This window comes from Panthera pardus, unplaced genomic scaffold, assembly GCF_024362965.1.
Source record: "Panthera pardus isolate Hobbes unplaced genomic scaffold, ASM2436296v1 HiC_scaffold_12, whole genome shotgun sequence".
Lineage (NCBI taxonomy): Eukaryota > Metazoa > Chordata > Mammalia > Carnivora > Felidae > Panthera > Panthera pardus.
Genome location: NW_026526677.1, coordinates 14,157,371 through 14,229,459, shown reverse-complemented (window position 1 = coordinate 14,229,459; position 72,089 = coordinate 14,157,371). Strand labels below are relative to the sequence as shown.

General features: G+C 36.4%; 7 protein-coding genes and 2 pseudogenes across 7 annotated transcripts; all 9 read left to right on the top strand.

Annotated features, from left to right (window-relative positions):
• The first annotated feature begins 8,780 nt into the window (after window positions 1–8,780).
• On the top strand, window positions 8,781–9,722 carry LOC109245218 (olfactory receptor 8K3-like). The gene has a single exon (XM_019412533.2). It carries the CDS (start codon window positions 8,781–8,783, stop codon window positions 9,720–9,722), a length of 942 nt encoding a protein of 313 aa, XP_019268078.2.
• Window positions 9,723–16,652: 6,930 nt separating this feature from the next.
• LOC109245219 (olfactory receptor 8K3-like) lies at window positions 16,653–17,642 on the top strand. The gene has a single exon (XM_019412534.2). It carries the CDS (start codon window positions 16,653–16,655, stop codon window positions 17,640–17,642), a length of 990 nt encoding a protein of 329 aa, XP_019268079.2.
• Window positions 17,643–32,996: 15,354 nt separating this feature from the next.
• LOC109245220 (olfactory receptor 8J2-like) lies at window positions 32,997–33,944 on the top strand. The gene has a single exon (XM_019412535.2). The coding sequence runs from the start codon at window positions 32,997–32,999 to the stop codon at window positions 33,942–33,944; it is 948 nt and encodes a 315-aa protein (XP_019268080.2).
• A 54-nt stretch (window positions 33,945–33,998) lies between these two features.
• On the top strand, window positions 33,999–35,162 carry LOC109245221 (olfactory receptor 8K3-like). The gene is made up of 2 exons (XM_019412536.2): window positions 33,999–34,020; window positions 34,228–35,162. The coding sequence occupies exons 1-2, from the start codon at window positions 33,999–34,001 to the stop codon at window positions 35,160–35,162; spliced, it is 957 nt and encodes a 318-aa protein (XP_019268081.2).
• Window positions 35,163–40,485: 5,323 nt separating this feature from the next.
• Window positions 40,486–41,644, top strand: LOC109245222 (olfactory receptor 8K3-like; annotated as a pseudogene).
• A 6,256-nt stretch (window positions 41,645–47,900) lies between these two features.
• On the top strand, window positions 47,901–48,848 carry LOC109245223 (olfactory receptor 8J2-like). Its single transcript, XM_053899204.1, has one exon. The coding sequence runs from the start codon at window positions 47,901–47,903 to the stop codon at window positions 48,846–48,848; it is 948 nt and encodes a 315-aa protein (XP_053755179.1).
• Window positions 48,849–57,759: 8,911 nt separating this feature from the next.
• LOC109245224 (olfactory receptor 8K3-like) lies at window positions 57,760–58,710 on the top strand. Its single transcript, XM_019412539.2, has one exon. The coding sequence runs from the start codon at window positions 57,760–57,762 to the stop codon at window positions 58,708–58,710; it is 951 nt and encodes a 316-aa protein (XP_019268084.2).
• Window positions 58,711–64,929: 6,219 nt separating this feature from the next.
• On the top strand, window positions 64,930–65,796 carry LOC109245303 (olfactory receptor 8K3-like; annotated as a pseudogene).
• Window positions 65,797–68,877: 3,081 nt separating this feature from the next.
• LOC109245304 (olfactory receptor 8K3-like) lies at window positions 68,878–69,819 on the top strand. The gene has a single exon (XM_019412607.2). The coding sequence runs from the start codon at window positions 68,878–68,880 to the stop codon at window positions 69,817–69,819; it is 942 nt and encodes a 313-aa protein (XP_019268152.2).
• Window positions 69,820–72,089: the final 2,270 nt, after the last annotated feature.

Here is a 72,089-nt window from a genome sequence, read left to right as displayed (position 1 = left end):
AAAGAGGATTCCACTTTTTCATTCTTCTCACGTGGTGCATGTACACAATGGAAAATGTTGATATTCATACCAGTGTGACATAAAATCAATATTTCCATGTCATAATCTCGTAACAAACACTCATGTAGAGCTCATTGTCTGTATTATTGAACCATAACAACAAACACCACATCTTTTAGCATGTTTATTTAGTGTGCTTTGAAGTAAAGTGTTATTAGAACAAAAATAAAGCCAGTGTTCTCAAAGTGACACCAGTTCTCAAGGGCACCATGACCACACACACACACACACACACACACACACACACACACAGTTAACAGTCATTATGTGTCATATCTATGTCTGTACATGTAAAATGCTGCTAACTTACAATGGACTAAGGGAGACTGGTCAGGGCATGCAAGGGAATGCAAGGTCAGGCAATGTCTATGATTAAAGTAAATTCAGGAAATATCCAGGGAAGTCAGAAACAAGCCAAATACAGGAACCATGACACTCAGGTCCATGAGCTAATTTCTAACTTTAGTCATGAATAAAGAGCAAAGCTGAAAACATAAAGTCACCCTGTATGATGGATACTTCTGGTCTCATTTTACATAGCAGGGAACATCTTCACACTTCTGGGGGTTGCACATGGGCATTTTTGGTGGGTAGGTGGGAGCATATTCTTCTGCCTAAAACATCTATATCCATATTGGCATATTTTGGGAAGCTGGGCAATCTAAAACATTATGTCTGTCTCATTCACTATTACTCACAAAAGCTTACATACTATATACCCTTTCTGCATGCATTACCTACAAAATTTGTCCTAAACAAACTACACACAAAGTCTTCTTTGAAATAAGGAAACGACAAAGCATTTGGCTCAAAGGTTCCAAAGTGTATGCGCACATACACATGCACTCACATATCTCTTGTACACATTTATCAGAAATGATGAATCAACATAATCAACCAACCAGGCAGGCACATCAGCCCAGCACCAAGCTTCCATGGAATAAGATAGGGAAAATAATTTATATGTCAGCTTTGATCTCCAATTGATCAAACCTCATCCTGTGAGATGTTAAGTCACCTGTGCTTCCAGCTTCTCCCTACCTAACTGCTCTGCAGTTTCCATGGCACCGGTGTCCAGAGACAATAAGATCCCCCTAGTGGTGAGGGGGGAGAGAAGATGCAAGACAGTCATAAGACAAAGTCTGACCACCTATAAAGCTAGGACAAACTTCAAATGACACCACAAGGCCCCTCATTCTGCAGCTGCCACAGAGGCAGTAGACTGACCTGACTCCGTAGGTAGGGATGCTCAGGGCAGAGAGCATCTCAAGTGCATAAATCTTGGGTGGCCCACCCTGAATCTTCTCAAGACCATGAAAATAAGAAAAAACATCAAACTTTCCCAAATTCTGCAGAGCAAATGCCATTTCATAAATTCAAACCCAAAAACTTACTGAAGGACTATTTTCACAGCAGCTCATTATGCTTTGAATCACCATAATCATACACCTTAATATTTTACTTATGTCCCAAGGCATATATCTAGTATTAAATATTGCCAACTATATCAATAATCTAATAGATAACAGAGATTGGTATGATTCTGAATTTTTTTTCAATGCAAAGCTTATATTGAGGAATTGTAAGTCTTCCAATGGAGATTTTTTTTTTTTATCGCTTAAGGTTTATATAAGTTTGGTTTGATCTATTAACGTCATCTGCCTGGAAGTCCAGAAGCATTCACCAGATGTAAACATGCCATAGGTCATATCTATCAACTCTCCTTTTCAAATGGCTATTTCCACAAGCCACCTCCATGGCAATGAAAAAATATTGTTAAGGAAATCATTCAAAAAAGAAGTGACTTCACTGTAAATATGGGTGAAGGGAGGCAAAATAGAGATTTCTATGATAGCATCAGGCTTCTTTTGCTTAGAGAAACTTAGCTAAAGCCCAACAAAATAATTCTCCACTGCTTTTCTCTTATCATCAGACTTACACCTTAGACTAGTTCCTTGTCTTACTCCCTCTTTGTTCCACCTTTCTTTTCTCTCTGTGTCTCAATAAAAGCTACAGATATTTTTTTTTCTTCTTTCCTTCTGTGCAAGGCAGAAGTACTACTTACGAAGCTTGATATTCTTCCACAAATTATGCCCTGTGGCACTGTCTAAGCTTCTGTCCAGGATTGGTTTCGACTCTTTCAATAGCTAAACAGCCATTTTTACGAACAATCATTATCTGGGTTGGAGAAATTTTATTGACAGAATAGCTTTGGTAAACTTTTACCTCAGTACACAAAATACAAGACTTTGAGTTACCTAAAATGTAAATATGAGTATATCCAGCTCTTAAAAAGCAAATGCAATGGAATATTACTCAGCCATAAAAAAGGATGAGATTGTTCAATTTGTGCCAACATAGAGAGACCTATGTAATAGGTAGTAATAGGTAAATAGTGTAATAAGTTTGACAGAGAAAGGCAAATTCTATATGATTTCACTTACTTGTGGACTATCCAAACAAAACAAACGGACCAACAAGCAGTTTCTTAAGTACAGAGAACAAACTGGTGGTTGACAGAAAGAAGGTATGTGAGGACATGAACAAAATACAGAGAGGGGATTAAGAGATACAAACTTCCCGTTATAAAATAAATAAGTCACAGATATGGAAGGTACTACATAGAGAATATATTCAATAATTTTGTAATAGTAATCAATGGTGATAATGGTGACTATCCTTATCATGGTGAGCACTGTGTAATGTATAGAATTATAGAATCAATATGTTAGACACCTGAAACTGATATAAAATTGCATGCTAATTCTATTTCAATTTAAGAAGCATCTGACTACAAAAGCAATTTTAGCTATAATTGTCAGAAGAGGTTACTAATGATTTTTTAAATATAAAGTGCCAAAAAAGTACTTTAAAATGGCTATTTCAAAGATCTAATAGTTTTTGTGAATGATAAAGGTTATGAATGTTTGCACAATCACAAAAAGTGATCAAGACATGAACTCATGAGATTATATTACATTAATTTAAAACCTTTACGAAATATGTGCGTAAGATATTTTCATGTTAAGATATGGATGCCTAAAACATTGCATATTGATCACAGAATATATGACATTGGGGGAAAACTAATAGTTTCTTGATCTCTTTTGTAATAAATTTTCTCTCTGTTGGCTTCCTCTCTCACGATTTTTCGGCATTTTATCAGCATTGCATGGTCCACTAGAGGGAACTACAATCTCTGAAACAGAAAGGCGTTGTAGGAAGCATTCAGGGCAAGTGCACAGTGGTGGAGAGATTGGCTGCAGACGGGGAGATGCTCTGTTACCACAGGTGAGTCAGGCTACAACTCGGCCACTTCTCCACTCCTAACTGCCAGGAGGCTGAGATCCCGCCAGCCGGGTGCCCAGGAGGAAAAGCAAGATTTGGAGGTCATCCCCCAACCTCTGCCTCAAGATATGTGTCAGGGTTTTGTCACCTCGGTAACTATTTTATTGGTATTATCACTGTTGTAGACATTCAAAAAGTAAGATTAATATTAAATTAAATTAATATTTAATTTAATAAATTAAAATTAACATGTATCTGTCTTTGTTATAATTTCTGAACTTCTTTGTTGGCATGGATTATACTTAGTGCATGTTTCTATTTCAAATCTAGACCAATATTTGGATTCCTTAAAGAAAATAATGTATTGGGGTGCCTGGGTGGCTCAGTTGGTTGAGCGGCCGACTTCAGCTCAGGTCATGATCTCTTGGTTCGTGAGTTTGAGCCCTGCGTCAGGCTCTGTGCTGACAGCTTGGAGCCTGAAGCCTGCTTCAGATTCTGTGTCTCCCTCTCTTTCTCTCTCTCTCTCTCTCCCTCTCTCTCTCTCTCTGCCCCTCCCCCACTTACGCTCTGTCTCTCTCTGTCTCTCAAAACTGAATAAACATTGAAAAATAATAATAAAAATAATGTATTACACCAAGAAAAACAATTTTATCTCTATAAAGTTACATCCGATTTTAATTATTTGTTGCAACTTTTACCATTTGTACAAGTCAGACATATTCATAAATTAGATGTCCAGACTATGATGTGCTTGGATACTGATAGTGGAATATATATTAATGAAAGAAACCTTTAAGTAGAACTATCTTTATTTAAATAAATTAAATGTACCTATTTTTCCCAAGTCAGAGACACAGAAGATATATCACAGACATGTTCATTCACAGGTCAGTGGGGACCACACACACAAAATTTTTAATTGTGGTGAGACATGTAAACATCAAAAGTTGGTAACTAACTACATGCCTATTACTATGGGAGCAAACCTACTGTAAATGAGGACAGAATCAGGTTATAGCAATTTTATTTAAATAGAAATCAACAAAATATTGGAATTCAGGTAATAAAATGAATATAATTCAAAAACATATAATTGAGTGAGAACCTTAGATATCAATGAGCTATGTAATATGTTGTTCAATTTAAAGCATATGTCATATTTATTTTATAAAACTATACTCCATTGTAAAGACATTTATTAGTTTTTGTAAAGGAGGACCTATGTGGAGAAGAGAAATACGAGTGGAGAGGGAAAATTAGTACTCAAGATATACATGGATGTGGAACTAGGGTGTCATTAACTCAATTTAATCCTTGAGGTTAGAAAAAGAAATAAATATAGGAGTTGCACACATATTCATAACTTTTATTCCTTCTGAATCTTTTAAAACCCTATAGGCCATATTTAGATAATTTTGTTTTTATCCTCACATATAAAATATGGAAGAAGTCTTTGCAGAAAATGCTGAAAATATGTACTTTGTAGGTGATCAAGACATATAAGAAATAATCTATTAAATCCAGATACCTGAGTAAATGCAATAAAAATAACAACTAATAAAAGCAGATGAATTGTAGATGTAAACACACACACACACACACACACACACACACACACACACACACAAAACAAACAAACAAAAAACATTTCCTCAATAGAGAAATCAAAGTTACTCTGGATAATTAGCAAACACCAGTGGCATCATTTCCTGTTCTCAGAGGCTTTGGGAATAGCCAAGAAGTGCATTCAAGCTCCCAGGGGAATGTCGTGAAGGGAGGGGACACTCATAAATTCTTCTCACAGCAGTCAGGCTCATAATCGCATGGGGGAACAAGAAGCCAGTCCTCGCTTAGGGTAAGTAGATGTCACTGATTATAATGATTGCTAGATTAGCTGCAGCAATGATTTTTGATGGCTGTCTCCAATTTAAATGAAAGATATGAATATAGTCACCAATTCCAGACTCAGTAGATTCTACCAGGTATATTAATAACGTCTTTTCATAACCAGGTTTCTTTGGAGTAATGGTATATGTTTACCACTATTATTATGTTCATTGAAGGTGATAAGGAACGTCATTTTTATTTGTCATTATTCCTACATTTATGTTGAGATTCTAGACAGTAAACATCCTGAAGGGGGAGTCAGCATTTTTTGCAAGCTCAGCTTAAAGTCACCCTCTCTCCTTCCCTCCCTCTCCCTTTCCCTCCCTCCTCTGAGTGGGAGAGCAATGTTCTCCATTTAACCAACCCATTTATTTCATTTGAGGCTATTGGCAAAATGTTACAGAATATCGACTTGAGATTGGGTGCTTACATTTGCATAAGAGAACATCCTGGGACTCATGTCCATCCTCCTGGTCCTGGTACAGCTCTCGAGTTTCTGCTTTCATCTAATAAGAGTCAGGTGTGATGCTCAATTTCCTTGTTTCTTTTCAGGCAGTGCTTGGTTAGGGCTGGTGGGAGGAGGGCCACTTAATACTTACTCCATTGAATTTCAGAAGAACTCCAGGGTTTGTAAAATCACAATAAAATGGATGTTGGGATGAAGAGGTTTGGCCAACTGTACGAACTACTGTGGATTAGTCCTTTCTTTGGGTATAATTTTTGTAGCTTCAGGCATTAGACTTTGTCATTTGTTTGGTTGTCGCTAGCGAATGTTTGTTATTGCTTTGCTGTCGATATTTTGTTAATTTGAATAGATTTTTGGGTAGAGCAAATTTTGTGAAGTAGTTTTATCTCCAAAATTAAACTTGAATTTTTTATTTGTGGGCAACCAGAGGTTCTAGTTTTTAAGGTTATAAAAGGTTAACATTTTAAGGTTATAAAAGTTTAACATTTTCTTATAATGTTAAGTCCTTGACCTTGTAAGGATGAGCAAATATCCGATTTCTTCATCCTATACAGGGATAAACATTTTCCCTATCTCCACTGAATAGTTCGATTTTGCATGCTTGTCCTAACATGCTACTTCAGTCATAAACTATAGTTCTATACATTCATGGATCTTTTCCTGAAGTCCTTATTCTGTTCCACTGATGTATGCCATATTGTTTCAATAATTCCAGCTTTATAATTTTAGCATTTGGTCTTTTCAAAATGTTTTGCTTATTCCATATAATTTGTATTTTCTCAAAGCCTTTGAAATCATTTGCAAATTCTACAAATATCCTTAGATTTCAATTGTAAGGGCATCGAGAAAATAGACTAATTTCAGCAGAATTGACATTTTGTCACTGCATTGTGCAATCTACGAACATAGTATTTGTACTAATTTATTTAAGGCTTCTATAATGTTTCCATAAAACATTTTAATTTTTCTCCTTTTAAGAGTAGGTTCTGCCTAGTTTTTATAAGATATCCTACCATTATGGAATTTTCTTTTTATTCTTAAGTTTTATAGCTTTTATCTATCCTAAATATTATTAATTTCTCATCTACTCAAATGGTCATTTTGTTTTCTAATTCATTCTGATAATGTGGTGAATTCTAATTATAGATTTTCCAAAATTAATCCTTCCAGCCAAACATGGAATCAACACAGCTTGAACAAATGTTTTATAATTCTTAAACATTTTTAAAAGTGATACCAATAATATATTAGTATTGTTTAGGGCTTTATATCTATAAAAGTGAAATTATAGGCCTGAATATATTGTGGTTTTTTAAATTATATTTTTATTTTTTATTTTTTTTTTAACGTTTATTTATTTTTGAGACAGAGAGAGACAGAGCATGAACGAGGGAGGGTCACAGAGAGAGGGAGACACAGAATCTGAAACAGGCTCCAGGCTCTGAGCTGTCAGCACAGAGCCCGACGCGGGGCTCGAACCCACGGACCGTGAGATCGTGACCTGAGCCGAAGTCGGACGCTTAACCGACCGAGCCACCCAGGCACCCCTATTTTTATTTTTTAAATCAGGATTATGTGCCTCCTAGAATGAGTCACACTGTAGTCCTCACATCTTATATATTGGAGAGTTTGAAATGATTTTTTCCCCATGAAACTTTGCAAGCACCTACCTTTAAAAACAATCTGAAGGAGAAAAGAGTTGGAAAAGTAGAGGTAGATAAAGTTCAATCCTTAAATTCAATGTGTTAGAACCAACCATTTTATGTATTTTTATGGAAGATGAAATAAAGGAGTAGGAATTGTATTCAAATTAAAATATAGTAAATATATTCCATGCAATATTATTTTCCAGTCTCTAAGTCATTTGAAATAGCACTGCCTACTTTGGAGTGACATTTCTCTTTGTTGAATCACTATTTTATAGCAGTTTTCTGGATAATTTTAGGGGGTACATTAACAAATATATTTTAATAATTTGTATTTGCTTTAATATGTGCTACAAAACTGTAACTATAACATTAAGCCAACATCAGAGGTATTAGTTCTTAGGTCAAAGCAAATGTGAGAATGACACCTAGTGTTTTTCTCATACTGAGTAACTTCTAAATGCAGGTCTCACTTGGTATGCAACACAGCAAAAATCATAAGCTGAAAAAAAAACACATACATGTGCTGAAATTTCACATGCACTGTTCTAGAGAAAATAAAAGTTACTTATGTACGTTACAGTGCACATGTTGGGGACTTCTGCAAAATAGCTATCTTGTCTATCCTCAAAAAATCATCAACAATATTTAAAGCTCATAAAAGCATAGTGAAATGATAATATGGTTTCAAAAATGAAATGAATGGTGGAATGGGAATGCCATTAGTATGCAGAGTTATAGTGGGAAAGTAAATCAAAGTCTATTCAATTAGTTAATCACGGTTTTCTCTGGAGGTTGAGACTAAGGTTGCAAGGGCAAGGAGTAGAGGGCATTCCTTTTATTATAATTCCTTCCAGTTTTTAAGCGAAAAACATTTCTAAAAAAGATATCAGGATTCCCACTCAAGATCAAACGTTTCTAATGATGCATTGTTGACAGAGTCATAAAGGGGTTGTATATATTTGATAATTGTAGCTAGCATTTGACACACAAAAAAATGGCTACTGTATATCTTAGGTTATAACACTTTCTAAATTTGGTTCCAGCTGCAATGTTGGCGGTGAGTCTTGTTTCAAGTCACCACATCTAAATTTTTTTTAGTGTTTAATTAAGAGACAGAGACAGAGCGTGAGTTGGGGAGGGGCAGAGAGAGAGGGAGGCACATAATCCAAAGTGGGCTCCGGCCTCTGAGCTGCCAGCACAGAGCCAGACATAGGGCTCAAACCCACGAACTGTGAGATCATGACCTAAGTCGAAGTCAGATGCTTAAGTGACTAAGCCACTCAGGTGCCCCTTAAGTCACCTCATCTAAAAACTTGGATTTGTCTTACCCATAATGACTTTGGGTTCTAAAATGGGAACAGATGCTGTCTCCAGAATCTCAAGGACTCTTGTGATGTTTCTTCCCACAGCATTCTTCCTTCATGGCCAGGATGAACCAACCAAATCAAACAGTGCTAACAGAATTCATCCTAATGGGAATTACAGACCGGCCTGAGCTGCAGGCTCCCGTCTTTGGACTCTTCCTCATCATCTATGTGATCTCAGTGGTGGGCAACCTGGGCATGATCATCCTCACCAAGGTGGACTCTAGGCTACAAACACCCATGTACTTCTTCCTCAGACACCTGGCTTTCATTGATCTTGGTTATTCAACAGCTGTGGGGCCCAAAATGTTAGTCAATTTCATAGCTAATCAAAACACAATCCCCTATAACGGGTGCGCCACACAGCTGGCTTTCTTCATCTTGTTCATCATCAGCGAGCTTTTCATTCTGTCAGCAATGGCCTATGACCGCTATGTGGCCATCTGTCATCCTCTGCTTTATACGGTTGTTATGTCACAAAAGGTGTGCTGGGTGCTGGTGGCTGTCCCCTATGTCTACAGTGCCTTTCTTTCTCTGATAATCACCATAAAGATTTTTATGTCATCCTTTTGTGGCCATAATGTCATTAGACATTTTTATTGTGACAATCTTCCCTTATTAACTTTGTTGTGCTCAAGCACACGTGACATTGAGTTGATAATACTGATCTTTTCAGCATTTAATTTGGTGTCATCTCTTCTGATAGTGCTTGTCTCCTACATCTTGATCCTGATGGCCATCCTCAGCATGAACTCCGCACAGGGCAGGCACAAGGCCTTCTCCACCTGTGGATCCCATATGACAGTGGTCATTGTATTATATGCCACTCTATTCTTCATGTACGTGCAACCCAAATCCAGTCATTCGTTTGATACTGATAAAATTGCCTCTGTATTTTATACTTTGATAATACCTATGCTGAATCCCATGATCTACAGCTTGAGGAACAAAGAGGTAAAAGGTGCCCTGCGTCGGATATGGAAAAATCTGCACAAACTGCCTATGTAGAGTTCACTGTGAACTACGTATATAATAAATTAGTTTATAGACTATTGTTGATTATATGCCATAGGCCTTAGAAAGGACTAATGTATAAAAGTCACGGAAAACTAGAATTGTTTTTCCCATTTTCAATGTATAGATGTTTCAGTAATGATGATCCTTCTGATATGATTTTTGGTTTCAGTGGAGGTGACTGAAGTCCAGACTACTGTTCTCACATTGCTAAGTACTTATGTTACAATTGAAGACAACTTGTATTGTTTCTTGGGTTTGTTGTAATGCATCTCCCCTTAGATATTATTACTTAAAAGGCTTTCTAATGTCTTTGCCTAAATGTTAAATAAATGCTAGTCCCCACCACAATGGCATATGGCATATAGAAGATGGCAACTATTGTTCCTGTTGGGGGAAATACACACAATAATGAATAATCAATTGTATCTACCTTAATGACACTTGAACTCTATCCTCTTGTTGTGGGAAGCATCTCAGCTTTTATTAAGCGATATGTGTACCTGTATATGCTTGGGGAAAGCAGAAATAAAAGTGTATTTATTTTCAGGTGGCATAATTGTTTACATTAAAATTTCAAAACTGTTCATGCTGAAACATTAGAAATAATAACTGAATTTTGCAAGGTTAGTGCACATTAAGTCAGCATATTAAAGATCAGATTTGTTTTTTTGCTCTACAATAACAAAAAAAGGTAAAAGTAAAGTTTTAAACTATCAATTACACTAGAAATGAAAAGTCTGTAATACTTAGGGAAAATTTAATGAGCAAGTTGCATCACATCTCTGCCACAAACTATAAAAACATTACTGAATTATTAAAGAAGTCATAAATGTAGCATATACCATACCATTGCTGAGAAGAAATAAATGTTGCATGGTGGTTAGTTCTCCCTAAATTATTCTATATATTTAATGTAGTAACGATCAAAACTGCAGCAGCATTTTTTAATAGTCAAGTCGATTTTAAAGATTACATGGAAATCCAAATATCTAGACTATTATAGAAGAAAGAATACAGAGGCATTCCAATAACAGATACCAATTTATTTAATTAAGCAATATTATTTTAATGTGTAAACATTAATAAACTAGATAGTTTTAAATTATTATAGAAACTATTTTTTAATCTTCCCTTCTTCATTCTTTCATTCTTTTTCCTTCTTTATTTTAGATTTATGGAAGCTGATTATAAACTTAATTAAGAGAGGCAAAATGCCAAAAATACAAAGATAGTTTGAAGAACGATTAAAGTTACAGGAGTTATACTACCAGATTTCATGACCTATTACAAAGCTATAGTAATTAAATTTCTTTTTTCCTAAGTGGTATAGCCGCTGTGGAAATAGTGGCTCTAAAAACTTAAGAGGTTCCTCTAAAATTTAGAAATGAAAATGCCACGTGATCCAAGAATGTCATTACTGGGTATTTGCCCTAAGAATAGAAAAGAATACAAAAACACTAATTCAAAAAGTTATATGCACCTTTATAGTCACTGCAGGAGTACTTACAGTAGCCAAAATATGGAATCAGCCCAAGTAGCCACTGTTAGATGATAGAATAAAGAAGATGTGGAATTTATACACGATGGAATATTACTCAGCCTTAAAATGGATGAGATCTTGCGGCACCTGGGTGGCTCAGTTGGTTAAGCACCCGACTTTGGCTCAGGTCATGATCTCACGGTTCATGGGTTCGAGCCCCACGTCGTGCTCTGCGAGGATGGCACAAAGCCTGCTTGGGATTCTGGTTCATCTTCTCCCTGCCCCTCCCCCACTTGTGCTCTGTCTCTATCAAAAATAAATAAATGTAAAAAAAAAAAAAGGATGAGATCTTGCCATTTGTGCCAACATGGGTAGACACAGAAAGTATTATGGTAAGCGAAACAAGCCAGACAGAGAAATACAAATACCATATGATTCACTAATATACGGAATCTAAAAACAAAACACTCAAATCAACAAACAAGCAAAGTTAGATGTAGACCTATAAATACAGAGAATAAATTTATGGTTTCCAGAGAGGAGGGGGATGGGGGATAGGCAAAAAGGCTGGGGATGGGGGGAGAGGAAGATAGAGGCTTCCAATTATGGAATGAGTTAAGTTACAGGAATAAAAGGTACAGCATAGAAAATATAGTCAATGGTATTGACAGGTGGTAGCTACACTTGTGGTTAGCATAACATAATGGATAAACACGTTGATTCACTGTGTTTTACATCTGAGACTAACATACATTGTGTGTCAATTACACTGCAATAAAAAAAAAAAAGGAAAGAGAACATTGTCCAGAAAACAGACCAAATGATTGATGGAATACAATAGTGACTTCAGAAACAGATCTACAAATACACTGTTACCTAACTTATGATGGATGCATCACTATTTTCTCAAAGAGGAAGAACAATCTTTTCCATAAATACTCTTAGGCAATTTGTATATTTATTGGAGAGAAAAAAGGATCTGGGCGCGTATCCAGTCCCTATACAGACTCAGTTGTACTTGATTAAAGATCTCAGTGTGAAATACAAACATCTAAAAGGAAAGAATAGTGAAACATCTTGGAGATATTGAAATATATAAAGCATTTTAAACAGACCTCATAAAACAATGGTTATCTAAGATTTAAAATGATTCATTGCACTGACTTAAGAAATTATGTTCATCACAATTAATAGTATGAGAAGGAAACTCTAACAATGGGAAAAGATGCTTTTTTTAAAAATTTTTTTTAGAGGGTGTGGAGGGGCAGAGAGAGAGAGAAGAGAAAATCCCTATCTGTCAGCACAGAGCCCAACACGAGGCTCAAACTCACAAACCATGAGATCATGACCTGAGCCAATATCAAGAGTCAGACTCTTAACCAACTAAACCATCCAGATGCCCAAGGGAGTATTTTTTTTTAACGTTTATTCACTTTTGAGAAATAGAGAGAGACAGAATGAGTGGGGGAGGGGCAGAGAGAGAGGGAGACACAAAATCCAAAGCAGTCTCCAGGCTCTGAACTGTCAGAGCCCCACCTGGGGCTTGAACCCATGGAGGGCGGGATCATGACCTGAGCTGAAGTCATATGCTCAACCAACTGAGCCACCCAGGCACCCCTAGATGCCGGAGGGAGAGGATACTTTTATCAGACCTACATAATCAGACAAATCGTGGACAAAGGCTTTGTAAGCATAATATAAAGGTAACTGTTCCAAATCCATAAAGAGTTGACAAGAAATACAATATGAAGATGACAAAAGATATTGGTGTGGACATAAAGGATGTGGGAGTAGCTGTTTTTAATTACCATTTTCAAGAAATTCTTCTCTATGTCAGGGCAATATGTTTTTATAAACTATAAATTATTATCCTTAAAAAATATATGACAGAGGTGCCTGGGTGCCTCAGTCCGTTGAGCGTCGGACTTCGGCTCAGGTCACGATCTCCCAGTGCTTGAGTTCGAGCCCCGCTTCAGGCTTTGCGCTGATACTCAGAGCCTGGAGCCTGCTTCAGATTCTGTGTCTTCCTCTCTCTCTCTCTCTCTCTTTCTCTCTCTCTGCCCCTCCCCCACACATGCTCTGTCTCTCTCTGTCTTAAAAATAAATAAAACGTTTTAAAAAAATTAAAAAAATAAAAGTAACAAAAATAGATAAAAATAATTCACATTGTTAGCAGGCAGAAAAAGAATTATTCATGTGTGTGTGCACATGTGAGTGTGTGTGTTTAAGGGGACAGTTCATCGCAGACAGCAGACTGAAGGATTCTCCTGGGGTCCTGGTAATGTTTCAATTTTTCTATCATCATAGCTGTTTGATCTGGATTCTGATTACACAGTTGTCTTGAATTTGCAAAAATGTACGATGCATGCATTTGTTAATAAGTATATTATGTTTAAATAAGTTAAAACACCACAAAAAAAAGGGGAAAACAAGTACTTGTAAATTTTTACTTTTACTTGTAAATTTTTTTAATGATGTAGTAAGCATCATTCAATCATCTTCATTCTGCCCCCAGAGATAAACTCATAAAAAGCCATTGTAGTAGAAGAAGATCATTAAGGGTTGCAAGAAAAATGAAAACATCTTTCCTACAAATACAACGATTTGATTCCAGATCGCTGGGTTACAATAGAAAGACTTTACCAGGAGACATTGTGGAAAGGTATCTAACTTAACTTTATTAGCAGGGGAATATAAAGATGTCCTGTAGAATTAGGAGATATACCACGCCTTTGTTTGATATTTTCAAATTCTTGAGGCATAATTAGCTTGTATTCTTTCTCCTCAGGGAGAGACTCAAAGGAGTAAAGTCATCCATAAATCCTTACTGGGTTGTGCCATGAACAAATGGGAGCCCAGAGATTTTCCACCTCGCAGGTGAGTACACTGTAGCTGTCTCTGTGACTAACTCTGAGTCTAGTGACTCTTCAGGACCCCACCTCCCATTTACATTATTGTCCCCAAACCCCCACCCGCTTCCATGATTTAACCATCTCTTTAACTGTTCTCTTTTGTTAACTGAAGTTTCTGGGCAAATACAAGGTTGTAAACATCTTTATTATAATTTTTGGTGAAAGCTAGACGTTTGCTAAGATGCAGCAAGGTTGTAATCATTGAATAGTGGGGGAAAAAAAAGCAATCTCTGAAAAGGGAATTGGTTAAGAAATTCACACCCAAGACCTTAAGATTTTCCTGTTTAGTTTCTTTCACTTGGACCCTTAGTAAAATGTCAAATATGATACTATTATGCGTAGTTAATTGGATATTTTCAGAATTTCTAACTCAAATCACACTTTTCCATAGTGGTTTCCAGTCCCTCTAAAGTAAAAGGATTGCCTCAATGTGTTTGTAACACTTGCAATTTCTCTGTTTCAAATACATCATGTGTTTCCCAAATTTATCAATGTCCTTTTCAAACCATCCCTTTTAGTTGGAAGTGAGGTGAAAGCAAACTATTAAAGCATTGATATCAGTATGTAATGCCTCCATCACCCCATAACATCTGATTAATAACAGGATTGCCCCTCTTCCTTACCTGTAAGCTTTGGAATAGTCTCTGAAATGCCATCAGATTATCCCTTAAATAACGAAAAGCATATCTCATGTAGATTGGAATTAAGATTAAAATATGTGCACATACAAATTTCAATAAAGAAGAATTCTTGCAAAATTTTAAAGCAGTAATATGTATTTTGATTACAATTACAGTGTATTTTCCACTTATTTAATAGTTTTTTTTCTAAAACTCTATTCCCCCTTGAAAATTACTTTGATGTGTAAGTATATATATTTAAATCTATATTTTGTTGACCTTCCATGTTGAATATACTCATTGTCACCTAATTTAGTGCAAAAAGATGTATTTGGCAATAGGAGGGGGCAGGGCTGGGGAATAATTTAATTCTCTCACCTCTATCCTTAGGGTAGTTTTATAGTGAAGGTCCAACTCTAATCTCATTGTGTTTTTTACATGTTTGAAGAAAAGTTGGGAGGGAAAAAAACAGATCTAAAAGGTAAGAACCAGGTTACCTTCAATAATCGTACAAAGTAATGTAAATAGAACCATGTAAAATAAAGTTTAGTGTTTTACATAGAACTCTAAAGATAATTAGAAACACGTCATATCTTTTCTCATATATAAGGGGACTTGTATTTAGTAGCATGGATTTAAAAGAGAGCACACACTCTGATATTCTCATTTATTCCGTGAGATTTATGATGCTTTTAATATCCACCCGAAATATGTCCCTAACTGAATTGTCTCCTGAGAATGAATTTGGTGTTCCTGACCGCTAATCTGCTTTCTCTCTCTATGGATTCATCTCTTTTGGATATTTCATATAATGGAATTATATAATATAATACGCACAGATGTGCCCTTTTATACTTGGCTTCTTTTGCTTAGCACGTGTTAAAGGCTCATCCATGTTGTTGCATATAACAATACTTCTTTCCTTGTATGGCTTCCTAATTTCTTATTGTGTGGAGACAACAGAGATGTTATCCATGCATTGGTTGATGGACATTTGGGTTGTCCCCAAGTTTTGACTATCATGAACTGGTGTATCTCTTACGAATGCTGTCATGAACATTTACCTGCAAAGTTTTTGTATGAACTCTTGTGGTTGTCTGTACTTTGGGGGTACACATCTGGAAAGGAATTACTGGATCAGAATGGTAATTCTTAGCTTGATGTATGGAGTCACCGTCAAACTCCATCCATAGTGACTGTACTGTTTTACCTTCCCATTAATACACAAGGATTCTCATCTCTACACCCTTGTCAACGTTTGTGATTTTTTTTCTTTTCTTATCTTTTCTTTTTTAAGCCACCTTACGACAAGCAAAGTGGTATCTCCTTGTGGTGTGGATTTGCATTGCCCTCATGGCTAATGATGTTGAATATCTTTTCATATGCCAATGTCCATTCGCATATATTCTGTAAGAAATGTCTCTTCAACTTTTTTGCCTGTTTTTTTTTGTTTGTTTGTTTGTTTAAGTTGGGTAATTTTTCATTTAGATATTGGACTGTAAGAGTCCTTTGTATATTTTATATAGTAGACACCAGATAGAAGATTGACAATTTTTTTTCATTATATGAGTTAATTTTTCATTCCGTAATAATGTCCATTAATGCATACAACTTGTCTGTTTTTTTCATTTTGATAAATCCAATTTAGGAGATTTTAACTTTGTTGTTTGTCATTTTGTTGTCATATCTAAGAAAGCTATAAAGAGCTCAGCTAAGCTGAGAGAGGGAAAGAAAGAGAGAGGAAGGGAGAGAAAGAGAGAAATGAGCTGCCAGGTGCTGGAACAGACAATTACGGCCACAGGCCATAATGAAAGATTTAGGCCTTTAATCATTATTAAAATGGTCCTCTCAGTCATGTCATGAAAGTTAATGATTATTTTTGTATTTATTCCCAGTATAGGTTTCCCAAATGGCCTGCACAGGCAAACACAATCTAACACTGTTGAAAGAATTCATTCTAATGGGAATCACAGGACTCCCTGAGCTGCAGACTCCATTATTTGGACTACTCCTCACTGTTTATGTGATCTCAGTAGTGAATAACCTGGGTTTGATCATCCTCACCAAGATAGACTCTAGGCTACAAACACCCATGTACTTCTTCCTCAGACACCTGGCTTTCACTGATCTTGGTTATTCAACAGCTGTGGGACCCAAAATGCTGGTAAATTTTGCTGTAGATCAACATACAATCTCCTTTAATGGGTGTGCCACCCAACTCACTTTTTTCAGTATTTTTATCATTAATGAAATTTTCATTCTGTCGGCAATGGCCTGTGACCGCTATGTGGCCATCTGTAACCCTCTGCTCTACACAGCTGTTATGTCACAAAGATTATGTCAGGTGCTAGTGGTAATGGCTTATCTCTATAGTGTCTCTTTGTCTTTGTTGACCATCATGAAAATTTTCCTTTCATCATTTAGTGATTATAATGTCATCAGGCATTTCTACTGTGACAGTCTACCATTGATAGCTTTGCTCTGTTCAGGCACCGATGAAATTAGATTGATAATTCTGATCTTTTCTGCTTTTAATTTGGTGTCATCTCTTCTCACAGTCCTTGTGTCCTACATTCTAATCTCTGTTGCCATCTTCAGGATGAATTCTGCAGAAGGCAGGCACAAGGCTTTCTCCACCTGTGGATCCCATCTGGCAGTGATTGCCTTATTCTATGGCACTCTATTCTTTATGTATGTGCAGCCGAAATCTACTCATTCCTTTGATACTGATAATATGGCCTCCTTATTTTACACGTTGGTTATACCCATGCTGAATCCAATGATCTACAGCTTGAGGAACAAAGAGGTGAAAAATGCCCTACGAAGAACTTGGAGAAAGTGTGCAAATATAGACATACCTCAGAGATATTGCGGGTTTGGTTCCAGTCCACCACAATGAAGCAAATTTCACAGTAAACCAAAATGAATGAATTTTTGGTTGTCCAATACATATAAAAGTTATGTTGACCCTGTATTATAGTCTGTTAAGTGTTTTTTAGCATTAAAGGTAATCATACAATGTGTATACTTAAAAAAAAAAAACACTGTATTGCTTGAAAATGCTGTCATCTGAGCCTTCAAAGTCATAATATTTTGCCTAGAGGGTCTTGCCTCCATCTTGATGGCTGCTTACTGGTCAGGGTGGTGGTTGCCAAAGGTTAGGGTGACTAGTATTTTCTGTTTTTTTTTTTTAATTAAAAATTTTTTAAATGTTTCTTTATTTTTAAGAGAGAGAGAGAGACAGAGACAGAGCATGAGCGGGGGAGGAACAGAGAGAGAGAGGAGACACAGAATCCAAAACAGGCACAGAGCCTGATGCAGGGCTCAAACTCTGAATGGTGATATCATGACCTGAGCTGAGTCAGACACCCAACCAGCTGAGCCACCAGGCACCCCAACTGTGGTAATTTCCTAAAATAAGACAACAGTGAAGTGTGTTGCATTGATTGACTCTTCCTTTCATGAATAACTTCCCTGTAGCATGTGGTGCTGTTTGATAGCATTTAACCACAGTAGAACTTCTTTTCAAAATGGAGTCAATCTTCTCAAACCCTGCTACTGCTCTATCGACCATGTGTATGTCATATTCTAAATCCATATTCTAAATCCATATTCTAAATCCACTGTTGCCAGTTCAACAACCTTACAGCATCTTCACCAGGAGTAGATTCCACTTGAAGAAATCACTCTCTTGGTTCATGCATAAGAAGCAATTCTTCATCCATTAAAGTTTTGTCATGAGATTTCAGCCATTCATTCACATCTTCAGGCTCACTTCTGATTCTAGTTGTCTCACTATGTCTACCACATCTGCAATGAGTTCATCCACTGATGAAACAACTAACATTGTTTCAGCCTTGGACTATTGCTTGCATGGGTAGATTTCTGTTAAATTATGATTTGTGACTATATGCATGCTGAGGAAAGCATAAATAAAAGTATTATTGTTTGTAAGATTCATAATTGTATATATTAAAAATTCAAAAATATCTTCAAGCTGATACACTGAAAATAATGACTAAATTTTGCAAGGTTAGTACATATAAATTTTCCAAATGAAAGATCAATTATTTTGCTATCCACTAGTAATAAACAGGTAAAAATAAAATTTTATTTTTTTGCCTTTATTTTTTTTATTTTTTTTCAATATATGAAGTTTATTGTCAAATTGGTTTCCATACAACACCCAGTGCTCATCCCAAAATGTGCCCTCCTCAATACCCATCACCCACCCTCCCCTCCCTCCCACCCCCCCATCAACCCTCAGTTTGTTCTCAGTTTTTAACAGTCTCTTATGCTTTGGCTCTCTCCCACTCTAACCTCTTTTTTTTTTTTCCTTCCCCTCCCCCATGGGTTTCTGTTAAGTTTCTCAGGATCCACATAAGAGTGAAACCATATGGTATCTGTCTTTCTCTGTATGGCTTATTTCACTTAGCATAACACTCTCCAGTTGCATCCACGTTGCTACAAAGGGCCATATTTCATTCTTTCTCATGGCCACGTAGTATTCCATTGTGTATATAAACCACCATTTCTTTATCCATTCATCAGTTGATGGACATTTAGGCTCTTTCCATAATTTGGCTATTGTTGAGAGTGCTGCTTAAAAATAAAATTTTAAACTATCAATTACACCTGAAAAAATTTGTCTCATAGTTAGGAGAAAATCTAATAAACAATTTACATGATTTTGTGGTTAGAAATTACAAAAGCCTTGCTCAGTTATTAAAGAAAACATAGATGTAGGAGTACATCATGTCCATTGTTTGGAAGAAGTAAATGCTGTGATGAGGTCAGTTCTCCTTAAGCTATCCTATAGATTTAACACAGTAACAGTACAATCCCAATAGTACTTTTAAATATTTCAGTTGATACCAAAATTTATATGGCAAGCCAAGAGATTTAAAATAGCCAGTCAATGTCCCACAAGATGAATCTAATGACAGGTACAACTTCCTTTAATAAAGCTAGATTATTTTTTAAATGTTTATTTACTTACTTTGAGAGAAAGAGATCATATGTGTGAAGGGGAGAGAGGCAGAGAGAGAGGGAGAAAGAATCCCAAGCAGGCTCCCGGCTGTCAGTGCAGAGATGGACACAGGGCTTCTTCTCACCAGCAGAACCATGAGATTATGACCTGAGCTGAAATAAAGAGTCAGCTGTTTAACAGACTGAGCCACCCAGGTGCCCCAAAACCACATTTCTTGAACAAAAGGGAAATATCTTCACAACTCGGAATAAGCGAAGAAGGCCAGGGAGGGGAAGAATGAATGGATATAATATTAAATGAAAGACACCAGGCTCTCGCGAAATCACACTGGCTTATGAAAATATAAATGAGATTCAGCTGTACTCACTTGGCACTTTATACAAGTGACCCATTTTGGTTTAGAATGTTTGATACGGTTGAGGAGTACTGCATGTAGGCAAGAATGCAAGGCTGATTTCACACACGAAAACCCATTACATAAATCACATAATTCAACATCCTTAACAGGTTTATGGTGAAATTCAACGCTGATTTGTAATAAACTGCCTTGCTGAGCAGGATAGTAGAAACTGGTGTTATAAATAATATCTAAAAAAATCCTGCATGTGGGGGAATAAATCGATTGAACACAGAGGTATTGAAGGTAGTGAAAATACTTGTATGATATCATAATCATGGGTACATATTATTACATTTTAAAAACCTACAGAAAACTTGTAATATAATACTGAAACATTAAAGATTTTCCTCTGAACACTCCTAAGACGAGGAGATCCAGACTCACCGCTTATATTCAGTATATATTGGACATTGTAGCTGGTTCACCACGTTAGGAAATAAAAAGTATAAAGATAGATGGGAAAGCACACACTACCATTAAAAAAATTTGTTTTGATGTCTTAACTACATAGAAAAAACTATAAATAATTTATTTAAAATAATACATGTATTTATAAAATTTGCTGGATATGAAACAAATTACAAAAAATCAACTTTATTTCTATATCCCACCCATAATAATTAGAAAAAAATTGAAAAAAAGATAATGTTTATGTATTTATTTATTTCGTATGACTTCCTTTATGTGAGGAAGCTAGAATTGTAAAATCCATAGAAGCAGAAACGGTAGTTGCAAAATGATGGAAGAAAAGAGAATGGGTATAGACGTTTCGTGGGTATAGAGTTTCAGTTTGGAATGATGAGAATGTTCTGGAGGTAGATAACCATGATGTTTGCAAAACAGTAGGTATGTATCTAATGACACAAATATATACTTACAAATTAAAAGCTAAAATCATTAAAATGGTACATTTTATGCTATATGTCTTTTATGACAATAAGAAGAAAGTTCAACAAAATGCTTCAATTGAGGGTTTTACTCTTTTCAAGTTCTATGAATTGGGAAACGCAGTTACTTCCCAAGTCCCTTCCCTTCAAGACCAGCGTACTTTCGGTAAGCTCAGAAATTTTATAAGTGCTAAGCTCCATTGGAAATACACATGTAAGTGATTTTAAAAAAGAATTTGTGCAGCGTGAGAAAAATATCTGTTATTGTTGTACGTATGGCTCAGATTAGAAGGCAAACTCTCCGTAGGAATGAATAAAGGTTTTAAAGGCTGCCCCTTGTACATCATTGCAGACAACAACAAATAACTATTGTGCAGATGCACAGACATGATACAAAGAAAAAGGGAAGCATGCTTTTAGATATTCCTGGATTTTTTTTTTCAGCAGAAAAAATGAATAGAATTATTTAGAACTACTTACAGTTGACATAAAGACCTTCTACTTGGAAGCCTGATCTTGGAACAAATGCCAAATGAGAAAAATCGCTTGGCAGACTGACAGTCACTCTTATACGAAATATGTTCTGAGTACAAAGAAATATGTCATTGTTCTGTGATTTTGCCGAACGTCTATGCGATAATTTTCACAAAGAAAATATATTTGAATTATGCAGTCCTAGAAAGTAGTGGCCGAGTGTAGACTGAAACACGTTGTCACAAAAGATGTTGAAGATGGTTGAGAAGTTTCACATTATGGAAATATATGAAAAGTATACGTTTGGATAAGTAATTTAATGTTAAGAATAGTTCAATTCGCAATGAGGTGAAATAAGAGTGAATGGTTGACTTCCTTCTTGCTGATTTGGATGATTTTCTTTCTTTTTGCTGTCTGATTGCTGAGGTTAGGACTTCCAACACTATGTTGAATAACAGTGGTGAGACTGGAAATCCCTTCCTGTTCCTGACCTTAAGGGGGAGGCTCTCAGTTTTTCCCCATTGAGGATGATTTTAGCTGTGGGTCTTTCATATATGGCCTTTATGATCTTGAGGTATGTTTCTTCTATCCTTTACTTTCTTGAGGATTTTTATCAAGAACGTGTGCTGTATTTTGTCAAATGCTTTTTCTGCATCTATTGAGAGAATCATGTGGTTCTTATCTTTTCTTTTACTAATATAATGTATCACATTGATTAATTTGCAGATATTGGACCAGCCTTGCATCACAGGAAGAAATCCCACTTGATCTTCGTGAATAATTCTTTTAATGTATTCTTGGATCTGGTTTGCTAGTATCTTATTGAGAAATTTTGCATCCATGTTCATCGGGGAAGTTGGTTTGTAGTTCTCCTTTTCAGTAGGATATTTGTCTGCTTTAGGGATCAAGGTAACGCTGGCCTCATGAAATGAGTTTGGAAGTTTTCCTTCCATTTCTATTTTTTGGAACAGCTTCAAAAGAATAGCTGTTAACTGTTCTCTGAATGGTTGGTAGAATTCCCCTGGAAAGCAGTTCAGCCCTGGACTCTTGATTTTTGATTACTGATTCAATTTCTTTACTGGTTATGGATCTGTTAAAATATTCTTTTTTTAAAAAATTTTAATGTTTATTTATTTTTGAGAGAGACAGAGACAGAGCATGAGTCGGGGAGGGGCAGAGAGAGGGAGACACAGAATCCGAAGCAGGTTCCAGGCTCTGGAGCTGTCAGCACAGAGCCCAGCACGGGGCTCGAACCCACGGACCGTGGGATCATGACCTGAGCTGAAGCCGGATGCTTAACCAACTGAGCCACCCAGGCCCCCCCGTTTAAATTTTCTATTTCTTCCTGTTTCAGTTTTGGTAGTGTATATGTTTCTGTGAATATGTCCATTTCTTCCCGATTGCCCAATTCGTTGGCATATAATTGCTCATAATATTCTCTTATTATTGTTTGCATTTCTGTGGCATTGGTTGTGATCTCCTTTCATTCGTGATTTGATTTATTTGGATCCTTTGCTTTTCCTTTTTGATCAGTCTGGACAGGGGTTTTATCAATTCTGTTAATTCTTTCAAAGAACCAGCTTCTGCTTTCATTGATTGATCCTACTGTTTTTTTTTTTTTTTTTCAAACATTAACTCCTACTCTAAGCTTTATTAATTTCCCTACTTCTGCTACTTTTGGGCTTTATTTGCTGTTCTTTTTTCCAGCTCTTTCAGGTGTAAGTTTAGGTTATGTATTTGAGAACATTCCTCCTTCTTTATGAAGGCTGTTTTGCTATACACTTCCTTCTTATGACCACCTTTGCTGCATCACAGAGGTTTTGGAATGCCGTGTTTTCATTTTCATTGGCTTCCATGTACTTTTCAATCTCCTCTTTAATTTCTTGGTTAATCCATTCATTCTTTAGTAAGATGTGCTTTAATCCAAGTATTCATGGTCTTTCCAATTTTTTTCTTGTGGTTGATTTGGAGTTTCATAGTGTTGTGGTCTGAATATGCAAGGCATGATCTTGATCTTTTTGTGCTTGTTGGGAGCTGAATTTTTGACCCAGTATTTGATGTATTCTGCAAATGTCCATGTGCATTTGAGAAGAATGTGTATTCTGCTGCTTTAGGCTGAAATGTTCTGAATATATCTGTTAAGTCCATCCGAACCAGTGTGTCATTCAAAGCCATTGCTTCCTTATTGATTTTCTGCTTAGATAATCTCTCCATTGCTGTGAGTGGGTGGTTGAAATCCCCAACTATTATGGTATTATTATCAATGAGTTTCTTTATGTTTGTGATTAATTGACTTGTATATTTGGATTCTACCACATTAGGGGCATAAATCTTTACAATTGTTAGATATTCTTTGTGGACAGACCTTAATTATGATATAATGTCCTTCTTCACCTCCTATTACAGTCTTTATTTTAAATCTAATTTGTCTAATATAAGTAAGGTTAGGCCAGCTTTCTTTTGGTGACCATTAGTATGATAGATGGTTCTCCATCCCCTTACTTTCAATCTGGAGGTGTGTTTAAGTCTAAAATGAGTCTCTTGTGAGCAGTATATAGATGGGTCTTGTTTTCTTATCCATTCTGTTACCCTATGTCTTTTGATTGGAACATTTAGTCCATTTACATTTAGAGTGAGTACTGAAAGATATAAATTTAGTGCTATTGTGTTGCCTGTAGAATTGGGCTTTTTGGTGAAGTTCTCTGGTTCTTTCCAGTCTTGGTTGCTTTTGGTCTTTTTTGTTTTGTATTGTCTTTTCTCCACTCAAAGAATCCCCCTTAAAATTTCTTGCAGAGCTGGTCTAGTGGTCATGAACTCCTTTAATTTTGGTTTGTCTGGGAAACTATCTCTCCTTCTATTTGGAATGACAGACTTGCTGGATAAGGAATTCTTGGCTACATATTTTTCCAATTCAGCATGTTGAATATATCCTGCCACTCCTTTCCCACCTGCCAAGTTTCTGTGGATAGGTCTGCTGGGAGCCTAATATGTCTTGCCTATTTGGTTAAGGACTTTTTTTTTTCCCTTGATGCTTTTAACACTCTTTCCTTGTCTGTGTCTGTTGTGATATGCCTTGGTGATGGTTGGTTTTTGTTAAATCTAATGGGAATTCTCTGGGCTTCTTGAATTTTGATGTCTGTGTCCTTCCCCATATTAGGAAAGCTATCCACTATGATTTGCTCACAAAAACCTTCTACCTCTTTTGTTCTTTCTTCATCTTCTGGGGCTTCCATATTGGGATTTTATTCCTTTATAAGTCACAGAGTTCTCTAAGTCTGATGTTGTGATCTTTTGCCTTTGTTTCCCTTTTTTTTCTGCTTCATTGGTTTCCATATTTTTATCTTCTATATTGCTGATTGACTGCTCTGTTTGGCCCATCCTTGCCATCATGGCCTCCATTTGAGACTGCATCTTGGTAATAACATTTTTAATTTCTGCCTGACTAGTTTTGTTTCTTTTATCTCCATAGAAAGGGATTCTTTGGTGTCTTATACACTTTTTTAAGTCCCAGTTAGTATTCTTATTACTGTGGCTTTAAATTCTAGTTCAGACATCTTACTTATATCTGTGTTGATTAAGTCCCTGGCTGTCATTCCTTCCTGTTCTGCCCTTTGTGGTGAATTCCTTCATTTTGTTATTCTGGAGGAAGAAAAAAACTGCCAAATTCTGTGGCTAAAGTTATACAGATTGTTGTGTTAATTCTCAGATCAACTTCCTAAGTTTTCTAAATGGACTAGTGCTGATCTAGCTGCATTTCAGAGATGAGACAAGCTCAGGGTTTCCATGCTGCTGTGCCATCTAACTCCATCAAGAGAGATATTTTAGAAAACCACTAACCTCCCCCATTTTATGAATAAATCTAATAAAAATTACCTAAAATTTCAGTATTATGTATAAAAATTTAAAAGCTATTTAATCAATGAAAATGAATACCAAATATGTCCATGGAATAGATTTACTACTGCTATAACGAGTCCAGTGTCTTTGGATTGATCTATAATTTCAGTATAATTCCAACATAAGTTTTTTTCTTCTTCCTTCTTTCACTTCCTGCTTCCTTCCTTCCTTCTATAGAATTCTGCGTCAATACCATTTTTTAAACCATTCATTCTTTTACTTCACCCTGCCATCCTCCTTCTATTCTGATATTTTTTAATTAGTAGTTTATTAGGGACAATTGTATCTATTTTGATTTCATTATACTTATGCTTGTGTGTTTTATGTTATTCTCATAGTATGTAGGAGTTCTTTGTAGCCTTACTGTGCAGAAAAAATTAAAATAACATCCCAGAATCTATAAACCTATATCTCTATATACATCTATGTATTTATAAAGTTGTCTATGTGCTTTCACTTGCCATTATTCTGTTTCTTCTTTAAAGTAGACATAAAGTACATAAAGTAGACATAAAATACATAAAGTATACATATTTCTTCTTTAAAGTAGAGGTTTCTTTTATCTAAAGGGAATATTTATAAAATTTTGGTATGTAAAAATCAATTCCAGTGACCCCACTTTCTCCCAATTTTCTCAATTTCCTCATATTTTCCTAGATTCCTAAAATACAATATATGCCTAACCTGTTACAAACCACTTGGCATATGTCAGTTATAATAAAAATGCACCTGGGATGGAGGAAATATTTTGGTTTCTGGTAAATGCTTATTACATATTTTACAAAAGGTAGAAATAGGTTATCTTATCCTCTGCGCTGTGAGCACAGAGCCTGAAGCAGGGTTTAAGCCAATGAACCATGAGATGATGACCTGAGCTGAAATAAAGGTCAGAAACTAAACCAAATGAGCTACCCAGGAGCCCCGATTTTCTGTTTTTAATTTGATTTTATTCCTTTTGATAGTTTTTGTATCTTACTTGTTGATCATGCTAGCCACAGTCAGGATGAGGGCAGACACAAGGCTTTTTTTTTTTTTTTTTTTTTTTCCCAAAGGCAAGTCCAAACTGAGAATGGACACAGTGTTCTACGGGAGTCTGATATTTATGTTCAACCTGAGTCCAGTCACTCCTTTGACGCTGATAAAGTGGTGTCCAAATTTTACACCACTGTTATCCCCCTGCTGAATCCCTCGATCCATAGCTTGAGGAAAAAGATGTAAAATATGCAGGACAAAGGATGTGGAAAAATCTATGCATACCTTCGCTTAATTTATTGTACTGTGGGGTTCCTATGAATTAGATTATCAACATTAAACATTGTTATGTATTCTCTCAGAAGGAAAAACAAGGATAAATGAGTCAACTTATATTTAGAGATTGACTTCTATGCACCAGCATACTTCTAAGTGAACTTGCAGAAAGAGACATTCAGTGTATAATACAAATTAATTGAAATACCTGCAAAATTCTAGTGTTTTGTTAATAAGTACCTAAATATATAGTTAACCAGTAACAATGAATGGCAAAATTAAGATAAAATTTACCTGTGGCAAAGCAGATGACATGATATGATCAGGGCCAGGATTAATAGAAAAATGGAAATAAAAGGAGATTCAATTTTGTAAGAAAAGTCATTTATGTGGTAAAAGTAAATGAAAAATTGACTAATGTGACTATGTAAAGTCAATTGTACTCCTATTTAATATTTATTATGAAACAAAAATATGTTTTAATTTAGAAAACACATAGTTACCTTGTTAATATTTTCAGAGCACTTAAAATTAGTAGAATCCCCAAAGTTAATTAATTTTGTGAAAGTTAGGCAATTTGCAAATATATACTAATGTGACTGCACCAAATTTAAAATGTTATAAAACAAAAGATGTCATAAAGAAATTGAAGTTATTATTTTATTGCATATAAAAGGCAAAATTTATTATCAATAATACATATAAATTAAATTACACATGTATGTACCAATCACAGGATGAAGTAAATGTAACCAATCCACTTATATAAATTTTAAAGCCACATACCTGTGATAATATTATAATTTATGAATCTAAAAATATAATAAGTTCTAGAGATTTGTTTTAAAACATTGTGCCCATGATCACCAGGACTGTGGTGTGTACTTAAATATTGGTCAAGAGTGTAGATCTTATATTAAGTTTTAAGTTTTTTGATCACAATAAAAAGTAAGTAAAAATACTTGGAAAGAGAGAAAGAGGTCGTATAGAGTTAAGAGCTGTTGCCTCCACACGGGGTGGAGAGAATGGAAAGGGAGACAATGGATTAGTGCATATTCAAGGTATATGTAATTAAAGTATTACTTTAAAATAATGAATTATAGGGACGCCTGGTTGGCTCAGTCAGCTAAGCATCTGACTCTCTATTTTGGCTCAGGTCATGATCTCATGTTTGGTAGGTTTGAGCCCCTACTTGGGCTCTACAGTGACAGCACAGAGCCTGCTTGATATTCTCTCTCTTTTTCTCTCTCTCTCTGCCCCTCCCCTGCCCATGTTCTCCTTCTCAAAATAAATAAAATAAAATAAAATAAAATAAAATAAAATAAAATAAATTAAATTAAAATAAAATAATGAATCATATAAGAAAAAAACTATCATTTAAGGTGAAGAATGGAACTATGGTGTCTATAATATAATTTCTTGCACATATATAAGTTTGTGTATGTATATGTATGTAGATGTGTGTATTTATGTTTCTTACAAATACTTTGAAAGGAAATTTTATGATTCAGAATGGTCCTGTCTTAGAATTTTATATGTTTGACCAAAGTATGTTTATATATTGTACTCACAACTTAGGAAATGGACAATACCTCATGTGTAATAAATACTAAGTGTGATTGACAGATCAAACTATAATATAATGCATTAGTAACAATGCCACATGTAAAAGTAAACAATTTTTATATCTTACAACAATGTGGGGATGCTAAATAGATGGGGAGGTTGGCAGAGCTGATGAGGGAATGAAAGCGCCGTTAACTGAGCAGGGTACAGACTCTCTGTGGTCACATGACAGACAATTGACAAATGTCATTAGAGAGGAAGCACACAGCCCTCTTGTGGGTACTTGGAGTCTGGAAAGACCCTCAAAGGTTGAAATTCATTATCATGAATAACTTCAGATGTATAAAAATCTTTGTTGTTTCCTCTTTATGGTCCAGAATTTGTCTGTTACTTCAATAACGGTAGAGCCTAGAATATGCCAGGGTGAAGAAGGATCAGTGCGTCCTGCCCTAAAGTAGCGAATATTCTAGAGAATGATCTGAAATTTGCAACTGTTTCTTCACCAAAGTGAAAATCACATTAGAGTATGCCCCTAAAAGAAACAAACAAACAAACAAAACAAACAAAAAACAAAAAAAAAACCCATACACCCTCATACTTTATTTCAGAATTCTAAGATTGATCTTATATTCACTCATTCACCTATTCATGATTCAATCCATCAGGGAGTAAGTCAGCAACACCTACTCTTTCCTGGGTATTATTTTAGACACTATTAATACAAAGGCAAACTATTTAGATATACCCTTTTCACTTAAAAGCTTACAGACTAGAAAATCCCACACAAACAGTAAAATAAAAATGTTACCAATATTTGACTACAATATCTTACATGCATGAGGAGAGATCACAAGATTACATGAAAAATGAAGTTTCCATCAGTTATTTTTAATCAAAAACCAGCAGTAGGATCAGGTATATGATGGGGTGCCTTATGAAGTTCAATGAAACAATTGATATTCAGTCCTTGCAATGATGCACGTTTTGAATGCATGCTGTTTATCATCTGGTTTTATGGCAAATACATCAGGGTTGTTCCTGACACCAGAATGGAGGCTTTGCACTCTGTTCTACTCTAAAATTCACAGTAAAATGCAACACTGGGGCCAGAATCCTGTGCTTTCTGTTGGATTTTCTCCACCCCACAGCCAACAGCCATACTTCCAACCAATACAGGGGATATTTCAAAACAAATAAACACACCAAGGGTGGAATCATTGCATGTGATTGTTAATCAGTATGATAACCCACCTGTGTTCCTAGGCTAACCCCACATTTTCACTCTGAGGGTACAATTGTTATGTGGAGCCTTGGGTACTTGGTCTTTCTTTCCCTGAGGAGTCACTTCACTTGGGAATTCCTGTGTTCAAGCGTGGGGACTGGAGCCATAAACAAGCTTATTTACTGTGCGGGCCTTCAGGGACTTCAGACCCTTGTAACACTCTTCAAAGCACCTCCTACGGAACCTTAGAAGGGGGTCTCAGCAGATCTCTGCACACAGGTAGGTTCAGCCTAACAATTTACATAGTGCTCACTCTGGATGTGAAGACCAAGTATCTTGGGAGCTTTACTGATTCCAATCAGACCTGGGACTGAAGTGATACCTGCTCTACTCTCTTTTCCTGAAGACTCTAATCTCTGCCCACTGATGGCCAAGTGGAAGGGACAGGGAAATGATTCAAACAATGGTATCCAGAATCTCTGTTGATAAATTGGACCATGTGAGCATTTGTATAGAATAAACAGTAGTCATTATGAGGACTGTATTTCACCTTAGTTACAGAGGAGTGCTTTCTGCCTTACAACTGGTAGAATTAATGTACCAGAAGGAACTCTACACCGCTTAGGAAACTTCTTAAGTGTCTTTGAAAGATAATTTTTTCCCCTCTGAGAAAGACCTCCTACATTGCTTAGCATCAAGAAACACAAGTTTGTCCCCTTCATGATTTTCGCATCTCCCAGGGTGACAAACCCCATGAAGGAAAGATTCCCTAATGTCAACAGGCGTTTCTGATGTTGTTACTGATGTTTTTACTGAGCCCTGAGAGCTCATAAGAAGACATGGTGTATCCCTAACATGGTCAATGTTTAAATAATTTTAAGACAAATTTCTATAGTGAGAAAACAACAGAATATATTCCGAAATCACTTCAGTAGCTATTTAAAAACTAATATGGAATAATGTTTCTCAGCCCAATTGTACCATAAAGTGATGAACATCAAGTATATTTTGAAAGCTTTATTTTTTCCCTGAGAATTTATTGTTTGGATAAAACTATAAAATATCTCTTTTCAGAAACATACTTGAAAAGAATTGTATGTAAAAATCAAAATAACTTTTATTGTGGCATGTACTTACCAAAATAAAAAGCAACCCTAGCTTTGCCATTAGTTAATATTTCAGTAGAAAATAAAATTAATAGGTAAAGGTATATGCAAATAAATCCTATTCAAAAGCTGATTGCACAGGTTCATAGTACCCAATCTGTAATTCCTGTTGTTGATTTTTTTTTACTTTTGTAAAATAAGGATATATTTATTGAGTATATTATATCTCAGACTGAAACATTAACTGAAATGCTTTATTCAGAAAGTGATTTTTTCTAAAGTGAGCCTTGATACAATGATTTTTTTAATCATAAACTTACCTGTGAATTTCTTTTTGGATTCAATGGTAGGAGAAAAGAGATATGGGATATCTAGTGCAACAGAGTTGGATAAGCTCATCAGACATATATTTGATATAGGATAAAATTAACACCACAGTATTAAAAGAGAATCAGTTTGTGGGAGAACGCAACCTGATTTGTTTGTTACATATATAGCAGATAACACATGTCCCAGTTGTTTGGATATGCAAGATTATAATTCATTTGCTATTCCTAATCCTATTTCAACTATGAACTCCTCAGTGAGGCTGAATGAGTTACTGGGATGCAAACACAAATCCACATCAAAAACTTGTTCAAAACAGGGATTCCTGGGTGGCTCAGTTGGTTGGACATCTAACTCTTGATTTCGACTCAGGTCATGATCTCAAGGTTCATGATTTCGAATTCTGCATCAGGCAGTGTGCTGATGGCATACAGCCTGCTTGGCATTCTCTCTCTCCCTCTCAGTGTCCCTGTCCTGATCGTGCTCTCTAAAAAAGATAAAAAGAAGAAAGAAAGAAAGAGAGGAAGAGAGAAAGAATGAAAAAAAAGGCAAGGCAAGGCAAGGCAAGGCAAGGAAAAGAAAAGAAAAGAAAAGAAAAGAAAAGAAAAGAAAAGAAAAGAAAGATAATTGTTCAAAACATGCTGTTCAAAAAACAATAAATGTGGTACCAATTACTTTGCATTCTTTGTTATCAGGCTCTGTACTATCTCATGTTCGTGTATTATCCTGTAGTTTCACACAACACAGGCATATAAACACTTGATAAAAATCACACAGCTAGTAATTGGTGGGCTAATATCCAACCAATGAAGTAACCAAAAAAGCAAACAAAACACGTAAAGCAAAACTCTAAAACCACAGCATTAATCAACATTCTACACAGACTCTTTGCATGACTTAATCTCATTGAGCTTCAAGTATCTCATCAGACATAGAATTAATTACATCCATCTGGTAGGACACTCCTGCAGAATAATGAGATCGTTATTTTGAAATGGGGACCATAGCTCTGGGCTCAGAGCATACTACATATTGAATAATGTTAACACACCTCTCCACACATTTCTCTGTACAGGTAAAACAAAGTGATAAACGTTGAGCAAATAAAATCTATAAGTAATATTTTAAGACGTCAAAACAGGTTTTAAAAAATTCAGAGGAAAGTGGTATAAGCTAGAAAAAAAGAAATGGCAGTCAGAACACAATATATTAGAGAAGCGTGTGAGCAGATAGTAGTCAGAGTGATAGAAAGGACTAGTTTATTTGGCAGAAGAAAGAAAATGTGATTAAGTTCAAAAATCAGTTTCTGAATGACATCAAGAAGGAACACTACTGAGGTGGAGTGTGTTGGTGAGGTGCAGCGTGGTGTGGTAGAAACTGATAAAGAAAATCTCAGCAGACTCAAAATTTTTCCCACAGAAATATTGACATTCCCAAGAATGATGACCAGGAATGGGCTGAAAAGAAAGCCAGTGGCAGCTAAGGAAAACATAACTGAAAGTCACTGAAAGTGATCCTGGCTCATCAACTTTTTTTGTTTGTGTATTTATGTACTTTGAGACAGAGAGAAAGGGAGGGAGGCAGAGAGAGCGAGAGAATCCCAAGCAGGCTCTGGGCTATCAGCGCAAAGCTCCATGCGGGACTGGATCTCACACACGGTAAGGTCATGACTTGAGCCGAAATCAGGAATTGGACACTTAACCGACTGAGCCACCCAGATGCCTAACTTCTTCTAGGCACCTATCTTTTATCATTGAAAACATACAAAAAGGCATGTGTGTGCATGTTTAAATATTTATATGCATGCAATATGATAATTAATGTTTAAATATGCATATAAATATTCATACTTATGATATAGTAGATTAATGTATACTTCGCTAAATTAAATTATATCCAACATGGAATGGGAAAAAATGAATAGCCTGGTACAACAGTTTTAACAATCTGAAATTGGTTACTGGAGAGTTTGTATTTCTGAATTTTGTTCAAACATTGCAAGAAATACAATGAAAATTTCACACTTTTGATTACTAACAAAAATGATCTAATTTAAATGAAATAGTTTACAATCAATTTTACCATCTATTAATTTCCTTCCATTTTCTCCATTAAAAAATGAAAGCCACCGAATACATGGCCCCAGGGAATCTCACCCCGGTGACTGAGTTCATTCTCATGGGAGTCTCAGACCGCCCAGAGCTCCAGATTCCACTCTTCTTTGTTTTCCTGGTGATCTATGGGTTGACCATGGCAGGGAACCTGGGCATCATCACCCTCACCAGTGTTGACTCTCAGCTTCAAACCCCCATGTACTTCTTCCTCAGGCACTTGGCTATCATCAATCTTGGCGATTCTACTGTCATTGCCCCAAAAATGCTGGTTAACTTCTTGGCTTCAAAGAAGACCATATCCTATTATGGATGTGCAGCCCAACTGGGTGGGTTCTTAGTCTTTATTGTGGCTGAGACGTTCATGCTAGCTCTAATGGCCTATGACCGCTACGTGGCTATTTGCAACCCCCTGCTCTACGGGGTGGTGGTATCTCCACAGATCTGTCTGCTGCTGGTATCCCTCACATACCTCTACAGTCTGACCACAGCACTGACTGTCACCTCCTGTGTGTTCTCTGTGTCATACTGCTCTTCTAACGTAATCAACCATTTTTACTGTGATAATGTCCCCTTGTTGTCATTGTCCTGTTCCAATACCTATATTCCAGAAACAGTAGTGTTTACCTCTGCAGGGATCAATTTGCTTTTCTCTATGATTATTGTTCTAATATCCTACTTCAACATCGTCCTTGCCATTTTGAGGATACGTTCCTCAGAGGGTCGACAAAAAGCCTTTTCCACCTGTGCCTCTCACATGATGGCTGTCACTGTGTTCTACGGGACCCTTCTCTTCATGTATTTGGAACCAAGGAGCAACCACTCATTGGATACTGATAAAATGGCCTCTATCTTCTACACCCTGGTGATACCAATGCTGAATCCCCTCATTTACAGCCTAAGGAACAAGGATGTGAAGGATACATTGAAGAGATTCCTAAATAAACCATACCAGTCTTTCAAATTCATGTAAATAAGAATTACAATTGTCTCTATTTGAGGGTTTTCATTTTCTCCTGAAAAGCTAATGTCTGCTAAGTGCCAAGGAAGTAATAGTTTAAAACTCCATAAATTTCGATGGGAAAATAGTAACCAATTTCTATTCCAACCTCAAATAACCAACTTTTCCTAATACAAATATGTATTAGTTACCAAAAAAGTACACATATTTAAGTTGTAAACAGTGATTTCAATATAAACACATTTTATAGTGCAACATAAGTTGGCTACTGGGTTTTTTATAATTTCTTTTCAAGACAACTCAAAACTCTATGAGCTGCAGACTCCATTATTTGGACTACTCCTCACTGTTTATGTGATCTCAGTAGTGAATAACCTGGGTTTGATCATCCCCACCAAGATAGACTCTAGGCTACAAACACCCATGTACTTCTTCCTCAGACACCTGGCTTTCACTGATCTTGGTTATTCAACAGCTGTGGGACCCAAAATGCTGGTAAATTTTGCTATAGATCAGCATACAATCTCCTTTAATGGGTGTGCCACCCAACTCACTTTTTTCAGTATTTTTATCATTAGTGAAATTTTCATTCTGTCGGCAATGGCCTATGACTGCTATGTGGCCATCTGTAACCCTCTGCTCTACACAGCTGTTATGTCACAAAGATTCTGTCGGGTGCTGGTGGCAATACCTTACCTCTATAGTGTCTCTTTGTCTTTGCTGACCATCATGAAAATGTTCCTTTCATCGTTTGGTGACTGTAATGTCATCAGGCATTTCCACTGTGACAGTCTGCCATTGATAGCTTTGTTCTGCTCAGGCACCCATGAAAGTAGATTGATAATTCTGATCTTTTCTGCTTTTAATCTGGTGTCATCTCTTCTCATAGTCCTTGTGTCTTACATTCTAATCTCTGTTGCCATCTTCAGGATGAACTCTGCAGAAGGCAGGCACAAGGCTTTCTCCACCTGTGGATCCCATCTGGCAGTGATTGCCTTAATCTGTGGCACTCTATTCTTTACATATGTGCAGCTGAAATCTACTCATTCCTTTGATACTGATAATATGGCCTCCTTATTTTACACATTGGTTGTACCCATGCTGAATCTGATGATCTATAGCTTGAGGAACAAAAAGGTGAAAAATGCCCTACAAAGTACTTGGAGAAAGTGTGCAAACATAGGCATAGCTCAGAGATATTGCGGGTTTGGTTCCAGTCCACCACAATGAAGCAAATTTCACAATAAACCAAATTAAATGAATTTTTGGTTGTCCAATACATATAAGTTATGTTGACACTGTATTATAGTCTGTTAAGTATTTTTAGCATTAGAGGTAATCATACAATGTGTATATTTTAATTAAAAAAACACTGCATTGCTTAAAAATGCTGTCATCTGAGCAGTCAGAGTCATAATATTTAGCTCACAGAGGGTCTTGCCTCCATCTTGATGGCTGCTTAGTGGTCAGGGTGGTGGTTTCCGAAGGTTAGGGTGACTGTGGTATTTTCTGTTTTTTTTATTAAAAAAATGTTAAATGTTTATTTATTTTTGAAAGAGAGAGAGACAGAGCACAAGCAGGGAGAGGCAGACTGAGAGGGAAAGAGGGAGACACAGAATCCAAAACAGGCTCCAGGCTCTGAGCTGTCAGCACAGAGCCTGACGCAGGGCTCGAACTCTGAACAGAAAGATCATGACTTGAGCTGAGGTTGGATGCCCAACCAACTAAGCTACCTAGGTGCCCAACTGTGGTAATTTCTTAAAATGAATCAACGATGAAATTTGTTGCATTTATTAACTCTTCCTTTCATGAATAATTTCTCTATAGCATGTGATGCTGTTTGATAGAACTTACCCACAGTGGAACTTCTTTTCAAAATGGAGTCAATCTTCTCGAACCCCGCTGCTGCTCTATCACCCATGTATATGTATTATTCTAAATCCACTGTTGCCAGTTCAATAACCTCACAACATCTTCACCAGGAGTAGATTCCATGTGAAGAAGTCACTTTCTTGGATCATGCATAAGAAGCAATTCTTCATCCATTAAAGTTTTATCATGATATTTAAGCCATTCATTCACATCTTTAGGCTCCACTTCTGATTCTAGTTCTCTTGCTGTTTCTACCACATCTGAAATTACTTACTTCTTCCACTGAGGAATTGAGCTTCCAATTTGTTTAAAACATACACAGACCCATACACACACACACACACATAACAAATATATGACGCTAAGTATAATCAGGTGAAGCAGAATAGAAGAAGTATGCCTGTGTTTTATTTAAAATTCACAGTAAAATATGCTAACAATAAATGATGTATTATCCAATGTATACTATAACTAACATTCTGTAACCTGTACTATCGCTTGAAGGGATGGGCAGTTTTCTGTTAAATTATGATTTGTGAACATGTGCATGCTTAACAAAGTATAAATAAAAGCACGGTTATTTTTAAGTTGCGTAATTGTGTACAATACGAATTCAAAAGAACTTCAAGGTGAAACATTAAAAATAACAACTAAATTTTGCAAGGTTGGTATATATAAGGTCTCCATATAAGAGATCAGTTTTTTTGCTAGAAACTAGCAAAAGACTTGTAAAAATGAAATTTTATACTATTAATTACACCTGAAAAGAAAATCTGTATCCAAGGAAAAATCTATAAACAATTTGCGTGATTTGTTGTCAGAAACTACAAAGACATTACTGAGTTATTAAAGAAAACATAGATGTCGGAGTATGTCATGTCCTTTGGTTGGAAGAAGTAAATGCTGTGATGAGATCAGTTCTCCCTAAATTATCCTATAGATGTAACACAGTAACAATCCAATCCCAGTCGGTATTTAAATATTTAAGTTAATATCAAAATGTATATGGAAATGCAAAAACTTTAATAACCAGGGTAATACCCAAGAAGAAGAATTTAATGATGGGTATAAATTCCTTTAACAAAACTAGACTATTTTTTAATGTTTATTTATTTGTTTTGAAAGAGAGAGATAGGGAGAGGGGCAGAGAGAGAGAGGATCCCAAGCAGGCTCCCTGCTGTTAGTGCAGAGGTGGACACAGGGCTTCTTCTCACCAGCAGAACCATGAGATTATGACCTGAGCTGAAATAAGGAGTCAGCTGTTTAACAGATTGAGCCACCCAGGTGCCCCAAAACCACAACGTTTCTTGAACAAAAGGAAAATATCTCCATGAGTTGGAATAAGCAAAGAAAGCCAGGGAGGTGAACAATGAATGGACATAATATCAGGTGAAAGACACTAGGCTCTCCCAAGATCACACTGGCATATGCAAATATAAATGAGATTGAACTGTACTCATTTGGCACTTTATATAAGTGACCCATTTTGGTTTAGAATGTTTGATACAGTTGAGGAGTACTGCATGTAGGCAAGAATGCAAGGCTGATTTCACACGTGAAAGCCCATTACTTAAATCCATAAATCAACATTCTTATTAGTTAAAAGAAAACAAATAGGTTTCTGATAAAATTCAACAGCACTTGTAATAAACTGACAAGCTGAGTAGAATAGAAGAAATCAGTGTTATAAATGATATCTATAAAAATCTTACATACGGTGGAATAAATAGATTGAACACAGAGGTATTGAAGTTAGCGAAAATACTTGTACAGTATTATAATCATGGACACATATTACTGCATTTAAAAACATACAGAAAACTTGTAAAATGGAAACATTGAACACTTACCTTCTGAAATTGACCCTAAGACTAAGAGACCCGGACTCATCATGTATATTCAATATGTATTAGACATTGTAGCTGGTTCACCATAATAGGAAATAAAAAGTATAAAGATAGGAAACCACATACTGTCATTAAAAACATTTTTGGGTAAATGTTATGATTAACTACATAGAAAAAAATCTATAAATAATTTATTAAAAAATAATAAGTGAATTTAGTAAATTTGCTGGATACAAAACAAATTTAGAAAAATCAACTTTATTTCTACATCCCACCCATAACAGTTAGAAAATAAAATTTAAGGAGCAGTAACGTTTATAAAACAAATAAAATAAATCCCTAATTTATTAAAATCTAATACAAATATATGAGTCTTCATTAATAATATGTATAAAAATTTAACTTGGAAGAATCAATGAAAATTTAAACCAAATATGTCCATGGAATAGAAGATTTACTATTGTAACAATGTCCAATATCTTTAGATTGATCTATAGTTTCAATATAATTCCAGCATACCTTATTTTCCTCCTCCTTCTTTCCCTTCCTGATTTCTTCCTTCTTCTGTAGAATTCTGCAATGATACAATTTTTTAAAACATTTATTCTTTTACTTTAGCCTGCCATCCTCAGTTTATTCTGATATTTTTCATTAGTAGTTTATCAGGGATATTTATATATATTTTTATTTCATTATACTTATGCTTGTGCATGTTATAGGCTATTCTAGGAGTATGTAGTTCTTTGTGGCCTTAATGTGAAGAAAAACTTAAAATATCATTCCAGAATCTATAAACCTGTATCTATATATACATCTATCTATCTATAAGCTTGTCTGCATCATTTACCTTGACAGTAGTCTGTTGAATAATATAGTAAGCATAAGACACATTTTTTTCTTTAAAAGAATTTATCCCTTTATCCAAAGGGAATTTTTATAAAATTTTATTATATAAAACCAATTCCAGTAACCTCACTTTCTCCCAGTTTGCTCAATTTCCTCATATTTTTCCTAGATTCCTACAATCAATATATGTCTGATGTGTTACAAACAACTTGGTGTATGTCAGTTGTAACGAAAATGCACGTGGGGGGGGAGGAAATGTTTTGGTTTTAGGTAAATTTTTATTACATATTGTATGTAAAGTAGAAACAACTTATCCAAAAGAACAGCACAGTGATGGTCCAATCTTAGTCATGGAGTTCTTAGTCATGGAGTTGGGATGTGACAGGGTGAGGGGACTGGGGACAATTAGCTGGATAACATACTACTTGACTTGATAACAAACTATTCATCATCATAACCCTGAAAAGAAGCTGCACAAAAAGAATTTATATGTGCGTATTTAGAGATAAGCTGTTTCAGACAACATACTATCGCCTCTGAAAAAAAACACGTGAAAAACCCCACTATGTATATGATATTTGAAAGCTATTTCCAGGTACCATAAACACATTGAACCAATTCTCACTTCATTTGTCTTTCCCAGCAGTCTTGTAAAAAAAAATGATTTTGCTAATATGGAAACAGGGAGTAAGATAATTTATATCATTTGCTCAAAGTATTCCTTTCCATATACCACCATTTTAGGTATAGCAGAGACCCCATCTACTTATGTATATTTCTTGGGATAATTCTCTAAATAAAGTCAAATAATCTCTACTGTGATTTGTTAAAGTTTCCTGCTTACATACTTCTGTCATATGTCAGTCAAGTGTATTAATTGTTTCATCCTGTACCATGTGTAGGCATCAGGGGTCTAACAGAACTATGCTTTACAACAGCGGTTTTAGATGTTTCCACAGATCATTGGCACTGAGGTTTTAAATTTTTTGTACATAACTAATATATTATATCATGTGAATTTAATTTGGTAAATGTAATTATGTAATCACCATTGTACAAACAACAAACAGAAAAATTTGATAACCACCTATACATCTATGGTTTTTACCATTTTTTAAAATGTTTGATGCCTTTATCTATCTATCTATCTATCTATCTATCTATCTACCTATATATCTATCTATCTTTCTATCCACTTAATCATCTATCTACCTATCATCTATCCATTTATCTATCTGTCTATGCAGTTTTTCAGCCTTGGCCCCATTGGCATTTTGAGTTGTTTAATTCTTTGTCAGGTAGGAGACAGCCCTAATATAGTAGGATTATTAGCAGCATCACTGGACGCTGCCCATAATATGCCAGTAGTATGCTTCCTCAAGTTATGACAACCAAAATACCTCAAAACAGTGTCAACTGTTCTTTGGAAGACAAATATCCCAGTGTAATACTGCTGAAACACTGATCTATCTCTATCTCTGGCCCAATCTTCCATTCTTCCTTACTTTCTTCCTCTCTCTCTCTCTCTCTCTGTCTCTCTCTCTCTCTGTCTCTTTATAACAATATAAATTATTATATATGTTTTGTTGTGGGTTGGGGGTTTATTTTAAAATATTGTGAATTTGAAATTTGGATTTATCTTATTTATATTAGTTTTCTATGCTACAACACTAACACACGGATGATATAACAAGGAAGCTGTTTATTATGCAGATTATTCGGAATAGGTTTTCCGATAAACCTAGATTAAAAAAACATTGGGGTGCCTGGGTGGCTCAGTCGGTTAAGCGTCTGACTCTTGATTTTGGCTCAGGTCACGATCTCCCCGTCTGCGAGTTCGAGCCCCAGGTCGGGTTCTGTGCTGACAGCTCAGAGCCTGGAACCTGCTTAGGATTCTGTGTCTCCCTCTCTCTCTGCATCTCCCCTACTCAAATTTTGTTTCTCTCTGTCTCTCAAAATTGATAAGTAATAAAAACATTAAAAAAAAAAAAACACAAACAGTGCTGAACAAATTCATTCTCATGGGAATCACAAACCATCCTGAGCCGCAGCATCCATTGTTTGGGCTCTTCCTCATCTACCCAGTCTCAGTGATGGGCAATCGGGTATGATCATCCTCACAAAGATGGACTCTAGGCTGTAAACACTCATGTACTTCTTCCTCAAACACTTGGCTCTCACTGATCTGAGTTATTCAACAATTTTAGGACCAAAAGTGTTAATAAGTTTTATCATGGAAGCAAACACAATCTCTGATTATTTGTGCACCACACCGGTAGCTTTCTACATTATCCTCATTGTTAGTGAAATTTTCATTCTATTGGCTACGCCCTATGGTAGCTACATGGCCATGTGGCCATCTGTAACCCTCTGCCCTATCCAGTCCTCATGTCACAAAGGGTGTGTCAGGTCCTGGTGGCAATCCCCTATCTCTACAGCACATTTGTTTCTCTTCTATTTACTATAAACATTTTTAGTTTATCCTTTTGCGACTATAGTATCATCAATCATTTCTACTGTGACAGTCCTTTCTTCTTATCTTTCCTCTGCTCAAATAGGCATGATTGAGTTGATGATTTTGATTTTGTCGGGTCTTATTTATTTTTATTTTTTTAAATGTTTACTCAATTATTTTCAGAGAAAGAGCAAGCAAGGGAGGGGCGGAGAGAGAATCCCAAGCAGGCTCTGTGTGAACAACCTGATGCAGGGCTTGATCCCATGAACTGTGAGATCATGACGGCGAGATACCTCGGACCGGGAAATCAAGAGTTGATGCCTAAGTGACTGAGCCACCCCGGCACCTTGATTTTCTCCGTTTTTAATTTGATTTTAGTCCTTTTGATAGTTCTCGCATCTTACCTGTTGAGTCTGCTAGACATGGTCAGGACAGACTCAGCAGAGGGCAGGCACAAGACTTTTTGCATCTGTGGGTCCCACCTGACAGTGGGCACAGAGTCTTATGAGACTTTAATATTTATGTATGTGGAACCTAAGCCCAGTCATTCCTTTGACACTGATAAAGTGGCTCATATATTTTACACCTTCATTATCCCCATGCTGAATCCCTTGATCTATAGCTTGAGGAACAAAGATGTAAACTATGCAGGACAAAGGATGTGGAAAAAAACTATGCATACCTTCCCTTAATTTATTGCACTGTGTGGTTCCGATGAATAAGATTATAAACATTAAACATTGTTTTGTGTTCCTTCAGAGGGAAAAGCAAGGATAAATGAGTCAACGTATATTTAGAGATTGACCTCTATGTATAAGTCATACTTCTAAGTGCATTTGCAGAAAAAGACATTCAGTATACAATATAAATTAAATACCTTCAAAATTCTAGTGTTTTGTTAATAAGTACATAAGTATATAGTTAAACAATAACAAGCTACGTATGAATGACAAAGTGCAGATAAAATTTACCTGTGGCAAAGCAGATAATGTGATATGATCAGGGCCAAGATTAATAGAAAAATGAAGGGGTATCAAAGAAGATTCAATTTTATAAGAAAAGGCATTTTTGTGATAAAAGTAAATAAAATGACTGTGACTATGTAAAGTCAATTGTATTCTTATTTAATATTTATTATGAACAGCAAATATGTTTTAATTTAGGAAAACACATAGTTACATTGCTAATATTTTCAGAGCATTTAAAATTACTCCCCAGAATTAATTAATTTTGTTCAAGTTAGGTAATTTGCAAACACAACTAATGTGACTGCACCAAATTTAAAATGGTATAAAAGATGTCATAAAGAAATTGAAAACGTATTATTTTATTTCATGTAATAGACAAAATTTATTATCAGTAATACATACAAATTAAATTACACATGTATGTACCAATCACAACGAGGGAAACATCTTGAATTCACTTACGTAAATTGTAAAACCACATAATTGGCGATACTATGTATAATTTATGTATTCAAAACTATAACAGAAAATACATTCTTTATTTTGCAAAAGACAATATGGATGAATCTTGAAGACATTATACTAAGTGAAATAAGCTAGTCACAGTACTGCATGAGGCCATCTGTGAGGTATAGAAATAATTAAATACATAGAATCAGAGAGTGGAATGGTGGCCATCAGGGACTGGAGGAAGGGAGAAATAGTTGATAAGCAACAGGTATCAAGTTTCAGTTATGCAAGATGATTAAGTTCTAGAGATTTGTTATAAAACATTGCGTCTATGATCACCATGACTGTGTTGTGCACTTAAATATTGGTCAAGAGTGTAGAGCTCCTATGAAGTTTTAAGTTTTCTGATCACGATAAAATATAAATAAAAAGATTTGGAAAAAAGAGAAAAAGGTTGTGTATAGTTACTAACTTTGTCTGTAGATGGGGCGGAGGGAATGTGAATGGGGATAATGGATTAGTGCATATTCAGCTTATATGTAATTAAAGCATTACCTTAAAATAATGAATCATAGAAACGCATGCGTGGCTCAGGGTTAAGCGTCTCTGACTTTTGATTTTGGCTCAGGTCACGATTTCCTGGTTTGTGAGATTAAGCCCGGTGCCAGGCTCTGCGCTGACTGTAGGAGTCTGCTTGGGATTCTCTCTCTCCCTCTTTCTCTGCCCCTCTCCTGCTTATGCTCTCTCTCTCTCAAAATAAATAAACTTAATAAAATAAACAATGAATCGTATATGAGAAAACTATTCTTTAAGGTGAGGGATAGAAGTATGGTGTCTGTACTATAATTTCGTGAACATATATAGGTATGTGTATGTATATGTAGATGTGTGCAATGTTTCTTATAAATGTGTTGAAAGGTGAAATGTTGTGATTCAGAATGGTCCTGTCTTATCCTAGAACTTTATTTGCTTGACCAAAGTAAGTTTGTATATGGTACTCACAACTTAGGAAAGGGACAACACCTCCTATGCAACAAACATTTTAAATAAGAGATCAAAGTGTAATATAAAGCATCAATAACAATGAAAAATGCAAAAGTAACTATTTTTTTTAAATTTTACAACGTTGTGGGAATGCTAATTAGATGGGGGGGTTGGCAGAGCTGATGAGGGAGTGAAAGTACGGTTAACTGAGCGGGGTACCGACTCTCTGTGGTCACATGACAGACAATTGGCAAATGTCATCGGAGAGGAAGCAACAACACAACCCTCTTGTGGGTACTTGGACTCTGGAAAGAACCTCAAGGGTTTAAATTCATTGTCATGAGTAACTTGAGATTTGTAAAAATCTTTATTTCCTCTTTATGGTCTGCAAGTTGTCTGTTACTTCAGTGGTTCTGGAGCCACCAAAGTGAAAATCATATTAAAGATAGAGTATAAGCACTTAAAAATCCTTCCTATTTTATTTCAGAATTCTAAGATGGTTATTATATTCACTCATTCACTTTTTATCATTTATCAGTCAGTAGTCAGTAAAAATCTTTTGAACACCTACTCTTTCCTGGGCACTATTTTAGAAGCTATTAATACAAAGGCATTTAGATGTACTATTTTCGTTTGTAAAGCATACAGACTAGAAAGCCCCATACAAACAGGAAACTAAAAATGTTATCAATATTTACTTATAACATTTTAAATGCTTGATAAGAGATCACAAGGTTTTCTGAAAAATGCAATTTCCATCGAATAATTTTAATAAAACACCGGCAACAGGATCAGGCATATGATGGGTGTTTTCTGAATTTCAATAGAACAATTCATATTTAGTCTTCTTAGAGTGATGCGCATTTCGAACGCATGCTGTATATCATCTGATTTTTATGGCAAATATATCAGGCTTGTTCCTCGCCCCCGAATGGAAGCTTTGCATTCAGTTTTGTCCCCAGTGTTCAGAGTAAAATGGAGCATTGGGGCCAGAATCCTGGGCTTTCCAACTGTTGGATTTGCTTCACCCCAGGAGCAGCAGCCACACCGCCCAACCAATACGAGGGACGAATCAAAACAAACACACACACAAAGGGTGGACTCAATGCACGTGATGGTTACTCAGTATGATCGCCTGCCTGTGTCCCTAGGCTAACCCCACATCTTCACCCTGGGGTGCAGTTGTTGTGTGGAGACTTGAGTAATTGGTCTTCCCGTCCCCGGGGAATCAGAACTTTCCCTGGGAATTCCTGGGTGCACGTGTGGGAACTGGAGCCATAAACCAGCTTAGTTCAGTGTGCGGGTCTACGGGGACTTCAGACACTTGTAACACTCTTCAAAAGACCTCCTGCGGAACCTTAGAAGTGGGTCTCAGCAGACCTCTGTGCACAGGTAGGTTCAACCCAACGATTTAGGAAGCGCTCATTCTGGGTGTGACGACCGAAGTACTTGGGGAGGTTTACCAATTCAAATCAGACTCAGGACTGAAATGTCTGCTCTATTCTCTTCCCCTGAGGACTCAAATCTCTGCCCCCTGATGGCCAGGTGGAAGGGACAGGGAAACGACTCAAACGAAGGTGTCCAGGCCCCCTACTGATAAATTCAAAAGTGTGAGCACTTCTACAGAATAACCAATAGACATTGCAAGGAGTCCATTTCAACTTAGGATGAGGAGGCATTCTTTCTGCCTCAGAGCTGGCAGAAGAGATGTTTTAGAAGGCATTTACACCAGATAGGAAGCTTCCTAAGTGTCTTTGAAATGTAAGATTTCTTCTCCAAGAAAGACCTACTAGATTGCCTAACATAAAACAAAACAAAAACAAACAAACAAACAAAAAACCTAGTTTCTCCTCTCCCTGTTTTCCCACATTGCCCAGGGTGATAAACCATATGATGGAAAGATGTGGACCCAACAGTCTGTACGTTGCTGGTGGACGCTGAGAATTCAGCAGAAGATACAGTTTGTCCTTACCATAGCCCATGTGTATAAGTCACTTTCAGACAAATTGGGGAAGAATGGACTGTGCTCTTGAAATCATTTCGGAAGCTATTTAAAAACTAATATGCAATGTTATTTCTCAGCCACATTGTACCATCAAATGATTAACATTAAGTATATTTTCAAAGGGTTTTTTTTGTTTGTTTTTTTTACTGAGAATTCAATATTTTGGTAGAGCTATAAAATATTTCTTTTCAGAAACACACTTGAGAAACACGGCATGTACAAGTCAAAATATCTTTTATTTTGAGATATACTTACCAAAATAAAAAAACAACTTGCCATTAGTAATACTTCATTAAAAATGAATTCAAAAGAGCTAAGAGTATATGCAAATATGTTATTTTCAAAAGATAATCACATGAATTCATTGTAACCAGTCCACAATTACTGTTGTTGGTGCTTTTTTTTTTGTTAAATTAAGAATACACTTATTGAATATATGATAACCCAGAGTGAAACATGCACTGAGTTGTTTTTGTTCAGGAAACGCTTTGCCTAAAGCGAGTGTTGCCACAGTGATTTTCATCATAAACTTACCTGTGCATTTCTTTTCAGATGCAGTGGTAGGACAAGAGACATGGGATGTTTAGTGCAACACAGTTGTATAAGCTCATCAAACATATGTTTGATTTATGGAATGAAGTATCTTTTTTTTGTTAAAGATCTTATTTTTATGTAATCTCTATACCCAGCATGAGGTAGAATTCACAACCCTGACATCAAGGGTCCCATGCTCTACTGACTGAGCAAGCCTGGTGTCCCTAAAGTATCTTTGACTAAACAAACACACACCACACTTTTAATAGAGAAGCAAGTTGTGAGAGAACACAAGTTGTGAAACAACACAACTGATTTGTTTGTTAAATGTGTAGCTAGATATCACGTGCCCCAGTTGCTTGGATATGCAAAATTGCAATTCACTTGCTATTCCTATTTCTTTTAAGTTTATTTGTATTTCTTTGGAGAGAGAAATGGAGAGTCAGCGGGGGAGGGGCAGAGAGCGAGGGAGACAGAATCCCAAGCAGTCTCCCTGCTGTCAGCACCAAGCCCAAGCGGGTCTCGAACTCACTAAACATGAGATCTTGACCTGAGCCAAAACCAAGAGTTGGACGCTTAACTGACTGAGCTACTGAGGCATCCGTTGCTATTCCTATTTTAACTAAAAAACTCCTCAGTGAGGTAGAATGGATTACAGGGACACAAGCAGGAAATCACATTGGAAAATCATTCAAAATACGCTAATAACAGTAACTGCTGGTACTATTTTTTTTTTTTGCCTTCATTGTTATCAGGCTCTGTACTAACTTGCATACGTGTATTACCTCATGACATTCACACAACACAGGTATGAATACTTGGCAAAAACCACACAGCTAGAAATTGGTGGACTAACATCCAACCAATCAACCAAACAAACACGTAAAACAAAACCACAAAACCAAAGCGTTAATCAGTACTCAACACAGTCTCTTTGCGTGACTTAAGCTCATTGAGCCTCAACCGTCTCATCGGACATGGAAATAATTTCATCCATCTCCTAGGACACTCCTGCCGAATAATGAGATTATTATTTTGAAATGGCTAGCATAGCTCTGGGCCCATAGTACACTACATACTGAATAATGTTAGCATGCTTCTCCAATCATTTCTCTGTACAAGTAAAACAAAGTTATCAAACTTGAGCAAACCAAGCCTACAAATGATACTTTTTCCAAACATCAAAACAGGCTTTGAACAATGTAAAGGAAAGAGGTATGAGCTAGAAAACAAGAAAGGGCTGCCAGAAGACAATAATACAGAAGTGTCATCGCAGGTAGAGGTCGGAGTGATACAAAGGACTAGTTTATTTGGCAGAAGAAAGGAAATGTGATTAAACTTAAAAAATTCAGTTTCTGAATGACACGAAGAAAGAACACTACTGAGGTGTAGTCTGTCGGGGGACAGATGAAGCAGTGTGGTTAGATAGAAATTGATAAGGAAAAACCAACACAGTCAAAATATTTCCTGCAGAAATATTGAAATCCCAAAGATGATGACACATTACGAGCTGAAGAGAAAGCCAGTGGCAGGTAAGGAAAAAATAACTGTAAATCACTCTGGGTCATCAACTTCTTATAGGCAGTTATCTTTTATCATTGGAAACATACACATATACAGAGGCATATGCGTGTATATGTAAATATATATTTATGCATTGTTATAATTAATATTTTTAAATATGCCTATGAATATTAAGACATGTAATATAGTAGATTAATGTACATTCATCTAATATAAATTATATACAACACAGAACTGAAAAATTAATAGCTTGGTACAACAGTTCTAACAACTTGAAATTGGTCTTTAGAGAGTTTAAATATCTGAATTTTGTTAAAACGTTAGGAGAAATAAAATTGAACTCTGACACCTTTCACTGTAAACAAAAAAGAAATTCAACTTAAATGAAACAGTTTACAATCTAGCATCTACCAGAAAACCTGATTTTACCATCTATTAATCTCCTTCCATTTTCTCCTTTAGAAGATGAAAGCCACTGAATACATGGCCCCAGGGAATCTCACCCCGGTGACTGAGTTCATTCTCATGGGAGTCTCAGGCCGCCCAGAGCTCCAGATTCCACTCTTCTTTGTTTTCCTGGTGATCTATGGGTTGACCGTGGCAGGGAACCTGGGCATCATCACCCTCACCAGTGTTGACCCTCAACTTCAAACCCCCATGTACTTCTTCCTCAGGCACTTGGCTATCATCAATCTTGGTGATTCTACTGTCATTGCCCCGAAAATGCTGGTTAACTTCTTGGCTTCAAAGAAGACCATATCCTACTATGGATGTGCAGCCCAACTGGGTGGGTTCTTAGTCTTTATTGTGGCTGAGATTTTCATGTTAGCTGTAATGGCCTATGACCGTTATGTGGCTATTTGCAATCCTCTGCTCTACATGGTTGTGGTATCTCCACAGATCTGTCTGCTGCTGGTATCCCTCACATACCTCTACAGTCTGACCACAGCACTGACTGTCACCTCCTGTGTGTTCTCTGTGTCATACTGCTCTTCTAATGTAATCAACCATTTTTACTGTGATAATGTCCCTTTGTTGGCATTGTCCTGTTCCAATACCTATATTCCAGAAACAGTAGTGTTTACCTCTGCAGGGATCAATTTGCTTTTCTCTATGATTATTGTTCTAATATCCTACTTCAACATCATCTTTGCCATTTTGAGGATACGTTCCTCAGAGGGTCGACAAAAAGCCTTTTCCACCTGTGCCTCCCACATGATGGCTGTCACTGTGTTCTACGGGACCCTTCTCTTCATGTATTTGCAACCAAGGAGCAACCACTCATTGGATACTGATAAAATGGCCTCTGTCTTCTACACCCTGGTGATACCCATGCTGAATCCCCTCATTTACAGCCTAAGGAACAAGGATGTGAAGGATGCATTGAAGAGTTTCCTAAATAAGCCATGTCAGTCTTTCAAATTCATGTAAATTTAAAATTACAGGTGTCTTCTTTTAAGGGTTTTTATTTGCTCCTGAAAAGCTAATCTCTGCTAAGTGCAGAGGCAATAAATAGTTAAAAATCCCATGGTTTTCCATGGGACAATCTTAAGCTTTTCTATTCCCAACCTCAAATACTGAGCTTTCCCTAATACAAAGATGTGTTAGTTAACACAAAAAAGTACACGTATTTAAGTAGTAAACAGTGATTTCAATATAAACACATTTTACAGTGTAACATAAGTTGGCTACTGGGTTTTTGTAATTTCTAATCAAAGAAGAGAAATTCTGGGAGCTGGAGAAGATGTGTGAGAACCATTTCTTAGAATATGGTAAAGAGTCGGGTCCTCTTCGTTGCTATATGTATGCTTTGTTCAACAGTTAAAGTTTTATTTTTACTTTTTGCAGTATTTTGTCTTTCCACTTCTGAAAATTTTTGAATCCATTTGTATCTTGCACTTATGTAAATTTATATCACAGGAAAAAAACCTTTAGGATAAAATAAAAACTAAACAAAAAAATGCTTAGATATATGTGGAAATAGGACATGTGGCAAAACAAAAGAAAATGTATGAAAGGTGATTCCATTTTTTTATCCCTCTCATTTGGTGCATGTACATGAAACAAAATGTTGGTATTTATCTTGGTATGATATAAAATTAATAAAATTAAGTTTCTGCATGTCATATTCTCTTAGCAAACACTTGTGTAGAATTACTCATCAGTGTTACAAAATCATAACAACAGATAGCATTTCTTTGAGGATTATTGTTTAGTGTTTGGGGGTAAAATATTAGTAGACCACCAAAAAAAAAAAAAAAAGAAAAAAAGAAAAAGTCACTGTCTTTTTTTTTTTTTATTTTATTTTATTTTTAAGGTTTATTTATTTTTGAGAGAGAGAGACAGAAAGACAGAGTGCGAGTTGGGGAGGGACAGAAAGAGAGAGGGGGGAAACACAAAATCTGAAGCAGCATCCAGGCTCTGAGCTGTCAGCACAGAGCCCCATGAGGGGCTCAAACTCACAAACCGTGAGATCATGACCTGAGCTGAAGTCGGACACTTAACCAACTGAGCCATCCAGGCCCTCCCAAAAAATCATTGGCCTTAAGTGACACCAAGCCTCAAGGGCACCATGGCCAATAAAGAAAAATAATAATAAATAAATAAATAAATAAATACACGTTAATAGTCATTCTGTGCCCTATCTCTGCCTTTGCATGCAAAATCTGCTAACAATGTCCTGAGGAAGCAGGGGCGTGGGTTGTGAGGTAAGGCAATGCCTGGAAATAAAGTAGATTGATGACATTTTCAAAGAAGTCAGAAATAAGCCAAATACAGGAACTGTGACACTCAGTTTCATAGGCTAATTCCTTACTTTTATTTTAAGTAAGGATAGCTAGCTGAAAACAGAAAAGTCACACCGGTTGGTAGATATTCCTCGTCTTTACAGACAAAATTGGCAAGAGCTTGATAGCATTAGGCTTTCAGACTTTAGGCTTTCTTCTTTATAAATATATAAAACTATATAATATACAGAATTGATTTTGTGTTTTTCTGTGCATGTGTGTATATGCATGTGTGTTTTCCTATGGCCGGATTTGCTGCACCAAGCTACGTACGTACAATGGAGCAGTAACTTTCCCAGCAGAAAGCCATTCTCTTTGAGTCTAGTTAAGTGAACAGAATTGGAACAGAAGGGCTAACCTCACACTTGCACTTCTACCAATCCTATGCATTTTATTGAGAAATCAAAGTCAAGAATGAAAACTGTAGCGTTTTCTACCCTTTGACTTGGTTTACATACATTTATTTTCTAAAAATAATTGTGCTGTCAGTGGTATTAGTTTCCCAGTGCTATGGTGGCAAACCACCACTGACTCCCTGGCTTGAAACAACACATTCACGCATACACAGGCACTCACATATCACTTGGATGCATTTATCAGGAATGGTGAGTCAACATAATCAACCAACCAGGCAGGCACATCAGCCCAGCACCGGTTTTTCACGGAGTAAGATCGGGAAAATAATTTATGTCAGCTTTGATCTCTAGTCGATCAAGGCTCACTCTGTGAGATGTTAAGTCACCTGTGCTTCCAGCCTCTCCTTACCTAACTGCTCTGGAGTCTCCGTGGCCCCTGTGTCCAGAGACAATAAAATCCCCCTAGCGGTGAGGGGGGAGAGAAGATGCAAGACAGTCATAAGACAAGGTCTGACCACCTGTAAAATTAGGACAGACTTCAAATGACACCACAGGGCCCCGCATTCTGCAGCTGCCGCAGAGGCAGTCGACTGACCTGACGCCATAGGTAGGGATGCTCTAGGCAGAGAGCATCTCAAGTGCATAAATCTTGGGTGGCCCACCCTGAATCTTCTCAAGACCATGAAAATAAGAAAAACCATCAAACTCTCCCAAATTCAGCAGAGCAGGTGCCATTTCAGAGATTCAAACCCAAAAACTTCCTGAAGGACGATTTTCACAGCAGGTCATTTTCTTTTGAAGTACGCGGATCACACACTTTGATGTTTTACTTATGTCCTGAGACATAGGTCTAGTGATAAATATTTTCTACTGTATCAAAAATCTAAGATGATTCTGAATTTTTTTTTAATTCAAAAGTTAAATTGAGGAATTCTAAGTCTTCTCGTGGGGAATTCTTGTCACTTACATCCTAGATAATTTTGGTTCGAGCTGCTAATACCATCTCCCCGGAAGTGCATAAACCTTCATCAAATGTCTACATAAATGTACTTTTGTAAACAACAGCCATTATCCAGGTTGGGGAAATTCTGTTGACAAAACATCTTGGAACACAAACTTATCTCATCTCACAAAATGTACATGATTTGGGGTTACCTAAAATGTAAATATTATCAAAAACCTACTTCTTAAAAAATCGAGCCACATAACCAATGTGAGCTATAGTTGACAGAAGAGGTAAGTAATGATTTTAGAAAACACTAAAATTAATATTTTAAAGAACTGATAGATTACTGAATGATAATGATTAGTTTTTATTTTTTATATTTTTTTAATGCTTGTTTATTTTTTTGTGTTAGAGCGAGAGAGAGAGACGGGGTGTGGGCAGGGGGAGGGGCAGAGAGAGAGAAACACAGAATCTGAAGCAGGATCCAGGCTGTGTGCTGTCAGCACAGAGCCCAACATGGGGCTCAAACTCACAAACCACAAGGTCATGACCTGAGCCAAAGCTGGACGCTTAACCAGCTGAGCTACCACCTAGGCACCCCGAATGACAATGATTATTAATGTCAACATCGTTAATTTAAGACATGGACTCAGAAGATTAATATCAATTTAAAACCCTTATGAAATCTATAAGTAAAAACTCCCATATTTGGAGAATTTCCAATCAAGTTTTTTTTACTTATATGGACGCTTAAAATATTGCCTTTAGATCAATGAATAGTCAATATGGATGCAAACACTTCCTTAATAGCTGCGGCATCTTCTCTTATATTGTAATCCCTTTTCTCTTTGTTGGCTTCCTCTCTCACAATTTCCAGGATTTTATCCTCATTTCATGCTCCACCAGAAGGAACTACAATCTCTGAGACAGAAAGGGCTGTGGGAAGCATTCAGGACAAGTGCAATGAGGACAAGTGCACAGTGGTGGAGAGATTGGCTGCAGACGGGGAGATGCTCTGTTACCACAGGTGAGTCAGGCTACAACTCGGCCACTTCTCCACTCCTAACTGCCAGGAGGCTGAGATCCCGCCAGCCGGGTGCCCAGGAGGAAAAGCAAGATTGGGAGGTCATCCCCCAACCTCTGCTTCAAGATATGTGTCAGGGTTTTGTCACCTCAATAACTACATTATCGGCATTATCACTGTTGTAGACATTCAAATAGTAAGATTAAATTAAAATTAACTTGTCTCTCTCTTGGTGACCATTTCTGAACTTCGTTGTTGGTATGGATTATATTTAGTGCACTTTTCCGTCTCAAATCTAGACTACTATTTGGATTTCTTTAAAAAAATAAGGTGTTAAATCAAGGACAAATAGGTTTAGTTCTAGAAAGTTAAATCTGTTTTAACTGGTTGTTGCAGTCTTCATCATTCATACTTCATACACGTGGCCCATATTGATAAGACGGATGTCCACAGTCTGAAGTACAATGTATGACGGCGGAATGTATACAGTAAAAGAAATCTTGAAAAAGATCCATCCTGGTTTAAATAAATTAAACGTGTTCATGTACTCCCCAAAACAGGGCCCAGGAAGATATTTCAGAATTGTTCATTCTTGGGTCAGTGGGGACCACACACACAGCGTTGTTGATTATGGTGATCCATGTAGAAGTCAGAGGCTGGTAACTAACTAAAAGACTGTCACTATGGGAGCAAACTTCTGGTAAATGAGGGTAGAGACAGATTATAGCAATTTTATTCAACAGAAGCCAGCAAAACATCGGTGTGTATGTAGAAAATGAATGCAATTCAAAAACACACAGTTGAGTGAGAACCTTGAAGTATCAAAAGAAGTTTTATAACATTTTTGTACACTTTAAAACGTATGCTATCTTCACTTTATAGAGCTGCATTTCTTTTCCAGAACATACATCAACTTTTGTAGAGGGGGTACCTGTGTAGGAAAGGAAACTGAAAGAAGGGATGTGGAATTAGGGTATCATTTATTCAATTTAGTCCCTTAGATTAAAAACATATATATAATAACTTTACACACATATTCATAATTTTTATTCCTCCTGAACTTTTAACACACTTTGGTCATGTGTAAATAGTTTCGTCTTTATCTTCAGGTATCAAACATGGAAGAAGTCGTTGTGGAAAATGCTGAAAGTTTATGTAATCTGTAGATGATTAAAACATGTATCTAAAAAATAATCTACTTAAATCCAGATATTTGAGCGAACGCAATGAAAATAGCAACTGAATTAGGCGACTTCTCTATATAAAGAAAAACCCATTTCTTCAAGAGGGAAATCAAAGTAACTCTGGATAATTAGCAAAGACAGTGGCACCACTTCTCGTTTTCAGATGCTTTGGGAATAACCAAGAATGACATTCAAGCTCCCAGGGGATGTCTCAAAGGGAAGGGACACTCATAAATTCTTTTAACAGCAGTTAAATTAGTAATCACATGGGGGAGCAAGAAGTCAGTCCTCATTTAAGAGGAATAGGAGGCACTGATTATAATGATTATTCGAGTAGCTGCAGTGATGATTTTTGATGACCGTCTCCAATAAAAATTACCAGTAAGAGTCACAAATGCCAGACTCAGTACATTATATCATGTGTACTCATAATCTTTTTTCATAAATAGGTTCTCCAGAGTAATGGTGTATTTTTAGCACTATTATTATTTTCTTTGAACGTGGTAAGGAACCTCATTTATATGTGTCATTATTTCTACATTTATTTTGAGACTATAGATGATAAACATCATGAAGGGGGGGAGTCAGCATTTTTGCAAGCTCAGTTAGAACTCCCCTCTCTCCTACCTTCCTTCTCTCTTTCCCTGCCCCCTTTACATGGGAGAGCGATGCTCTCAATTTGACCAACCCATTTATTTCAATTGGGGCTATTGGAAAATGTTATAGAATACTGAGTTGAGATGGGGCACTTACATTTGCATAAGAGGACATCCTGGGACTTCATGCCCGTCCCCCTGGTGCTGGTACAGCTCTGGAGTTTCTGCTTCCATCTGATAAGAGTCAGGTGTGATGCTCAATTTCCTTGTTTCTTTCCAGGCAGTGCTCAGGTAGGGCTGGTGGGAAGGCGGGTCACCTAAATATTCAGGTGATGGGATGAGGAGGTTTGCCAAACTGTACGAACTGCTATGAAATAGTCCTGTCTCTGGGTCCAATTTTTGCAGCTTAAGGCTTTAGACTTTGTTATCTGTCTGGTTGCCGCTAATGAGTGTTTGTTATTGTTTTGTTGTAAATATTTTATTAATTTGCATAGACCTTTTAATAGAGCAGATTTTGTAAAGAAATTTTATCTGCCAAATTAAACTTGAATTTCTAGTCTATATTTTTGAAATTTCTTTTTAAGGACAAGCAGAGGTTCTAGTTTTTAAGGTCAGAAAATTTTAACATTTTCTTACCACGTTAAGTCCTTGACCAGTCTAGGGTTGATTCTTATAGGATGAACTAAACATCCAGTTTCATCATCTTCTATAAAGATAATCATTTTCCCCAGATCTACGGAGTAGATCATTTATGCATGCTTGTCCTAACATCCTACTGCTATCACACACTTTAGTTCTATGCACTCTTGGGTCTTTTTCTGAGATCCCTATTCTATCCCATTGTTGTAAGCCATATTGTCTCCGTAACCCTGTTTTATAAGTTTTATTATCTGGTAGCACATGTCTTTTCAAAATGTCTTGATTATTCTTTATACTTTGCATTCTTAAAATATATTTTAAATCTGTGTCAAACGGTACAAATTCCCTTGGAGAGATTTTGGCTGTAAAGGCATTGTTCAAATAAGATTAATTTGTACAGAATTGACATTTCTATAACGCTAAGTTGCCCAATCCAGGAATATAGTATTTATCCGATTTATGTATGATTTCTATACTGTTTCCCAAAGAAGTTTTAACTTTTCACCTTTTAAGGGTAGGTTCAGTCTAGTTTTTATAAGATATTCCATCATCATGGAATTTCCCTTTTCTTCTTAATTTTTGTTGCCTTTGTCCATTCTAAATGGTATTAATTCTTCATTTCTTCAAATGCTCAATTTGTTTCTAATTCACTCTGATAATGTGATGAATTCTAATTACAGTTTCCAAAATTAAACCATCCAGCCAAACATGGGATCAGTGCAGCTTGGACAACTGTCCTGTAATTCTTACACATTTTTTAAATATATATCAATGACATGTATGTGTATATATATGTGTGTGTGTGTGTGTGTGTGTGTGTGTGTGTGTATACACATATATATATGAAATTATAATCCTGAATATAATTTTAAATGCTTATTTATTTATTTATTTATTTTGAGAGAGAGAGAGAGAGAGAGAGACCATGAACAGAGAGAGGCAGAGAGAGAGAGGAGTGAGAGAATCCCAGGCAGCCTCCATGCTGTCATCACCACAAGGCTCGGGACTTGATCCCACAAACCTTGAGATCATGACCTGAGCTGAGATCAAGAGTCATAAGCTAAACTGAGCCATTCAGGCATCCCATAAGCTTGAATATATTGTGGGTTCCTTTTATTATTATAACTTTCTTTATTATTTTTTAATTAAAATTTTTTATATCTTTCTTTTTTAAAATCACAATTTTGTGGGGCTCCTGGGTGGCTCAGTTGGCTAAGCGTTTGACTCCTGGGTTCGGCTCAGGTCGTGATCTCATGGTTTGTGGGTTCAAGCCCTCAATAGGCTCTGCACTGATGGAGCAGAGCTTTCTTGGAATTCTCTCTCTTTCCCTCTCTCTCTGCCCCTCCCCTACTTGTGCTCTTTATTCACTCTCTCAAAATAAATGGATGAACTTAAAAAAAAAAATAACAAAACATAATTTTGTGTCCTAGGATGAATTGCAATGGGGTTCTCATTTTTGCACCTTGGAATTGTAAGAAATATGGATGAGGTTTTTTTTTTCAATAGTTTGGAAACACCTGCCTTAAAAAGAATCTGAAGGAGAAAGGAATTGGAGAAGTAGAGGAAGATGAAATGTAATCCTTAACTAAAAGGTGTTAACCAAAACCTCCTAGATATTCTTGATGGAAGATGACATAAACGTGTAAGAATTGTGTTCAAATTAAAATATAGTAAATGTACTCCAATTCTATCAATACCATGTCCACTTGGCTTTATGTGGATCAAAACTCCATTCGTTCTGGTCCATGTACATTGAAACAGGTCTCTAAGACATTTGAGATAGCAGCCCCTATTTTGAAGGGGCTTCTCCTTTTTGGGTGGATATTTATAGCAACTTACTGGATGATTTTAGGTCGTACATTAACAAATACGTTTTAATAATTTTTACTTGTTTTAAGATGTGCTAGGAAATACAACTACACCATGAAACCCATCATTTTAGAGATGTTAATGCTAAAGTCAAAGCAAAAGTGGAAATGTTTGCTAATACTTCTATTTTATATTGAATAACTTATAGATGCAGGCCTTACTTGGTGTGCAACATAGCAAAAATCAGAAACTTAAAAAACCACAGGAAAGTGCTGAATATTCAGACACACTATTCTAGAGAAAATAACGTTTATTTATATGCACTACAGTGGATGTGGGGGGACTTCTGCAAGTTAAATGATTAACTATTATCATAAAAATAATTAAACAATATTTAAAACTCATGAAGTAAAGTGGAATAAGCATACAATTTAAAAAATCAAATGGGTAATGGAACAGGAATATCATTAAATACACAGAATTAAATCAAAGTCTACTAAATGAGTTAATCATGATTGTCCTTAAAAGTTGGGACTAAAGTTGCCAGGTCTGGAAGCAGAGAGCTGTTCCTTTTATTATAATTCCTTCTAAAGTATGATGTGTTTAACAAATTATAAGTATTTTAAGTAAAACAAATAGATATTTATTGAAATAAAATTTAAATTAAAAAAAATTGGATTTCAGGGTGCCCGGGTGGCTCAGTTAGTTAAGCGTCTGACTCTTGGTTTCTGCTCCGGTCATGATCTCACAATTCGTGAGTTTGAGCCCTACATTGGGCTTCGCACTGACAGTGTGGAGCTTGCTTGGGCTTATCTATCCCTCTTTCTTTGCCCGCCCCTGCCCGCTCTGTCTCTCTCTCTCAAAATAAATAAACATGAAAAAACATTTAAAACTTGGATTTCTCTTAATCACAATGGCTTTGCATACTAAATAAGTTAACAGATGTCATCTTCTGAATGCCAGTGACTCACGTGATGGTTCTTCCCACAGCAATTTTTCCTAATGGCCTGGATGAACCAACCAAATCAAACAGTGCTAACAGAATTCATCCTAATGGGAATCACAGACCGGCCGGGGTTGCAGGCTCCCTTCTTTGGACTCTTCCTCATCATCTATGTGATCTCAGTGGTGGGCAACCTGGGCATGATCATCCTCACCAAGGTGGACTCCAGGCTACAAACACCCATGTACTTCTTCCTCAGACACCTGGCTTTCATTGATCTTGGTTATTCAACAGCTGTGGGGCCCAAAATGTTAGTCAATTTCATAGCTAATCAAAACACAATCCCCTATAACGGGTGTGCCACACAGCTGGCTTTCTTCATCTTTTTCATCATCAGCGAGCTTTTCATTCTGTCAGCAATGGCCTATGACCGCTATGTGGCCATCTGTCGTCCTCTGCTTTATATGGTTATTATGTCACAAAAGGTGTGCTGGGTGCTGGTGGCTGTCCCCTATGTCTACAGTGCCTTTCTTTCTCTGATAACCACCATAAAGATTTTTATGTCATCCTTTTGTGACCATAACATCATTAAACACTTTTACTGTGACAGTCTTCCCTTGTTAACTTTGCTGTGCTCAAGCACACGTGACATTGAGTTGATAATACTGATCTTTTCAGCATTTAATTTGGTGTCATCTCTTCTGATAGTGCTTGTCTCCTACATCCTGATCATGATGGCCATCCTCAGGATGAATTCTGCACAAGGCAGGCACAAGGCTTTCTCCACCTGTGGATCCCACCTGACAGTGGTCGTTGTGTTATATGCCACTCTCTTCTTTATGTACGTGCAACCCAAATCCAGTCATTCCTTTGATACTGATAAAATTGCGTCTGCATTTTACACGTTGGTAATACCTATGTTGAATCCCATGATCTACAGCTTGAGGAACAAAGAGGTAAAAAGTGCCTTGTGTAGGATATGGAAAAATCTGCACAAACTACCTGTGTAGATTATCGTGAGTACGCATTATTGCATATATAACATAATAATAAATATATAATAAATTAGGCTATAGACTAATGTCTTTATATGCCATAGGCCTTAGAAAGGAGTATTGTGTAAAAGCCATCGGAAACTAGAAATGTGTTTCCTGTTTTCAACTTGTAGGTGTTCAAGTAGTGATCATCCTTCTGTTATCAACTTTAATTTGTCCTTAAGTATTAGTGTAAAACATTGAGGTCTGATTTCTATTCTCACACTGCCAAGTACTCATGTTTCAACTTAAGAGAAGTCTGTTTTAATACATCTGCCATTAGATAATTTTTAAAAGGCTTTCTTATGTCTTTTATTAAATATTTTGTGTGTGTCCTAGAGCCCACAACATTGGCATATTGACATATAAAAGATGGCCTGTATTGGTTTTTGTTGCTAGGCATATAGATATATCAATGACTAATCAACAATATCTGCCTTAATGACACTTTAACTCTATTTTCCTGTGGTGGGTGGCATTTTAGATTTCTGTCACATTATGATATGTGAACACATATATGCATAGAGAAGCAGAAATAAAAGTTTGACTATTTTCGAGTGACATAATTGTGTATTTTAAAAATCTATTAGAAATAGTAAGTGAATTTTACAAGATCGTTGGATATAGGATCAGCGTATTAAAGAACAATTACTTTGCTATTCACTAACAAAAAAAAAGGTAAAATTGAAATTTGAAACTATTGACTACACTAGAAAAAAAACCTGTCTAACGATTCAGAAAATCCTAATGAATAATTTGCATAATTTCATTGCTAGACACTCCGAAAAATGTTACAGAGTTATTAAAGGAGAGATAAATGTTAATATATACCACGTCCATTGGTTGGAAGATATAAATGTTTTGATGAAGGCAGTGCTATCTAAATTTTCCTATAGATTTAGAGTGGGAGAGAGCCAAAGCATAAGAGACTCTTAAAAACTGAGAACAAACTGAGGGTTGATTGGGGGGGGGGGGGGGTGGGAAGGAGGGAAGGGTAGGTGATGGGCATTGAAGAGGGCATCTTTTGGGATGAGCACTGGGTGTTGCCTGGAAACCAATTTGACAATAAATTCCATATATTAAAAAATAAATTAATTAATTAATTAAATAAATAATTTTCCTATAGATTTAACACAGCTACAATAAAAATTTCAGCTGTAGTTTTTAATGCTTAAGTTGATATAAAAATTACATGGAAATATGAAGGATCTAGAATAGCCAGGGCAATATCTTAGAAGAAGGAAGAGGTCAAAGGACTTCTAATAACAGATATCAATTCCTTTACTGAAGCTAGATTAGTTAGTGCACTTGTTTACAGAGAGATCAATAAAATAAGGTCCAAAAATACTCACATGTAGAGTAGTGGGTTTTCAAACACTTGTTTTAAAACAAAAGCCCTGCTGCAAAGTAATGGGGAAAATAGGGCTTCTCAGTAGATTAACCTATTCAATTAGGTTCCTATGTAAAACATGAATTTTGGTCATTTATACACTGCATGTAAAAATTAATTGAGTTGTGTTATGAATGTGAATAGGAAAACTGAAACCAAAAAAGGTTCTTAAATTAAAGTAAAATAATATCTTCATGATGAGATCAGCAAAGATTCCTTAAGCAGGGTACAAAAAAATAGTAACACTGATAAATATACTCTATTTGGAATGAAAATTTGTATTAATAAAAATATACCATAAAAAGTGGAAAAAAAATATCCACAGAGACCTCATTTGAAATATACACACCCTTTTGGGGTGCCTGGGTGGCTCAGTCGGTTAAGCATCTGACATGGCTCAGGTCATGATCTCACAGTTCGTGAGTTCAAGCCCCACATTGGGCTCTGTGCTGACAGCTCAGAGCCTGGATAGAGCCTGTTTTGGATTCTGTGTCTCCCTCTCTCTCTGCTCCTCCCCCACTCACGTTCTGTCTCTCAAAAATAAATAAACATTAAAAACATCTTTAAAAAAATATACACACCCTTTCAAAGTAACTTGTAAAAGAAAACAAAACAAAACAACAAATTGCCTAACTCCTAGAATGAGGATGATCAACACAGTCAACGTATTGAGAGTGAATAAGACAGGTGGGTTGGCAGGTGCAAGAAACCTGAAGAAACATTTTACAAAAGAGGATATCAAAACAGCCAAAAATATATAAGTGCATTAAAAAAATTCTTCATTAGATAAATGTAAATAAGGAATATACTCTGTCACTAATTTCAGCTGTGATAGCTAAAATTCAAAAGTTTGTTTGAACAATATATGTGATATATCACTAAATTCTAATTCATGAAACCATTATTACACTAAATAATGTAATAAAATAAATAAATAATTAAATAAAATTTTTAAAAAAGGAAAAAATATTTCATTCTTTCCATTGCCAAGTAGTATTCCATTGTATATATAAACCACATCTTCTTTATCCATTCGTCAGTTGATGGACATTTAGCGTCTTTCCATAGTTTGGCTATTGTTGAAAGAGCTGCTATAAACATTGGGGTACATGTGACCCTATTCATCAGCACTCCTGTATCTTTTGTATCCTTTGGGTAGATTCCTAGCAGTGCTATTGCTGGGTCATAGGGTAGTTCTATTTTTAATTTTTTGAGGAACCTCCACACTGTTTTCCAGAGTGGCTGCACCAGTTTGCATTCCCACCAACAGTGCAAGAGGGTTCCCGTTTCTCCACATCCTCACCAGCATCTATAGTCTCCTGATTTGTTCATTTTAGCCACTCTGACCGGTGTGAGGTGATATCTCAATGTAGTTTTGATTTGTATTTCTCTGATGAGGAGTGATATGGAGCATCTTTTCATGTTTCTGTTGGACATCTGGATATCTTCTTTGGAGAAGTGTTTATTCATGTCTTCTGCCCATTTCTTCACTGGATTCTTTGTTTTGGGGTGTTGAGTTTGATAAATTCTCTGTAGATTTTGGATACTAACCCTTTATCTGATACATTATTTGCAAATATCTTCTCCTTTTCTGTCGGTTGCTTTTTAGTTTTGCTGCTTGTTTCCTTCACTGTGCAGAAGCTTTTCATCTTGATGAGATCTCAGTAGTTCATTTTGTATTTTGTTTTCCTTGTCTCCAGAGACAAGTCAAGTCAGAAGTTGCTGCAGCCCAGGTCAAAGAGGTTGTTACCTGTTTTCTCCTCTAGGATTTTGATGGTTTTCTGACTTATGTTGAGGTCTTTAATCCATTTTATTTTGGTGAATGATGCAAGAAAGTGGCCCATGTTCATTCTTCCGCATGCCTCTCTCCAGTTTTCCCAACACCATTTGCTGAAGAGACTGATTCAAAAAGGCACATGCATCCAATGTTTACAGCTGCACTGTCAACAATAGCCAAATTACAGAAAAAACCCAAATCCCCATCGACTGATAAATGAATAAAGAAGGTGTAGTGTGTGTGTGTGTATATATACATATATATATATATATATTATATATGAATATTACTCAGCAATGAAAAGGAATGAAATCTTGCTATTTGCAACAACATGGATAGAACTAGAGCATATTATGTTAAGTGAAATAATGGTCAGTTAGAGAAAGACAAACATCACATAATGTCACTCATATGTGGAATTTAAGAAACAAAACAGATGAATATAGGGAAAAGGAAGCAAAAATAAGATAAACACAGAGAGGGAGACAAACCATCAGAGACTCTTAAAAACACAACAAACTGACGGTTGCTGAAGGGGTGTTGGGTAGGGGGATGGGATAAATGGATGATGGGAGTTAAGGAGGGCACTTGCTGGGATGAGCACTGGGTGCTATATGGAAGTGATGAATCACTAAATTCTTTTCCTGAAATCATTATTACAGTGTAAGTTAACTAATCTGGATTTAAATAATAAGAAGGAAGGAAGGAAGGAAGGAAGGAAGGAAGGAAGGGAGGAAAAATAAGAAAGAACGAAAGAAAAAACAAAAGAAAGAAAGAAAGAAAGAAAGAATGAAAGAAAGAAAAGAAAAGGGCACTTAACTAAAAACAAAAAAATAAATAAATATAAATACATACATACATAAAAATAAAGTGAATTTGCCACTCATTTATTTAGTAGCTCTTTCTAAAACTCCCTTTGTTCCCCCTCAAAAGTTACTTCGGTTTTTAAATATATGTATTTAAATGCATATTTTATTTATCTATAATCATAGTATACCTTTATGGTCATTCTTTTTAATGTTGAATGCTCTACTTGGCAGGGGGATGGGGCAGGGATGGGGTTGGTTTAATTTTCATTTCTATTCTTAGAGCAGTTTTATAGTGAAGATTCAATGCTAAATCTCTGCCCATTGTATTGTTTTTACATGTTTGTAGGGTCTTAAGCAGGAAAAAAATAACAATTTCAATGGTCCAAAGTAGATTATTTCCAATAATATAATATAATATAATATATAATATAATATAAATATAAATAAACCACGGGGACAGAGAAGAGCTTAGTGCATTATATAGAAGTATAAAGACAGTGAAAAAAATATCTCATATCTGTCTTCACATATAGGAAGACTGATATTTACTAGCACGGATTCAGAAAAAAAGAACACTTTTTTAAAACTCATTTATGGGGCACCTGGGTGGCTCAGTCAGTTAAGCGTCCCACTTCGGCTCAGGACATGATCTCATGGGTCATGGGTTTGAGCCCTGCAACGGGCTCTATGCTGACAGCTCAAAGCCTGGAGCCTGCTTCTGCCCCTCCCCTGCTCACACTGTGTGTGTGTGTGTGTGTGTGTCTCTCTCAAAAATAAATAAACATTGAAAAAAATATTTGCACCTGTTTAAAAAAAATAAAAATAAAACTCTCACTTATTCCAGGAGATGTAGAATGCTTTTTAATACCCACTAAAAATATGTCCCTAAAGGTATTGTGTCTTCAGAACTAATTCAGTGTTCCTGAACAAACAACAACTAATCTGCTGTCTCCATGGATTTACCTATTCTGGATATTTCATGTAATGGAATTGTACAGTATCTACAATGTGTGACCTTTTATACTCTTTCACTTAGCATAATGTTTTAAAGGTTCATACATGTTCTAGCATATATTAATACTTCTTTCGTTGTATGGCTTACTAATATCCCATTGTATGGATATAGCACATCTGTTATCCATTCACCAGTTGATGGACCCGCTGATGGACATTTAATATGTTTCTACTTTTTAACTATTGTGAATAAAGCTGCTCTGAGCATTTACCTACACTTTTTGGTATGAGCACCTGTGGTTTTCAAAACCTTGGGATATATATCTAGAAATAGATTTGCTGGGTTATAATGGTAATCCTCTGTTTTACTTATTGAATAACCATCAAATTGTACCATTTCACGTTGCCAAAAACAATACACAAAGGTCCTAATGTCTCCACACCTTTGTCAGCGTTTGTATTTGTCTTTTTCTTTTTCAATAACCATTCTATGATATCTCATTGTGGTTTTTGTTTGCGTTTCTTATGTGTTAAACATTTCTTCATGTGTTTATTGGCCATTTCTATATTTTCCGTGAGAAATGTGTCTTCAAGTCTTTGGCCTGTTTTCTAATTTGGATTATTTGTGGGTTTTTTTCTTGTTGAGTTGAAAAATCCTTTATATATTTTAGATAATAGAGCCTTAGGAGATACATGAATTAAAATTTCCTCCATCATGTAGGTCGTTTCATTCTTTGATAGTGTTCTTTGATGCACAAAAATTTGCTTTCTAACTTTTGATAAAGTCCATTTATCTGTTTTTACTTTTCTTGTTTGTGTCTTTGGTATCACATAATAAAAAGCTGTAAAAAGCTCAGCTGAACTGGGAGAGAAAGAATTGAGCTGTTGGGTGTCAGAACAGCCAATTAAGGCAACAGGCCATAATGATTTAGGCCTTTAATCACTTATTACAACAGTCATCTCCATCATATCATGAAAGTTAATGATTATTTTTTTTTAATTTTTTTTAACGTTTATTTATTTTTGAGACAGAGAGAGACAGAGCATGAACAGGGGAGGGGCAGAGAGAGAGGGAGACACAGAATCTGAAACAGGCTCCAGGCTCTGAGCCATCAGCACAGAGCCCGATGTGGGGCTCGAGCTCACGGGCTGTGAGATCATGACCTGAGCCGAAGTCGGATGCCCAACCGACCGAGCCACCCAGGCGCCCCAGTTAATGATTATTTTTATATTTACTCCCAGTATAGGTTTCCCGAATGACCTGCATGGACAAACACAATCTAACACTGTTGAAAGAATTCATTCTAATGGGAATCACAGGACTCCCTGAGCTGCAGGCTCCATTATTTGGACTGTTCCTCACTGTTTACCTGGTCTCAGTCGTGGGTAATCTGGGTTTGATCATCCTCACCAAGATAGACTCTAGGCTACAAACACCCATGTACTTCTTCCTCAGACACCAGGCTTTCACTGATCTTGATTATTCTACAGCTGCGGGACCCAAAATGTTAGTAAATTCTTCTGTAGCTCAGCCTACCATCTTGTATAACTAAGGTGCTACCCAATTCACTTGCTTCAGTATGTTTATTACTGGCGAAGTTTTATTTTGTTGGCAATGGCTTATGACTGCTATGTAGCCATCTGTAACCCTCTGTTCTACATAGTCGTCATGTCACAAAGATTGTCAGTTGCTTGAGACCCTATCTGTACAGCACCATTTTGTCTTTGCTAACTATTATAAGGATTTTCCTTTCATAATTTTGCAGCTATAATGTCATCAGGCATTTCTGCTATGATAGTCTCCATTGATAACTTTCTTCTGCTCAGGGACCTATGAAATTAGATTGATAACTCTGATCTTTTCAACTTTTAAATTAGTGTCATCTCTTCTGATAGTCCTTGTGTCCTACATTCTGATCCTTGTTGCCATCCTCAGAATGAACTCTGAAGAAGACAGGCACAAGGCTTTCTCCACCTGTGGATCCCATCTGACAGTGATAGTCATATATTACAGTACTCTATCTTTTATGTATGTGTGGCTCAAATCCAGCCATTCATTTGATACTGATAAAATAACTTCTTTATTTTACAGTTTACTTATACCCATGCTGAATCCAATGATCCACGCTTGAGGAACAAAGAGGTAAAAAAAATGCTCTTAATAGGACCTGCAGGATATTTGCAACTGTGGTATTTAAAATTCATTGTAAGATACACTAACAATAAAGTATGTATTAACCAATGTAAACTATAACTCTGAAGGAGTCTTGTACTGTTGTTTCCAGGAGATGGGCAACAATCAATATGTGATAAGCATGGAAATAAATAAAATTTTTCATTATTTTGAAATTTCAAGTGAGAACAATCCTCTAACAGATAGTTGATTTTTTAAATGTTTTTTAAAATTTTTATTTATTTATTTTTGAGACAGAGAGAGCGCAAGAAGGAGAGGGGCAGAGAGAGAGAAAGAGAGAGGCATAGAATCCGAAGCAGGTTACAGGTTCTGAACTGTCAACACAGAGCCCAATGTGGGGCTCAAACCCACGAACTGTGAGATCATGACCTAAGCTGAAGTCAGACGCTCAACTGACTGATCTACCCAGGTGCCCCTCTGATTCTTGTTCATACTTCAGATATTAGCCTCAATTAGTTTCAATTCCAGATCAGGTGCCATTCCTACATATTCTTGCACATAGCTTATTTGCCTGTCTCTTCTACTAAACACTTATTTTTATAAACCAGAGACTCTATATATTCCTTTCACAAAATTCAAAAAAAATTTAAAACATGAAAAAAAAAAGGTTAAGGGCACACCTTATATACACAATATATTATTACTTGTAACTCATTTAATCATTTTAAACAATACAATAGGACGGTGTTTAAAAATGAGTCCGTGTGTCATCCACCTAAGGACACCATTGTAGAATTGAAGGAATACTGTCAAGCTAGGGGTGTAGATAACATGTGTTAATCAATTTCCTTATATGTTTGTTTTGGTAAAGGTACTTCAGAGGAATGAAATCAAAAGAAGGTTTCATACAGATACGTACATATACACACATATATGAATATGTCATATTTTATATGTGTAAAATATTTTTATATGACATACAAATATATATATAACTGTATACAATATATGATAATACAGCTTTGAGAGAGAGAGAGAGGAGATTTTGAGAAATTAACACATATGATTGTTGGGATTGGCAAGGCAAAATCTGTGGCGTAGCCCAGCATCGTAAGAATTGATATTGCAGTCTTGAGTACAAAGAGGGGAAACTGAGGTAGATTTTCTCTATTGCTGTCTGGAGCATAATTTCTTTGGGGGACCTCATTTTTTGTTCCTTAAGGCTTTCAACTGATTGGATGAGGTCCACCTACATTCTGGAGGGTACGTGACTCTATTCAAAGTCTATTAATTTAAATTTAATCACATGTAAAAACTATCTTTACAATAACATCAAGACTAATATTTGACTAATCAACTGAGCACCACAGCTTAGCTAAGTGGACACATAAAATTAACCATCAAAACATGGGGGAAAAAGAGCTAATCAGGACTAAAATGTATGAATGTAATACACAAACTAACAAAAAAAAACTAAGTCACTGGTGAATACAAAGTATTCTACACAATTAATAAACATCCCCCCTTGTATTCGGTAAAGCTTTCAAATGCTTCAGGGATGATCAAGAAATTGCTCGGCATATCCTCTGGGAGAGTCTCAGAGGGCGAAAAAGAATCCATAAAATGATCTCACGTGTTATGAAGCACATGGGGAAGTCAAGACAGAAGTTAGATCACAGGTAAACAGAAGATTTCATGTAATGCTGTATTATACCAATATCCAAATAGTTTTGGTGACAGTTGCAAGGTAACAGTTTTATTCCATTGTCAAAGCATAGCAAAACATTAGGATTTCTGGTTCGCTTCTGTGTTCTACTATTGATAGTGCGTGACAAAATAAGAATGTTCTTCTTTCTCTTCAGATTATCAAGTATCTTCACAAAGGCTAATAAGCATTTTTGAAATGTAACTGCCATATTGCTTATGTAACTGTATGTTTCATGTAAATACTTGATCATACAAATAATACAGGTCAAAACTGAGCTACCATAAAGCCCAACTAAAGTGTCAAGAATAAAGAATAGGGGCACCTGGGTGACCCAGTTGGCTAAGCGTTGGACTCTTGGTGTCCATTCCGGTCATGATCTCACAGTTTGTGAGTTCTAGCTTTGCATCTGTCTCTGTGCTGACGGTGTGCAGCCTGCTTGCGATTCCCTCTCTCTCTACACCTCCCATTTGCTCTCTCTCATTCTCTCTCTCAAAAATAAATAAATATTTAAAAAATTGTTTAAAAAATAAAGAATAAAATATATGGCAGATATGAAACTGTAGGTGTTCAGGTGTTCACTTGATATCTAAATTATCAGTCATTAGGGACTAGATTCTTCTTATCCACTTCTCAAAAATATTGTGATAGTTATTTAAATCAATTTATAAATGTGAATTTTTTTCTACTTTTTATTGAGCAATAAGAGAAACTCCACCTCATACTGAGGTGTGAAAACTAATATTTGGAGCCTAGGAGACTTTTAGTATCCAGTGTTTTGGTGATGGTAAATGTACAGCATGTTCAGTTACCAGAGGAATCTGACAGAAAGCAAACATAGTTTTCTCAAAGAGTATAACTTCAAAAAACAAGGATCTGATCATCTAAACAGAGAGTAAACTGTGAAAAAAAATTGTGCTTTGCTGAACTCAAGAGAGAAAGCCTAGATGTCAAGCTCAAGAGCAAAAGCCCTTCTCCCTTATCTCACAGGAAATCAGCACCAGCAATGTCATTTTTTTCTTTCACTGTTCACCACTGCACCCAAACAACACTATATTGTTTCTCCTTCTGTTCACGTAACAGTTTTTCTTAAAGTAATTCAAATTCAGTATTTCTCACCGAAGAAGGTGTGTACTTGGTAACAAGCAGTTTATCAGAAGCTCACCATCTTATAAGCAATGTCTTATGTGCTGTAAGTGTGGATTTTCTATGAATGTGTTTATAATATAATATTACAATACTGCATATTTCTGTTGCTTTCTTAAACTCTTGACACTGTTATTTTACTTATATTCAGGATAAAACACAACCAGATGATATAACATGAAAGCTATTTACTGTGCTGATTCAGGATAGATTTTCCAGTAAACCTGGATGGAAAAACACAACCTGACAGTGGTGAATGAATTCATTCTCATGGGAATCACACACCGTCGTGAGCTGCAGGCTCCATTATTTGGGCTCTTCCTCATCATCTATGTGATCTCAGTGGTGGGCAACCTGGGCCTGATCATCCTCGCCAAGGTGGACTCCAGGCTACAAACACCCATGTACTTCTTCCTCAAACACCTGGCTCTCACTGATCTGGGTTATTCAACAACTGTAGGACCCAAAATGTTAGCCAGTTTTGTTGTGGAAGAAAACACAATTTCCTATCATTTGTGTGCCACACAGGGAGCATTCTACATTATGTTCATCATTAGCGAGCTTTTCATTCTGTCGGCTATGTCCTATGACCGCTACGTGGCCATCTGTAATCCTCTGCTCTATCCAGTCATCATGTCACAAAGGGTGTGTCAGGTGCTGATGACAATCCCCTATCTCTACAGCACATTTGTGTCTCTTCTGGTCACCATAAAGATTTTTAGTTCATCCTTCTGTGGCTACAATGTCATCAGCCATTTCTACTGTGACAGTCTTCGCTTGTTGTCCTTGCTCTGCTCAAATACGCATGAAATTGAATTGATAATTTTGATTTTCTCAGTTTTTGATTTGATGTCATCCCTTCTTGTAATTGTTGTGTCTTACCTGCTGATCCTGGCAGCCATCATCAGGATGAACTCAGCTGAGGGTAGGCACAGGGCCTTTTCCACCTGCGGGTCCCACCTGACAGTAGTCACAGTGTTCTATGGGACTCTGATATTTATGTATGTGCAACCCGAGTCCGGTCATTCCTTTGATGCCGATAAAGTGGCATCCATATTTTACACCCTCATCATCCCCATGTTGAATCCCTTGATTTATAGCTTGAGGAACGTAGATGTTAAATATGCTTTCCATAGGATATGGAAAAAGGTATGTAGTACCTTTTCTTAAGTTCGTTGTATACTATGTGGTTCCTGTGAATTAGATTGTCAACATTAAACATTTCTATTTGTTCTTTCGGAGGAAAGGTCAAGGATAAGTGAGTTCAGCATATATCTAGAGATTGACTACTGTGCATCAGTCATAGGTTGAAGTGTCTAAACACACTGTGAATGAATAACGAATATATTTCCATTCTTGAGGGAAAGACAAGAGTTATGAGCATCATAATTAGGCAATGTGTTAGTACAGTAGAATGGTTACTAGTCTGTAGACTCAACACCAAGCAAGGAGTGTGGGAATGCTTTGGGCGAGTGAAGAAGAATACCTGGGACAGAAAGGTACCTGTAGGTATGTTTTTCTGTAAGTACATTCTTTCTGTTTAACCTACATAGGTTTCCATGGGGTGTCTAAAACACAGTTGATTGTAGTTTTAAGCAGGTTCAGTGTATTGCCTTAACTTAAGTCATCAGTCATCTGAATGTGCTCCAATCTCTCCATTCCATGAGGGGTCTTTGTGTCCTGGTCTTTCTTCACGAGTGCCATTATTTTCATTATTTTCATGACTGAAGCCCCAGAGAGTCTATCGACTACACACACTTGGCATTTCAACAATCCAGAAGATCACCACAGCATCTAATTTTGTCTAAATGTGTCCATTTGTCTATAATAGTGGACATAGCAATTGAATTAAATTTCATGGGGTCTGCCATACACATTTTCGGATTTTTAAATTTCTCTTGCCAGCTTGATCTTGATTCCTTTTTAAAAAATTTTTTAAAGTCTATATTTAGAGAGAGAGAGCATGGGGGAGGGGCAGACAGAGAGAGGGAGAGAAGGAATCCCAAGCAGGCTCCATACTGTCAGCGCAGAGCCCAGTGGGGGGCTTGATCCCAGGACTTCTGAGATCTGAAATCAAGAATTGGACGCTTAACCCACGAAGCCATCTATGTGTCCTAATTTTGAATCTTAAATGCTTATTTTTGTCTAATGAAATTACGCTTTATCTCTCTAAAGAACAAGGATAATTTTTGTGTAAAGTCATTTTCTAGGTTTTTTTTTTGTATGGTTGCATATGAGATCTATTCTATCATAAATAACAGTGTTGACTCGTTCCACAAATTTGTTTCAAATGAGTGTGTACTATATTTTGAACAGGGTAAATTGTTCAACTACATTGATTGGATGACCCTGCCCCTGCCTGGAGAAAACAAAAGAAGAAAATTCTATGGTTTGGACTGTGAATAAATGTGATGTCAAACATATATACTTGGTGTGCTTTTTGGACATACTTCCTACAAAACACTTGCCAAATACCCTATTTTTTGTTTACTTTTATTTTTTTTAACATTCAAAAACTTATTTGCATCATGGAGAGACTGAACTCTTTTCTGAGTCCACCATCATGGAATAAAATTAACTGTGAAGCCAATAAAATTTGAATAAAAATAATTAATAAGAATACACACACACACACAGAGGGAGAGAGAGTCATGTGCAAATAATTAATAGGGCCTTTATGGCTTATTTTTTAATTATTAAAAAAATTATACACCTAAGTATGAGCTATGCGTGTACAAATATAAAGAAATACATGTTTCTTAGATGACGTAGTTTGGACAGCATTATGGTGAAATGTTAATAATACAGGGATTTGAAAAAAACAAATGGTAAGTAAATATAACACAATATCCCACTCCTAAAATAAATATTGGAGTGCTTTGATTAGCCCTCAGAGTACAATCCAAAAAGAGAAAAATAAAGTATTAAGACTTAAAAATTTCAATAATATGTTTCATTCGCTTAAAAAATTAGTCTCTATTTGGTGCCTGGGTGGCTCGGTTGGTTAAGAATCTGACTTTGGCTCAGGTCATGATATCACGGTTAGTGAGTCTGGGTCCCACATCAGGTGAGCTCGAGCCCCTCTGGGTGAACAGGAGCCCCGCTTCGAGTAAAAACGTGAGCTCCACTTTGAGTGAGCCCCGTTTCTCCCTTTTTCTCCTTCTCTCTCTGCCCACCATGGAATTCTCTCTCTCCTCTCTCTGCCCCCTCACACACTTGCGCCCTCTCTCTCCCCCCCAAAAAACCTTTATTTCATTACTAGGTACGTATATTACACATATCAGAAAGTATTATATTCTTGGGGTGCTTGGGTGGCTCAGTTGGTTAAGTGTCCCACTTTGGGTCAGGTCATTATTTCACCTTCCTGAGTTCAAGCCATGCATCAGACTCCTAATTTTACATCGGGTACTGCTACCAACAGAAAAGGTTGCTCAGCATTA

Coding starts and splice junctions, on each gene's coding strand:
- LOC109245224 (XM_019412539.2), top strand. CDS start 57,760: ATGGCCTGGATGAACCAACCAAATCAAACAGTGCTAACAGAATTCATC.
- LOC109245223 (XM_053899204.1), top strand. CDS start 47,901: ATGGCCCCAGGGAATCTCACCCCGGTGACTGAGTTCATTCTCATGGGA.
- LOC109245218 (XM_019412533.2), top strand. CDS start 8,781: ATGAACCAACCAAATCAAACAGTGCTAACAGAATTCATCCTAATGGGA.
- LOC109245219 (XM_019412534.2), top strand. CDS start 16,653: ATGGCCTGCACAGGCAAACACAATCTAACACTGTTGAAAGAATTCATT.
- LOC109245220 (XM_019412535.2), top strand. CDS start 32,997: ATGGCCCCAGGGAATCTCACCCCGGTGACTGAGTTCATTCTCATGGGA.
- LOC109245304 (XM_019412607.2), top strand. CDS start 68,878: ATGGAAAAACACAACCTGACAGTGGTGAATGAATTCATTCTCATGGGA.
- LOC109245221 (XM_019412536.2), top strand. CDS start 33,999: ATGTCTGCTAAGTGCCAAGGAA. Junction 34,021..34,227: donor GTCTGCTAAGTGCCAAGGAA/GTAATAGTTTAA, acceptor TTTCTTTTCAAG/ACAACTCAAAACTCTATGAG.